The sequence below is a fragment of the Mirounga leonina genome, unplaced genomic scaffold (genome assembly GCF_011800145.1).
Source record: "Mirounga leonina isolate KUSES-001 unplaced genomic scaffold, KU_Mleo_1.0 Mir_180, whole genome shotgun sequence".
NCBI lineage: Eukaryota > Metazoa > Chordata > Mammalia > Carnivora > Phocidae > Mirounga > Mirounga leonina.
The window spans coordinates 25,762,655-25,833,692 of NW_023270469.1; the positions used below are offsets into that span (position 1 = coordinate 25,762,655).

General features: G+C 45.3%; 2 protein-coding genes across 3 annotated transcripts in view; both read left to right on the plus strand.

Annotated features, from left to right (window-relative positions):
* Positions 1-29,825: 29,825 nt before the first annotated feature.
* On the plus strand, positions 29,826-55,325 carry GOT2 (glutamic-oxaloacetic transaminase 2). Its single transcript, XM_035025065.1, has 10 exons — positions 29,826-30,034; positions 41,122-41,278; positions 42,933-43,061; positions 45,562-45,621; positions 46,147-46,308; positions 46,543-46,647; positions 48,031-48,181; positions 48,865-49,030; positions 53,376-53,526; positions 54,086-55,325. Exons 1-10 carry the CDS (start codon positions 29,946-29,948, stop codon positions 54,206-54,208), a joined length of 1,293 nt encoding a protein of 430 aa, XP_034880956.1. The 5' UTR covers positions 29,826-29,945; the 3' UTR covers positions 54,209-55,325.
* Positions 55,326-59,070: 3,745 nt separating this feature from the next.
* SLC38A7 (solute carrier family 38 member 7) overlaps positions 59,071-71,038 on the plus strand; it is a 12,625-nt gene continuing 657 nt past the window's right edge. The window contains exons 1-12 of one of the 2 annotated variants that reach the window (XM_035025068.1): positions 59,071-59,315; positions 59,904-60,034; positions 61,136-61,558; positions 62,438-62,636; positions 62,875-63,019; positions 64,006-64,104; positions 64,737-64,794; positions 65,018-65,132; positions 66,707-66,854; positions 67,258-67,457; positions 68,252-68,306; positions 69,872-71,038. The exon at positions 69,872-71,038 is cut by the window's right edge and continues 657 nt beyond it. In XM_035025068.1, coding sequence (XP_034880959.1) covers positions 61,289-61,558; positions 62,438-62,636; positions 62,875-63,019; positions 64,006-64,104; positions 64,737-64,794; positions 65,018-65,132; positions 66,707-66,854; positions 67,258-67,457; positions 68,252-68,306; positions 69,872-69,974 — 1,392 coding nt within the window. In that variant the 5' untranslated portion in view covers positions 59,071-59,315; positions 59,904-60,034; positions 61,136-61,288 and the 3' untranslated portion in view covers positions 69,975-71,038. The other variant, XM_035025067.1, reaches the window with a different exon arrangement.

Consider the following 71,038-nt stretch of genomic DNA (forward strand, 5'->3'; position numbering starts at 1 on the left):
ACATCCATTTCTGATTAAAAAAAAAAAAACCCTCTAGCAAACAAGGAATACAAAATAATTTCTACAACCTGAAAAAAGCCACTCACAAAAAAACCCACACTTAACATCATCCTTAACAGTGAAAGACTTGGGGCACCTGGGTGGCTCAGTCAGTTAAGCATCTCCCTTAGGCTCAGGTCATGATCCCAGGGTCCTGGGATTGAGCCCTGCATCGGGCTTCCTCCTCGGCAAGAAGCCTGCTTCTCCCTCTGCCCCTCCCCCTGCTTGTGTTCCCTCTCTCACTGTCTCTCTCAGTCAAAAAATAAATAAAATCTTAAAAAAAAAAAAAGAGGGGCGCCTTGGTGGCTTAGTCGGTCAAGCGTCCGCCTTCGGCTCAGGTCATGATCCCAGAGTCCTGGGATCAAGCCCCACATCGGGCTCCCTGCTCTCTCTGCTCGGCGGGAAGCCTGTTTCTCCCTCTGCCTCTTCCCTCTGCTCATTCTCTCTCTCTCTCTCATATAAATAAATAAAATCTTTTTTAAAAAATGGAACTAAATTTAAACAAAAAGTGAAAGACTTGAATGTTTCCCCCAAGGATCAAAGAATGTCCATTCTTATCATTTCTATTCAACATTGTACTGGAAGTTCTAGACAGTGCAATCAAGGAAGAAAAAGAAATAAAGTTTCCAGACTGCAGAGGAAGAAGAAAATGGTCCTTGTGCACAGATGACATAATTACCTATGTGAAAAAACAGATAAAATCAACTGAAAAACTACTAGAATAGGTAGTTTAACAAGTTTGTAGGATGCAAAATCAATATACAAAAATCAGTTATGTTTCTATATACTAGCAACCATTGAAATTGAAATTTTTTTAAATTTTATTTTTTGTGTTATGTTAGTCACCATACATTGCATCATTAGTTTTTGATGAAAATTGAAATTTTTAAAATACAACTTAAAACAGCAGTTAAAAATATTGAATATTTAAGGATAAACCAGAAAAAGATGGTAAAGATCCCTACTCAGAAAATAATGAAATACTGCTGAGATAAATTAAAGGAGAATTAAATAACTAGAGAGCTATACCTTGATCATTGGTTAGAAAACTCAAGGTTGTTGAGTTGTAAATTCTCTCCCAAGCTCATTTATGTATTCAAAGCAATCTCATTCAAAATCCTGGCATGTTTTTTCCTAGAAATTGATAAGGTGATTCTAGAAAATTCATATAGAAATGTAAAGAACCAGAGGAGCTTGGGTGGCTCAGTTGGTTAAGCGGCTGCCTTTGGCTTAGGTCATGATCCCAGGGTCCTGGGATGAGCCCTGCATCAAGCTCCCTGCAGGGAGCCTACTTCGGCCCCTCCCCCCTGCCCATGCTCCCTCTCCCTCTCTCTCTGTCTTAAATAAATAAAATATTAAAAAAAAAAAAAAAAAGAAATGTAAATAATCTAGAATAACCAAAATAACTTTAAAATATAAGAATAAAGAATAAAGTTGGAGGACTAGTCTACCTGATTTTAAGAATTTTTTTAAAACTAGAGCAATCAAAACAGCATGGCATTGCCTTAAGATACACAAATACAATAGAGTCCAGGGAGGGGAAAATTATGTATATAGGAGGAGCTGACATTTCATTTTTTTTAAGATTTTATTTATTTTTTGACAGAGAGAGACACAGCAAGAGAGGAAACACAAGCAGGGGCAGTGGGAGAGGGAGAAGCAGGCTTCCCGCGGAGCAGGGAGCCTGATGTGGGGCTCGATCCCAGGACCCTGGGATCATGACCTGAGCCAAAGGCAGACGCTTAACAACTGAGCCACCAAGGCGCTCCGAGAGCTGACATTTTACAAAGGCACAGAGACAATGTAATAACCTTATCAACAAATAATACTATAACACTGGGTATCTATATGCAAAAAAAAAAGGAAAGAAAAGAAAAATAACTTGGATCCATACCACATACTATATACAAAAATTAACTCAGAATAGATGATAAATCTAAACATAATACCTAAAACTAGAAACTTTTCAGAAGAAAACATAAAATCTTTGTGACCATGGGTTAGGCAAAGATTATTTTTAATATTTTTTAAGTAATCTCTACACCCAACGTGGGGCTCAAACTCATGACCCCAAGATCAAGAGTCATATGCTCTACCAACTGAGCCAGCCAGGCAACTCCACATGTACACATCTTATATAGTAAATATACAGAGCGTTATGTATATATATATACATATAAATGCATATACATACACATGTACACATCATGTATATAGTAATGTAACCATGTGAGTGACATTCTACAACCTTTAGGCAAAGATTTTTTAGATATGCCCCTAAAAACACAATCCATTAAAATAACAATAAAATAACTTCATCAAAGTTTAAACCTTCTACTCCAAAAGACTGGTAAGAGAATAAAAAGAAGCCAAAAAGGGAGAGATATTTTTGCAAAGTATATCACTGATAAAAGATTACACCTAGAATATATTTTTAAGACTTGTGAAACTCAACAATAAAACAATTCAGTTTTTTAATTAGACAAATAACTTTTATTTCTGATATAAAAAATAAAATAAAATAAAAAGTCTCTTTAAAAGTGAAAAAAAGCTAAAACACAAAAAGAATTTGAAAATAACTAGCTACTTGGGGCACCTGGGTGGCTCAGTTGGTTAAGCAACTGCCTTCGGCTCAGATCATGATCCCGGAGTCCCAGGATCGAGTCCCGCATCAGGCTTCCTGCTCGGCAGAGAGTCTGCTTCTCCCTCTGACGCTCCCCCCTCTCATGTGCTTTCTCTCTCTCTCTCTCTCAAATAAATAAATAAAATCTTTAAAAATAATAATAAAAAAATAATAACTAGCTACAATAATTGTTAACAGATACACAATATATAAAATATGTAAATTGTAAGATCAGTAACAAAATGTGGGAGTAGGAGAGGTTAAAGTATAGTTTTGGTTAATTTGATATCAACTTAAAGTAGACTGTTATAAGGGTGACTAGCTGGCTCAGTCAGTAGAGCATGCAACTCTTAACCTCAGGATTGTTAAATTCAAGTCCCATACTGCGTGTAGAGATTACTTAAAAATAAAATCCTTAGGGGCACCTGGGTGGCTCAGTCTGTTAAGCATCCAACTCTTGATCTCAGGGTCATGAGTTCAAGCCCTGCATTGGGTGCCACACTGGGTGTGAAGCCTACTTTTAAAAAATAATTAATTAATTAATTAATTAATTAAAATAAAATATCTTCTCAATTTAAAAAACATTTTAATAAATAAAAATAAAATAGACTGCTATATATGTAAGATATTTTACATATCTTATATCTGGGTCATGGTAATCACAAATTTTAAAAACCTGTAATATATACACAAAAGATAAAAAAGAAGGAATCAAAATATATGACTACAAAAAATCATCTAATCACACCCCTGCCTTCACCCTGTCTGTGTCTGGGGAGAAAAAATGAAATCACAAAGTTAAAAAGAAACAAAGGTACTATAAAACAGTCAGAAAACAATTAACAACATGGCAATAGTAAGTCCTTACCTATCAATAATTACTTTAAATGTAAATGGTTTGAATTCTCCAATCAAAAGACACCGAGTGGCTGAATTGATAAAAAAAAATAATAAATTAAAAAAATAAGATCCCACAAAATGCTACCTATAAGAGACTTACTTTAGTTTTAAGGACACACATGGGCTGAAAGTAAAGGGATGGGGAAAGATGCAAATGTTAACCAAAAACAGCAGAGATGGCTATACTTATATCAGACGAAAAAGACTTGAGGTTAAAAACTGTCACAAGAGACAAAGGTCACCATATAATGATAAAGAGCTCAACTCATCAAGAGGATATAACAATTTTAAATACATATGCACCCAACATTAAGGCACCTAAATATATAAAGCAAATATTAACAGACATGAAAGGATAAGTAGACAATAATACAATAATAGTAGGGAACATCAGTATCCCACTTTCAACAATGGATACATCATCCAGACAGAAAAGCAGTAAGGAAACAGCAAACTAAAACAACACTAGAGATAAAATGGACCTGGCGTGGGGAGGGGGAAAAAAAGTATAAAATGGACCTAACATATACAGAACTTTCCATCCAACAGCAACAAAATATATACACATTCTTTTCAAGTATACATGGAACATTCTCTGGTATAGATCATACATTAGGTCACAAACAAGTCTTAACACATTTAAGAAGATTGAAATCATATCAGGTATCTTTTCTGAACACAATGGTATGAAACTAGAAAGCAGTAACAGAAGGAAAAGTGGAAAATTCACAAATATGTGGAAATTAACACACTCCTGAACAACCAATAGGTCAAAGAAGAAATCAAAAGGGAAATCAAAAAAAATCTTGAAACAAATAAAAATGGAAACACAACATACCAAAACTTATGAGATGGAGCAAAGCAGCTCTAAGAAGGAAATTTATAACAATAAATGCTTACATTAATTTTAAAAAAAATGAAAGATTTCAAATAAACAACCTAACCTTACACCTCAAGGAACTATAAAAAGAACTGGGGCACCTGGGTGGCTCAGTCGGTTAAGTGGCTGACTTCGGCTCAGGTCATGATTCCAGGGGTCCTGGGATTGAACCCCGCATCGGGCTCCCTGCTTGGCAGAGAGCCTGCTTCTCCCTCTCCCTCTACCTGCTGCTCCCCCTACTTGTGCTCGCTCTCTATCAGATAAATAAAATCTTAAAAAAAAAAAAAAAAAACTAAACCTGAAGTTAGGAGAAAAGGAAATAATAGAGATCAGAGCAGAAATAAATGAAATAGAGACTAGAAAAATAATAGAAAAGATTAATGAAACTAAGATCTGGTTTTTTGAAAAGAAACAAAACTGAGAAACCATTAGCTAGACAGAAAAAAGAAAAAGAAGACTCAAATAATTAAAATTATAAATGAAAGAGGAGACATTATAACTAATATTACAGAAATGCAAAAAGTCAGAAGAGACTGTTATGAACACGTATACACCAACAAATTGGACAACCTAGAAGAAATTAAATTCCTAGGAGCATACAACCTACCAAGACTGAATTATGAAGAAATAGGAAATCTGAATGCACTGATAACATATGAGATTGAATCAGTAATCAAAAAATCTCTCAACAGGGGCGCCTGGGTGGCTCAGTCGTTAAGCATCTGCCTTCGGCTCAGGTCATGATCCCAGGGTCCTGGGATCGAGCCCCACATCGGGCTCCCTGCTCAGTGGGGAGTCTGCTTCTCCCTCTCCCTCTGCCTCTGCTTGTGTTCCCTCTCTTGCTGTGTCTCTCTCTGTCAAATAAATAAATACAATCTGTAAAAAAAAAAAAAAAAAAAAAAATCTCTCAACAAAGAAAAGCCCAAGACCTGATGGCTTCACTAGTAAATTCTACCAAACATTTAAAGAAGAATTAATGCCAAGTCTTCTCAAACTCTTCCAAAAAATTGAGGAGGAAACCCTTTCAAACTCATATTACAAGGTCTACACTAGCCTGTTACCAAAACTAGACAAGGATACTACAAGAAAGGAAAATTACAGGTCAATATCTCTAATGAACATAGATACAGTAATCCTCAATAGCACCTTAAAAGGATCATACACCACGACCAAATGGGATTTATCCCTGGATAGAAGGATGGTTCAATATATGCAAATAAGGAAGGATGATACACCACATTAACATAATGAAGGATAAAAATTATGATCATCTCAATAGATACAGAAAAAACATGAGACAAAATTCAACATACATTCATGATAAAAACTCAACAAAGTCAGTACAAAGGGAATATACCTCAATATAATAAAGGCCATGTATGACAAGTCCACAGCTAACAACACACTTAATAGTGAAAAGATTAGTTTTTCCTCTATGATCAGGAACAAGACAAAGATGCCCACTCCCATCACTTGTATTCAAAATAGTACTGGAAAAAAAAATAGTACTAGATGTCCCAGCCAGAACAACTGGGCAAGAAAAAATAAATAAATACATAAATAAGGGTGCCTGGGTGGCTCAGTTGGTTGAGCGACTGCCTTCGGCTCAGGTCATGATCCTGGAGTCCCGGGATCAAGTCCCGCATCGGGCTCCCTGCTCGGCGGGGAGCCTGCTTCTCCCTCTGACCCTCCCCCCTCTCATGTGCTCTCTCATTCTCTCTCTCTCAAATAAATAAATAAAATCTTTAAAAAAAAAAAAAAGAAAGAAAGAAAATCATAAGGAAGAGAAAATACATTTATGTATTTATTAAAGAAACCCACATAATAAACAAATGGACCCACATAGTTGAAGCCTACATTGTTCAAGGGTCAGCTGTATAGGAAACCCTAAGGACTGCGTGCACACACACATACACACACCTATTAGAACTAATAAACAAGGGGCGCCTGGGTGGCTCAGTCGTTAAGCGCCTGCCTTCGGCTCAGGTCATGATTCCAGGGTCTGGGATCGAGCCCGGCATCGGGCTCCCTGCTCTGCGGGAAGCCTGCTTCTCCCTCTCCCACTCCCCCTGCTTGTGTTCCCTCTCTAGCTGTCTCTCTCTCTGTCAAATAAATAAAATCTTTAAAAAAAAAAAAAAAAAGAACTAATAAACAAATCCAGTAAAGTTGCAGAATACAAAATCATATTCAAAAATCACTGCATTTCTATCCAGTGGTTTAAAACCACATTTGGGTTGTCAGCAAAAAAAAGGAAGAGGGAGCAAATGAAGCCTTGGTAAAATATGATGGAGAAGATTCAATTCTCTACAATTCCCAGAAGACCTAGAAGGGGGAGGGGAATTCTAAACTTGTCTTTAAAGCTCCTGTATCATGCCCAGCATTTCTAAAATAACTGAACTTCTTCCTAGGGGACTGAGGGGTGATTCCAGTAGGCAGGTGGGAACTGAACACCACAGGTAAATAAGCCTTGTCACTTTACAGTCTTTCTGGAAGGCAGATGGAGAGAGGGTAGGTTTTGAGAATTTCCACAGGCTCTCTGTGCAGGTAGCGAAGGCAAAAAGATCCCAGTATCCTCAATTCCAGGGTTCTCTAGTTCCCAGTCTCTCGTAAACCCAAAAGGAACCAAATCATGTGCCTGAACCATCTAATTGTGACAGAACCCAACTGCCCTCCCCACTAGACACACACACACACACACACACACACACACACCCTATCTTCCAGTGCTCACCAGCTTTTCTGACCCATCAGCTACCCTGCTCCGGAAAAGTAGTAATGGTTATTTTGAAATTGTGATCAGAAGTTAAGGTAGACATACATTGAGGCCACAAAGATTTACCAGTGAAACATGACAGAACAATATTTTGAGATATTTTCTCTCTATGGTACGCTTTCCTGATCTCACTTCCTAGGACACAAGCAAGTAGTTGGTCATATCACCATTGCCTCAGGAGAAAAACAACCCAAAGCAGAAATCAGAAAGATAATGCAAATCCTCTTGATATATTTTTTTAAGATTTTATTTATTTATTTGACAGAGAGAGAGAGAGACAGTGAGAGAGGGAACACAAGCAGGGGGAGTGGGAGAGGGAGAAGCAGGCTTCCCACCGAGCAGGGAGCAGGCTCATGACCTGAGCCAAAGGCAGACGCTTAACGACTAAGCCACCCAGGCGGCCCCCTCTTGATATTTTTATCTAAATTTTAAGCCACAGGAAGAAGAGGAATCAAAAGTATGAGCGCATTAGGAATATGTGATGGGTAATTTTATGTGTTGATTTAACTGGACTCAGGGATGGCAAGAGAGCAGGTAAAACATTTCTGGGTGTGTCTGTGAGGGTTCTGGGAGGAGACTGGCATTTGAATTGGTAGACTGAGAAAAGGAGATCATAATCCCCAATGTGGGTGGGCATCATGCAATCCACTGAGGTCCTGAATAGAATTAAAAGGGGAAGGAAGGGCAAATCTGCTTTTTGCTTAAACTGAAACATTCATTTTCTCCTGCCCTCAGACACTGGCAATCCTGGTTCTTGGGCCTCCAGTCTTAGATCAGGATTTACACAATCAGCTCCCCTTGTTCACACACTAGCTCCCCTCGGACTAGGACTGGGACTTACACCATTGGCTCCCTTGGTCTTCAGGACTTTGGGCTTGAACTGGAACTACATCACCTGCTTTCCTGGGCCTCCAGCTTGCAGACATCAGATTATGGGACTTTTCAGCCTCCATAATAGTGTGAGCCAATCCCTCATAATAAATATCTATAGGTAGACAGACAGATCCTACAGATTCTGTTTCTCTTAAGAACCCTAATACAAGCTACTTGGTTAGAAGTAGAACAGAAGAGAAGCTTCCTCCTAGACTAGAAAAGCTTCCTCTGGGCTTTTCTGGGAGCAAAGGAAAAAGGGGAAGGAGGTAGTCTGTGAGGCTAGACTCAGAGGAGCATAAGGAGTCCAGTGTTTCAGCAGCGATGCCCTAGAGGTTCGTCCTGCGGGGAGCATTCTGACACTTCCACCACGAGATGGCAGCATCCGCCCACAGATGCTACAACCAGCCCAGACCACCTCCGCAATACTCTGGAATATGCTTACAGAACACTAGAGGGTCCTGATCCCTTGCCTCCGGCTGAAAGGTCAGGAGGCTGATTCAGAAAACATCTCCTGAGAGGGGGCAGTCCTCTCCACAGGTGCACACTGACCCCTGCACTCCTGCACTGTTACCAACATACAAGTGTTGCTATTTTAAACACACACCCACCACAAAAAATGTCCAAGCTGAGAAAAGACCTTTTATTACCACCAAATCTCAAGGTGCAGAGGGAGCTTGCATCTGTTCCTTACTTCCTATTTTAGATATAGAAGTCACTGGAGAGGGACACCTGGGGGGCTCAGTCGGTTAAGTGTCTGCCTTCGGCTCAGGTCATCATCCCGGGTCCTGGGATTGAGTCCCGCATCGGGCTCCCACATCTGCCTCTCTGATAGGTAGGTAGGTAGGTAGGTAGGTAGGTAGGTAGATAGATAGATAGATAGATAGGTAGATAGATAGATAGATAGATAGATAGATAGATAGATAGATAGATAGGTAGGTAGATAGATGATAGATAGATAGATAGATAGATAGATAGAATAAGTAAATCTTTACAAAAATATTTTTTTAAAAAAAGAAAGTTTATGGGGCTCCTGACTGGCTCAGTTGGTAGAGCATGTGACTCTTGATCTCAGGGTTGTGAGTTCAAGCCCCACACCAGGCATAAAGCTCTGTTTTAAAAAATTAAAGAAAAAAGTTTACATGGTGATGAGGCATTGCATGTGCTATTGTGATTACAGAAAACTGCATTTTATGCAATACCTGTGAGAATTCACGCTGACTGGAATTCCACATTCCTTTCCATTTAACTATGGCTTGTCTTTGCTAAGAAAATGTCTAATTAGGATTTGGCAAAATTCTTTGTTTAATTTGACTGGATCTTATTTGTAAAAGGGAAAAAAGTTGCAAGTGACACTAAATTCTTTTCAGAAAACTGGATATTTTTGTTTTCCCCCCTCCTCTACTGTATGAAAAGCTGTGACAGTAGAAAGAATGGGGTTTGGAATCAGACAAATTTGGTTTGAATTTCTTTTCTATTACTATGTAGTGCAAGGCAATGGAGAAGTGGCTAGACTGCACTGAGGATCAGTTTCCTGAAGTAACAAAAGGGAATAAAGTTACCTCATAGTGCTTGGCATGGGGAAGTGCTCAATAAACGTGAGTGAATCGTTTGTTTGTGGGTTTCCTGCAATCCCTGGATGTGCAAAGCACAACCTCCTGGTTGACCTTGGGGGCTAATGAATCCTGACACTGAATGTTATTTAATATGCTCTATCTCCAGTGACGACTTCTTTTTTTAAAGATTTTATTTATTTATTTATTTGTCAGAGAGAGAGTGAGCGCACAAGCAGGGGGAGCAGCAGGGAGAGGGAGAAGGCTCCCACCTGAGCAAGGAGCCCGACGCAGGGCTCGATCCAAGGACCCTGGGATCATGACCTGAGCTGAAGGCAGATGCTTAACCGACTGAGCCACCCAGGTGTCCTTAAACTTTCTTAATTTATATGAAAATTGCCACACTTGCTCTAAAAAATGTTAATATATAAAATAAAATAAACTGCATTCTTAGTTTAAGTTTAGATGTTACAGAAATCTGGCCCAGAAGTCTTTTTTTATATACTACTGCTGGCCACAGGACCATGATAGTCAACAAATCAATATGGGCTTAGGTTGCATTAATAAAAGAGTAAAGTTCTAAACAACGGAAATGGTCATCATACTCTGACTTAGTCAGACCTCTCCTGATGGGGCCAAGGTCTTGCTACATTTATGACGTGTTTTGCTTAACTGAAGAATGGATATTGATGCCAAGTTCTTATTATGACATAAGATGAGTTTTATTAACCAGAGAAGAGACATCAAGAGGGCCAGAGGCTCCAGGCCAGATGCCTCCAGGATCCTCAGCCATTTCTCCTGCCAAGAGCTAAAGAAGAGATGACTTTATAAGGGGGACATAGCCCCTGTCCTCAAATATGCACAGCATTTCTTTTCTGGCTCCGGTGATCAGATGCATGCCTATGAACTGAAGGTATACAGAGTTTGTCTCATTAAAAGGAAGAGCATCGTCACACCAAGTGCTGTCCCACATATGGAATAGATGGCCTGATCAGGGCACCAGTAAATATTTGATGAATCAATGAGATCCATAAGCAGAAAATTCTTCCATATACATGATACACTATGCCAAATTCTAGGTGCACAATGGTGTTGGAGGTAGGCTCTGTCTCTGCCCTCACAGGGCCTTTGCAGTGAAAACAGAGTGGGGGAAAAAAAAGGTAAATATAACTATATTTGCATGAAATGTACTATAATAAAAACAGAGTGCAAAGGAGCCCCATCCAAGGGGCACCTGACCCTGACTCTGAGTAGTCAGAAAAGGATCCTCAGAGAATGGTGACCTAATCTGAGACCTAGTGAATGGGAGTTAACTATATAAAGAAGATGGCAGAAAGAGAGGATTTTCCACTGAGAACAATGCTCCTTCCCAAACATAGTTTTCTATGACCTCTTTCTCATATGTGACCTTTATAAACACCAAGAAAAATTGCCTGTTGTTATCAGTTACCTACTGCTGTGTAACAAGCCACTCTAATATTTTGTGACTTAAAATCACAATCATTTATATGGTCGTGACTCTGCATCTTGGCTGGGCTCACCCATGTGGCTGTCGTCACTGGGTAGCTCAACTAGAAGGCTCTGACTACCGACATCAATCAGGGCACCTAGGTTTTCCCGCACTAGCCTCCCACCCTCTGGAAGGCTAGGCAGAGCTTCTGTACACATGGGTGCCCAGGCTGCATTCCAAGAGGGCAAAGGAGGAAAGAAACTCTTCTTTTCCATGGGAGGAGTTGCAGAACACTGTGGCTCTGTGTTTCAATCTGCCACAAGTATGCTGAGAAAACACAAAGTGGAAGAAATAAGGGAAGACTCCAGAGAAGAGCCAGAGCTTGAGCTCATTCTAAAGATGAGGAAGAGTTTGCTGAGGAAAGCAGGCATGCACAGCCTTATGGTGGCATAGAGGTGTTAGGGAGCACAAGTGACCTGCGTGGGGAAAGACATGGCAGGAAAATAACTGTCCCCACATGCATTCGGCTGCTTAGGACATGACTGGTTATCTACTGACTGTACCCAATCAAGGACAAAATCATGAAGGCCTCCGTGACAGATGTAGCAGTTCGCCAAGAGAACATTTTTGATCAGGGGAATCAGGCAAAGACACTTTTCTTTCTGTATCTGAAATACCATTTCACAGACGCTGCATAAAATAACATCCAAACTATTCATTCCTGTGGATCTGGTCAAGACTCTAATTACCCGTACTTTCTGTGCCCCTCACGTGATCTGTGTGAACTCTGAGTCCTTGTTTTGAGCACATCAATTCACTCAGGTTAGAGAAGAGAGAGTATCTTCAGCAAGTACCATGACCCCATCTGACATGATAACGGACACTGAAGCCAGAGGACCAGTATGAAAGCAGATATGAAGGGAAATGACTAACATCTAAGCCAACACATGGGATCTCCCTCGAGTTGGATTTATTCAGTACTTTTCTTCTATTTGTCCTCAATCTGTTGGAAGAAGACATTTTACTATTAACAGACTAGAGAGAGAAAGAACTGAGATAGCAATCCTAGAACAAATCAACTTTGGCAAAGCCAGGATAGAGGTGGCTGAGATTGCCCAGGGTCACGTGAACCAAATGATTTAAGCCACTAAGAACAGACAGTAAACATTTCCGCACATTTATGGTTGCTCTGTGAGCAGGAACTAATGTGACTCACAATGAAAATGTAGTCACCAAGACCACATATTATTATTGTATGATTCTATTTATACGGAAGGCCCAGAATAGGTAAATCTATAGAGACAGAAAGTAGACTAAAGGATGCTTAGTCAGGGTGGGGGAGGGAAGAAATGGAGGGAAGCTGCTACAGGATACAAAATTTCATTGAGGGGTGATGAAAATGTTCAAAAATTGATTGTGGGGTACCTGGGTGGCTCAGTCGTTAAGCGTCTGTCTTCGGCTTGGGTCGTGATCCCAGGGTCCTGGGTTTGAGCCCCATGTCGGACTTCCTGCTCAGCGGGAGGCCTGCTTCTCCCTCTCCCACTCCCCCTGCTTGTGTTCCCTCTCTCGCTGTGTCTCTCTCTGTCAAATAAATAAATAAAATATTTTTTAAAAATTGATTGTAATGATGGTTATACAACTCTGTGAATATATTAAAAACCACTGAATTGTACATTTTGTGTTTTTTTAAGTTTTGTTTTTTTTTTTTTTTTGTAATCTCTACACCCAATGTAGGGCTCAAACTGCTGACGCCAAAATCAAGAGTCATGCACTCTTCCAACTGAGCCAGCCAGGCACCCTGACTGTACACTAAAAGGGTGAATTATATATTATGTGAAGATACTTCAATAATGCTATTCAAAAAATTAAAGTCAAAACTCTCTTTTCATGCAAATCCTGTCATTTGGAGGCTGTGAACCATCCTCTGATCTAAACTTTGTGCTCAGAAAGTCTTTTCAAAATCAAGAGGAGACATATTCTCAAGGCAAAAACAAGTGTAATAAATATCTTTTGCTTCCTAATTGTGCCGTTTGTTTAACTCAAAGGAAGCATCTACAGAAATGCAGGCCAAGAATCCAGTAACTTGTGATAACGCTCAGCTGGAATTTACATTATCCAATTAACCTCAATGCTGGCAAAAACTATCCCTTTGTTTTGTTTCGTGGGGAGAAGTGGAGTCTCTCAGAGGTGGGGAAAATAAAGACCTGTTGATTCGATGCGTTTTGTATTAGATTAGCAAGACTGTGAAGACATGTCCTTGGGTCTCAGGTTGACTACGTTTTGCCAAGATACGAAGGAATCCCACAAGGACACATAGGCCTGGGGCTATTTATGCTGGAATCATCACTAAGTCATCCTTCTAACAAAAGCAAATTACCTCCTATGTTGTACAAGGCCCTAAAGAAATTAGACAAGTTAGGGGGTGCCTGGGTGGCTCAGTGGGTTAAACACCCAGTTCTTGATCTCAGCTCAGGTCTTTGATCATAGGGTCATGAGTTCAAACCCCACATTGGGCTCCATGCTGGGCATGGAGCCTACTTTAAAAAAAGAAAGAAAGAAAGAAATTAGACAAGTGAATCTAAGGGCCAGCCAATACTGAAGTCAAAAAGTCAGCAAGATGGCACCTCCCAGGGAAGACTTGTCTTGGACGACTTGCTCAAAAATGAGCATAGGCAATCATGATGACACACAACGTTTTTGAGGGCTTTCATATACTACAGTCTCACGTGATACTCCTCTTAGTCACGGTTAGGAAACAGTTTTGTTTTTTTTTTATTAAAGATTTTATTTATTTGGGGCGCCTGGGTGGCTCAGTTGGTTAAGCGACTGCCTTCGGCTCAGGTCATGATCCTGGAGTCCCGGGATCGAGTCCCGCATCGGGCTCCCTGCTCGGCAGGAAGCCTGCTTCTCCCTCTCCCACTCCCCCTGCTTGTGTTCCCTCTCTCGCTGTGTCTTTCTCTGTCAAATAAATAAATAAAATCTTTAAAAAAAAAAAAAAGATTTTATTTATTTATTTGAGAGAAAGAGAATGAAAGACAGCATGAGAGGGGGGAGGGTCAGAGGGAGAAGCAGACTCCCTGCCGAGCAGGGAGCCCGATGCGGGACTCGATCCCGGGACTCCAGGATCGTGACCTGAGCCCAAGGCAGTCGCTTAATCAGCTGAGCCACCCAGGCGCCCAGGAAACAGTTTTAATTACATTTATTTGCACATGAGGAGACGGAGTTTCAGAAACAACAGGATCATACAGCAGACAGGGATTAGCTTTTGCAGACATGGAGCTCTTAGTTCAAATGCCATTAATACAACTTATTAGCCTTCTGATTTATTGCAAGTTTTGAAACTTTCCTGAGTTTCAGTCTCCTCAACTACTAGCGATAATGATAACACATCTCTCATAGGCTTGTGTGAAATAGAGGAGAATTTATTCACACACACGTGCACATGCACATGTATGCAGGAGCGTGGACACACACACACACACAATGAGAGGCGCTTCAACAGAGTTTAGCAATTGGTTACTAAACTGTGGCCTCTGGAGTCAAGACTACTTCAGTTAAAATTGCAGGCCTGCCATGTGCCAAAGCTCACAAATTTAAGAAGTATGGCTTATCATACCACATTTCCTTACCTACAAAATGGAGACAATAGTAGTAGCTGCTCATAGGTTTGTTGTGAAATTTAAAGATGATAAAGGCATATAAAGTTCATAATAAATAGTCAATAAATTATGGAGATAAAAAGGATAGTGATAATAAAGGCAATGATTGTCTTAATTCTCAAACAATTGGTTCAGGGTCACATAACAGGTAAGGTAAAAGCAGGTTCCAATTCTAGGTCTTCTAACCTGAAATACTGATGTCTTTCCATTATTAGACAAGATTGCAAGGTCAAGAGCAAGGATATGAAATATTTTCAGATTCCAAGAAGGCTTTGGTGGCCGAAAATACTTCAACAACATTCAGGAAACAATAGATAACTTAAAAAAAGAGAGAGAGAGAGAAGGGAACACTTCTTAACTCATTGAATGAGACCCATATTGTTGCCCTGATTCCAAAACTAGATAAAGACATGACGAAAAAAAGAAAACTAAAGATCAATCTCTTTTAGGAATATAGATGTAAAAATCCTCAACTAAATACTAGCAAAGTGAACCCAACAGCACATAAAAATAATTATACACTATGACCAAATGAGATTTATCCCAGGAATATAAGATCGTTCAAAATACAAAAACCAATCAATATAATATACCATAGCCACAGAATAAAAACAAAACTACATAACCATCTTAAGAGATTCAGAAAAGGGCGCCTGGGTGGCTCAGTTGGTTAGGCGACTGCCTTTGGCTCAGGTCATGATCCTGGAGTCCTGGGATTGAGTCCCACATCGGGCTCCCAGCTCAGCAGGGAGCCTGCTTCTCCCTCTGACCCTCCTCCCTCTCAAGCTCTCTCTCTATCATTCTCTCTCTCTCAATAAATAAATAAAAATCCTTTAAAAAAAAAAAGAGAGATTCAGAAAAAACATTTGACAAAATCCAACACCGTTTCATGATAAAAAAAAAAAAAAACTCAACAAACCAGGAAGAGAAGGAAACTTCCTCGACCTCATTAATAGCATATTTGAAAAATCTACTTAATGGTGAAAGACTGAAAACTTTCCCCCCAAGATCAAGAACAAGAATGTCCACTCTTGCCCCTTCTATTCAACATTGTACAAAATAGTACCAGAGCAATTAAGCAAGGAAAAGAAATAAAGACATCCAGATCAGAAAGACATGATAGGATCTTATACTTAAAAAACACCAAAGAATCCACTAAAACACTATAAGGGCTAATAAGCAAATTTAGCAGGTTGCAGGATACAAGATCAATATAAAAAAGTAGCTGTATTTCTATACGCTAGCAATGAACAACCTAAAGATGAAATTAAGAGAATAACTTCACCTATAATAGACCAAAAAGAATAAAATACTTAGGAACAAATCTAATCAAATAAAAGCAAGGCTTGTACACTGAAAACTACAAAACATTGTTGAAATTAAAGAATATCTAATAAATGGGAAGAAATCCCATCTTTGTGGATCAGAAAACTTAATATTGTTCAGATGGCAATCCTCTCCAACCTGATTTAACAGAACAGGTTCAATGCAATCCCTACCAAAATCTCAGCTGGCTTCTTTGCATCAATTAATAAGCTGGTCCTAAAATTCATAAGGAAATTCAAGGAACCTAAAATATCCAAAACATCATGAAAAGGAACGTTTGGAGGACTCACACTGCTTATTTTCAAAGCTTACTACAAAGCCACAGAAATAAAGACTGTGTGGTACTGGCATAAAAACAGACATAGATCAAAGGAAGAGCATTAAGAGCCCTGAGATAAGTCCATAAATCTATGAACAACTGTTTTCCCACAACCATGCCAAGACCACTTAATGGGGAAAGAATAGTCTTTTCAACAAATAATGCTGGGACATCTGGAGAGTCATATACAAAGGAATGCATTTGGACCTCTACTACACACCATACACAAAAATTAACTCAAAATGGATCAAAGGTAGGGCACCTGGGTGGCTCAGTCGGCAAAGCGTCAGACTCTTTTTTTTTTTTTAAAGATTTTTTATTTTTATTTATTTGAGAGAGAGAGAGAGAAACAGCATGAGAGGGGATAGGGTCAGAGGGAGAAGCAGGCTCCCCGCTGAGCCGGGAGCCCGATGTGGGACTCGATCCCGGGACTCCAGGATCATGACCTGAGCTGAAGGCAGTCGCCTAACCAACTGAGCCACCCAGGCGCCCAAAGCGTCAGACTCTTAATTTTGGCTCAGGTCATGATCTCAGAGTCGTGGGATTGAGCCCCAAGTCGGGCTCTGTGTTCAGTGTGGAGTCTGCTTGTCTCTCTCCCTCTGCTCCTCCCCCTCCTCTCTCTCCCTCTCAAATAAATAAAATTAAATCTTTTTTTAAAAAAATGGCGCACCTGGGGGGCTCAGTGAGTTAAGCATCTGACTTCGGCTCAGGTCATAATCTCAGGGTTCGAGGACTGAGCCCCACATCAGGCTCCAAGTTCAGCGGGGTGTCTGCTTCTCTCCCTATCCTTCTGCATCTCCCCCAGCTTGTGCTCTCTTTGTCTCTCTCTCAAATATAAAATCTTTTCTTAAAAAAAATGGATCAAAGGCCTAAATGATAAAACTCTTAAAATAAAACAGGGATAAATCTCTGTGACCCTGGATTATAAAATGGTTTCTTAAATACAGCACCCAAAGTACAAGAAACAAAAGAAAAAATAGATAAATTGGACTTCATCAAAATTTAAAACTCCTGCGCTTCAAAGGACACCATCAAGATAGAGTAAAGATGACCCACAGAATATCTGCAAGTCATATATCTGATAAGGTCAAGTATCCACAGCGTATAAAGGATTCTTTTTTTTTTAAGATTTTATTTATTCATTTGAGAGAGAGAAAGAACACACGAGCAGGGGGGACAGGCAGAGGGAGAAGCAGATTCTCTGCTGAGCAGGGAGCCAGACATGGGGCTCGATCCCAGGACCTGGTGATCATGACCTCAGCCAAAGGCAAACGCTTAACAGACTGAGCCATTCAGTTGCCCCATGGATTCTTATACCTTAACAATAAAAAGAGAAATAATCAACTTTTTAAGTGGGTAAAAGATACTTCCAAAGAAGATACGCAAATGACCAATAAACACACGAAAAGATACTCAGTATCATTATTCAGGAAATGCACAGCTAAACCACGATAAGACACGTCTTTACACCCACGAAGATGGCCATAATTTTCTGAAAAAAGAAGAAGTGGTGAGGATGTGGAAAAATTCAAACCTTCATACATTGCTGGTGGGAATATAAAATGGCGGTGCCACTGGGGGACACAGTCTGGCAGTTCCTCAAAAAGTTAAACACAGGGTAACCATATGGCCCAGCAATTCCACTCCTGGGTGTACCTCCAGGAGAAATGAGACATGATCATACAAAAACTTGCACATGAATATTCATAATAGCCAAAGAGTGGAAACAACCCAACGTCCATCAACTGATAGATGGATAAACAAAATGTGGTATACATAATGGAATATTTGGCCCCAAAAAGAAATGAGGTGCAGATGTATGCAGCACCATGAACGAACTTCGGAAACATTAGTGAGAGAAGCCAGACACACAAGACATGCATTGTATGAGGGGATGGGGGAAGGGAATGGAGATGACTGCTGATGGTTGGGGGTTTCTATCTGGGGTGATGAAAATGTTCTGGAATTAGATGGTGGTGACAGTCATATAATCTTGTGAATATGCTGAAAACAACTGAATTGTACACTTTCAAATGGCTCATTTATGGTATGTGAATGGCATGTGAATTATATCTCAATTTTAAAAAGAGAGACAATGGGGGCGCCTGGGTGGCTCAGTTGGTTAAGCGACTGCCTTCGGCTCAGGTCATGATCCTGGAGTCCCGGGATCGAGTCCCGCATCGGGCTCCCTGCTCGGCAGGGAGTCTGCTTCTCCCTCTGACCCTCCTCCCTCTCATGCTCTCTCTATCTCATTCTCTCTCTCAAATAAATAAATAAAATCTTTAAAAAAAATAAAAAATAAATAAAAAATAAATAAAAAGAGAGACAATGGAAGCTAACATTAAGGCCAGCATGGGAGGCCTTCCTCATGGCTAGCATGAGAACTCTGAGGCTTTAACCATGTTTCCAGGGAAGCTATATTGCAAAGCCAGTGTGGTCTGTTTTGTGCAAAATAGTTGTGCACTCATACACCTTTACTCCTCCCTTGACCCCTAGCATTAGGTGGTCATTCACATCTCTAGTAGAGAGTGCTTTGCCTAGGTCATTCACTCATTAATTTATTTTCCCAGTACTTTCACTTGTACAAAGTTAAACAGTTTATATGTTAAGCTTCAATGTCCATAACATTGTTGGGAGACAAGTCTCCCTGGAATTCTCACTTTCTGCACAGCCTGGGCCTTTTGAGCCAAAGATATGTTTGAATAGCAAACAGCCTTAGAAGCTAGAGATAAGTTCCCTCCTGAGAGATTTGGATATTACCTCCCCAGAGATGTCCCAGAGTAGTAAAGATAAGCCTTCTCTCTCCCTGGGAGATTCACTTACATTCCAGGGTAATGAGTAATCTCTCTCTCCAGAGGGGAAGATGGACAGGTCATCAGTTTCCTAATTTTAGGGTTCTTCTTCTGTGAGGCACCCCACTCCATGTGCAGGTTACACCCAGCTCTCATCACATTTCCCTGAGGAACTTGGAACATGAGGAAGTGTTGCCCTGGATCCTGGTTTTTCTGTGAGTAATAAATCTGTGTCGCTGACCCAGGGGTCTCTCGTTTTCTGTCAGTATGTATGTAAAATTGTGCCAGTCTGGAGAGCCTGGGTGGCTCAGTCATTAAGTGTCTGCCTTCGGCTCAGGTCATGATTCCAGGGTCCTGGGATCGAGCTCCGCATTAGGCTCCCTGCTCGGCGGGAAGCCTGCTTCTCCCTCTCCCACTCCTTGTGTTCCTGCTCTCGCTATCTCTCTCTCTGTCAAATAAATAAATAAAATCTTTTTTAAAAAAAATTGTGCCAGGCCAGTTTGTAAGCTTGTAAGTAAGGTAAAATCTCAGACTTACACAATTTCTAACTCAGTGCTTTATAAAACGGGGAATTTATTCATAATAGCCAAAGCGTGGAAACAACCCAACGTCCATCAACTGATAGATGGATAAACAAAATGTGGTATACATAATGGAATATTATTTGGCCCCAATGCTTATCCCTTAAGGGTTTGAATCAAACCATGGGAATAATGCACTTAGCTTATTATTTGTCAGTCACTGTGCCTTATTTTATTTATTAATTACTAAAAACACAAAGGGGCACAGCAGACAACAAGAAAGGGATTTGGTTCTTGGATTTCTGTCTGAAAACATGAGTTTGAGCTCTGGTTCCACCACTAACCAGATTTGTGACGAAGGACAGGTCATCTCTCTCTCTCTCTCAGACCTTTGTGTTCTCATCTGCAAAAGTAGAATACTGGAAAAGGTTAACATTTAAAAGATGCTTTCCTAGAAGCATTAAACTCATGAGATTATTCTAGGTGGGGAAAGGGTTCTGTGGATACAGACATTGTCTGGGAGACTTTGCATCTGATAAGTCTCCCCTAAAAATCTCTAAGGCGGGGCACCTGGGTGGCTCAGTTGGTTAGGCGACTGCCTTCGGCTCAGGTCATGATCCTGGAGTCCCGGGATCGAGTCCCGCATCGGGCTCCCTGCTCGGCAGGGAGTCTGCTTCTCCCTCTGACCCTTCCCCCTCTCATGTACTCTCTCTCTCTCTCTCTCTCTCTCATTCTCACTCTCTCAAATAAATAAATAAATAAATCTTTAAAAAAAAAATCTATAAGGCATAGAGTAAAAAGTCAGAGAGACCTGAAGAAAAGAAACCTGTTGGATTTGAAGTAAGCCAAAGTTTCCAAAATGTCATTTAAGCACAGACCCTTTCTTCCTCATGATAGCGAACTATCAGCCCATGGACTGTACTGTAGAAAATGCTGGACCAGGTGATCTAAGAGTCTTTCAAAGGTCAACAACCTTTTTTCCTCTCTATCATCATTTACCCTTACGTTTCTTTCTGTAGTTTCAAGCTCAGGTGTGGGAGGCAATGATCTTGTGGACCAGAAATCACACAGCACAGGCAACTAACAGGTCCATATTGACAAAGAACCACCCAAGTCAAACACACACCCATCAGCAAGCACACAAAAGAAGACAGTCATATTGAAAATTTATTTTTTTTAAGATTTATTTATTTAGGGGCGCCTGGGTGGCTCAGTCGTTAAGCGTCTGCCTTCGGCTCAGGTCATGATCCCAGGGTCCTGGGATCGAGCCCCGCATCAGGCTCCCTGCTCCCCAGGAAGCCTGCTTCTCCCTCTCCCACTCCCCCTGCTTGTGTTCCCTCTCTCGCTGTGTCTCTCTCTGTCAAATAAATACATAAAATCTAAAAAAAAAAAAAAAAAAAAGATTTATTTATTTAGTGGAGACTCCCTGCTGAGCTGGGAGCCCGGCTGAAGGCAGATGCCCAACCATCTGAGCCACCCAAGTGCCCCCATATTAGAAGTTTATAAATAAACTGTCCAACATTCTTACTGCCACCAAACACCCTTTGGTTTTCCACCATTCTTGGGAATGCCATTTCTTTAGTAATCAGATTGGGGGTGGGGGGTGGGGGGACATGTAATCATGAAGCTTTGTCCTGCCTTCTAAACAGCGATATCCAATAAGAATAATGGTCTGGAATCTGGAAGCTTTGGATTCTAATTCTGCCTACACCATGAACTCACTCCTGATTTGAAGCAAGTCATCCTCCTTATCAAATCATGCATTTTTTTCCATCTTGGAAGTGAGGGAGTTGAGCTAGGGGGTCTCTGTGTTCTCATGCAGTTTGAGATTACTGCTTTGTTCTGAAGAAATGGCATTTCTTCTTTTTAAGATTTTATTTATTTATTTGTCAGAGAGAGAGCACAAGTAGGCAGAGCGGCAGGCAGAGGGCGAAGGAGAGAAGCAGACTCCCCACGGAGCAGAGAGCCTGACGCCGAGGCTCAATTCCAGGACACTGGGATCATGACCTGAGCCAAAGGCAGACGCTCAACCGTCTGAACCACCCAGGCACCCCAAAATGGCATTTCTTTTGATCCAGCAGTTCCACGGTCAGTGCAGCCTTCTGCAGCAGCCTTCTGGTCCTGTGCGTATGCATTAGCCTCGTAGCTTCCAACGTGCAAAGCTGGAAATGTGGAACAGCTCAAGCCCATCTGGGCCTTTTCAAAAAGGCTGCATCATACCTCCCGTGGTCAGTGCCCACACTGACGTCACTCTTACTCGTTGGGAAATGCTCTCTCCAGTTTGGGGGACAGCCTGTGTCTACTAAATCAATGGCCTGGATTGCTGTGATCCTGACATTTTCCTTTTTTTAATAACTTTTTAAATGACAAAAACACTCATTTAAGTTGTGTGAAGGAGTTGACTTCAACCTCCAAAAGCAGTGAGAGCTACACCTGGGCCTCGAAGGGGGAGGCCAGACACATGGCTTAGATTAAGGCAAAAGAACAGTTTCAAGTTTGAAGTTCAAGTTTGTTCTTTTGTGTGTGTGTGGCTCTGTCAGGGCCTTAGCATGATTAAAGCACAGCTTACTTGGGGGAACTAAATGATATGAATGTATACATTGGCTTCTACTTCTCTGAACTGTGCTGAGGAGCTCAAATGCGCTTAATCACTGAGCACGGGGAATCTCTCCCCGGGGCAGCTTCCAGACTTGGCTTTGAGGTCACGGACTGCACCCTCTCCCTGCCCTCCCTACTGTCAGCTGAGTGAGGCCTGGGGCTTGTCTGAATCCCCTAAGTCACCTTGTCAGGGCCACGACACTTGCAGAGAGAGGAACAAGGAAGACCTGGTTGGTTCTGACATCACTGATCTGTGACCTTGAGCCAGCCATGTGACCTCTCTGAGCCTCACACACTCTCTTTCCCTATAAAACGGGGCTGATAATCCTGCCAAGAAAACCTCATCAGACTGCTGGTGGGACATCTCTTGCCCCTCTCCAGCTCATGTGATATCTGGGAGCATCTTGACTTTGTCCATCTACCTCGTCCCTGGTATCTTCCAGACTTGACAAGTGCTGTGCCATCATCCATGCAATGCCCTTCCTTTTTTTTTTTCCCCCCTTAATAAACTTTCACTCATTCTTCTAGAATCAGGGCAAGTGTTTCCTCCTCCAAGTGATTTTTCTTGACATCCCAGGCTGATTGTCTCTGTTCTGCATTCCTCTGGCAGGAGTAGGACCTGTGTTTACATTTGCTACTGCACTTAGAGAACTCGAGATCAGTTTCCACCTTTAAGATGCTCACAGACAGATGCAACATGTTCTTTTATAATTGGCCTTTTTTTTGCAATGTCCCCTCGGGTGGCTAATACAGGTCTAGGCACGTAATGGGGCCACCAAGAGAGTACAAGGACCCAAGGGGTGTGGGGGCAGCATTGGCATTGTCCAAGACATGGGAGGCCAGCCCCCTGCCTCTCTTCACGGTCGGCAGATCCCGCAAGGCCTCTCAAGGGTGATATGGAAGCGATTGGGCTCTATCTCGAGGAGCCTCTGAAGAGTTTTAAGCCAATTGAGAGATGGGATTGGCCATATGTTTTAGAAGGATCCCACTGGCTACTATATGGAGAATGTATAGAAGGAGCAAGACTAGAGTCAAACAGTCCAGTGAGTGGCTGTTGGTGTGACTCAGCACAGGGCTGATGGTGCTGGTGGTCATGTGGACGGCAAGGGACAGTTGGCTTCCATTTCCTGTAATAATGAGAAAGCTGGGGCTGAAACCAGCTCTGCCCCTCCTCACCTATGGACTTCAGAGAGTGCCAACTTCATAGCCTCATTGTGAAGAATATGTGAGGGAATAAATGTTTTAGTAGTGGTGGTCTGCCAGGCATGTTCTGGAGGTCAACATGTTCTGGAGGTCAACTGGGGAATATGGGAGGTGAGGGAGAGCCGGATCAAGGATGACTCTTGGATTTCTGGCTTAAGGAAATCGGTAGATAAGTCAGAAATGACTCAACTATGAGCATGTCAGGTCTTGGGATAGGTAGGAGCAGGACATACTTGGGATCTGTGGGTGGATGTGTTTAGGCCCTCAGATCTCAGCCCTGGCTCTGATCCCTGGTCCTCACTCCCATGGGTAGGGCAGACTGGATGCAGCACAGGCAGCCAGGAGGGGTGGAACTGACTGGAAAGAACAATAGGTCAATTAACTGAAAGGCTAGGCCCTATCGAGAGGTGCTCTGGATGGCCCCGAGTAAGTCACTTAGCCGTCACGCGTGTGAATGGGGGGGGGACATCTGTGTCCCAGCCTGGTTTCCCAGACACTGAAAGCTGGAAAGGACAGATGATGACATTGAAATATCTCTTCGGGGAGCCTGGGTGGCTCAGTCATTGAGTGTCTGCCTTCGGCTCAGGTCATGATCCCAGAGTCCTGGGATCGAGCCCCACATCGGGCTCCCTGCTCAGCGGGAAGCCTGCTCCTCCCTCTCCCACTCGCCCTGCTTGTGTTCCCTCTTTCGCTGTCTCTCTCTCTGTCAAATAAATAAATAAAATCTTTAAAAAAAAAAAAAGAAAGAAATATCTCTTCATTCGAGGTCCCACTCATGTGCTATCTCTTCCACGTCACCTCTCCTGGTTCCCCAGCCAGCAGCAACCACTCTCAACTCTGGACTCCTAAAACCTGCACCTGCTGAGTACTTACAAGGCCCCTGCCCACACAGGTGCTCCTTGCCCCGTGAGCTGTTCTGCGCCCCCTCGCTGCAAGCGGCCAGTACCAGCCCGGGCTAAGTCCAGAACCCCGCAGCTCCTGCTGTCATGATCCTAGCCAACAGGGGAGCTAGATGGTTCTCCTTCGAGTGAAAAGTCCAAGTGTGAAGCAGAACCGAGAAAAATCAAGGCATTCCCGCACAATAGGGCTGTACAACAGGGGAGCCACAGGTGGACGCCATTAATAAAGTATTTTTAAATCATTTATTAAAATCCTTAGAGTTATCAGGTGGAGAAGGGTGGATGTACTTTTCCAGAGTAATTTCAGATACGCAGAAAAGTGTCTGCAGCCACGCTGTGAGCCAGTGGGAGAGATTTCCAGAGGGTCCACGTGTCAGAGACCAGGATACTCTGGGGGGGCTCCGGAGATGGTCTCCCACCCCGAGGAGGGCCCCAGTCACCAGAAACTACCCACTCTTGCCTCCTGCTAGGAGGAGGCTGACGGTGGCAGGGCGCTGCCCTCCCCTAGACATCCCCCAGCCGTTCTTCTGAGGCTTTGCATTTCTCCTGGGGCAGGCTGGGCAGAGAGGGCAAGGGTCGGGAGGATACAAAAGACTCTGGGCAGTCCAAAGAAAGGGCTACCTCTTCAGATGAGAGTGGCCCTCTCGACCAGCACTATCCCTTCTCCACCCAAGGCCGCCGAGGCAGCCCAGCACCCCCTACCCTGGCTAAGCTGGCCTCCTCTGTCCTCCTCAGGGACAGGGGGCCACAGAGCTTCTTGCCTGATGGGTTCGAAAGCTGGCACACAACCAGTCCCCACCACTGCCACATACCGAATACCCGCATGCAAACGGGCACACACAGACACCCTCGGAGACACACACCACTCACTTCCACATATGCACACAAATGCCAAACACAGGGTCACACTCAAACACAATCACCCCAAGTGCACATGCATGCCCTCCATAAACACCAAAGACAGACATGTGTATCTACAGCTACACACACACACACACACACACACACACACACACACAGGCACTTCGAATATTCTCTCCTTAGAGGTTCTATATACAGTTATGTACCAGATGCTGTGAGGTGCTACTCAGGTCCCCTGGCCCCTCTTTCCACTGTAGCATTCATTTGCCCAGGCAAGGTCACTCAGCGGGATGGGGTGAGAGGGAGTCTGGGAGGGGGAGTCGATGCAGAGGTATAAAAGCCCGGCCCGGGCGCCTGGGTGGCTCAGTTGGTTAAGCGACTGCCTTCGGCTCAGGTCATGATCCTGGAGTCCCGGGATCGAGTCCCGCATCGGGCTCCCTGCTCGGCAGGTAGCCTGCTTCTGCCTCTGACCCTCCCCCCTCTCATGTGCTCTCTCTCTGTCATTCTCTCTGTCTCAAATTTAAAAAAAAAAAAAAAAATCTTAAAAAAAAAAAAAAAAGCCAGGCCCCATTGCCCCAGTTCAGGACAACTCTTTGGGGCCATTACAGTCTCAGATCCTTGTTACTGCTGTTGGCACAGCTTCTCCTTCTACCCAATCCTGCCTCCTTCAACCACCCAGGTGTTGATCATCAGAGGGCTCCCCAAAAGAGCCATGAGTCTTTGCAGAACTCTCCCTTTCTTTCGGGGTCTTCCGTCCTCTAGACTGGGGGAGACCAACTCTTTTCTGCCTGCAGCCTGACGGCTGACCCACGGCATCTATCCTCTAGCTTGGATTCCTGGGCAGGTGACCAGAGGGCTGACTCAGGGCTGGGAACAGATTGAGGATCCTCCCAAATATCTGTAACTGGTGCTGAAATTGGTAAAAGGAATCTACCCTTCATCCGTGCTTTTAATTCTAGTCTTAATCCCCAGCTGGCTATGTGACCTGAAGCAATTCGTCCCTCTCTGGCCTCAGATTTTCCATGTATGTAGTGGGAAGCCTGGAGATGGGGACACAGCTTCCTGGGACACCTATAAAGGGCTGGCAAGGTATGGTTTAGATCTGTGCTACTCAAAATGTGGTCCACTGGCCAGCAGCATTGGCTTCACCTAGGAGCTTTTTAGAAGAGCAGAACTGCAGGCCCCTCCCACGACCTGCTGAATCAGAATCTGCATTTTAACAAGACCCCTGGGTGGTGCTGATGGACACTACAGTGTGAGAAGCACTGTCCTAAATGAGCTCTGAAAACCTTTTCGGTTTCTAGAGTTCTAGAAGTTATGACTTTAACAGGATTGGAGTAGAGAACGTGAGGCTTTGGATTGAGAGGAGTTATTAATTTGCCAGTGAAGCTTTTTCTTTGTCAATCCCTGTTGACACGAGATAGCTCCCTGCTAGAACTGAGTCCTCCCCCCTGGGCCCTCCTTGGGCTCCCTCTCCTCCATCTGATCTTTACCATGTTCTGTCTCCTCCTCTTAGTGCCTTTCAAAAATAGCTAGTGTGGGGCGCCTGGGTGGCTCAGTCAGTTAAGCTCTGCCTTTGGCTCAGGTCATGATCTCAGGGTCCTGGGATCAAGCCCCACATGGGGTTCCCTGCTCAGTGGGGAGCCTTGCTTCTCCTTCTCCCTTTCCCCTTTCCCCCTGCTCATGCTCCTGCACTCCCTCTTGCTCTCTCTCAAATAAATAAATAAAATCTTTTAAAAATTAAAAAATTAAATATCTAGATAGAGTGAACCCTCTGCACTGTTATCTTTTATTTTTGCCCCTTCCTTGAGACTCCTGCCTGGACTGGAGACATGTCGCTAAGGTTGTTGCTACCACCTCAGAATACTGGGCGATGGCCACACCCAGGGAGCTCCAAGTCACAAGCCGGAAGGACCTGGGTCCTTGAGGACTTTGTGGGCAGAAATGCCGCGCCAGCCCTGGACTACTTATCTCTGGATTTTTATGTCAGAGAAGTAAACTTTATCTCCTTCAAGCCAATTATTTGGGGTCTCTATTACTTGTAGACAACCCCAATTTTAACTGATATATTGGCAATTATTTTGAACCCCTTTTCCACCTCTTCCTGCATCTACTCACCAAACCCTTTTTATCTACCTCATCGATAGATCCCAGATCTGTAACCTTTTTTCCGGAATTGCTATTTCCACCTGAACTCAGGCAATCAGAATTTCTTGCCTGGATTACTGCATCAGCCTTCTCTCTACTTCATAAGAGTGTCCCTCCCCATCTATCTTTCCTACCAGTAACTCAAATTAGCTGTCGTATGAGAAAGTTCAATATATATATTACAGAAACCACTATAACAAATAAACACACCCAAAATGATGACTGTTAATATTATCTGTAATTTTTTATGAAGCAAATATGACAAAGTTGTGCCATCCCCTCCACAAGGGCAAACACCCTATTATCCCCTCCTGATCCTGTATTTTTTTCAAACTTATACGTACTTTAACGAATGAATATATGAAATGATTTTGCATATGTTAAATCTGACGTAAAGGGTTCTGCAGCTTACTTTTTTAATGTTTTTGAGGTTTATCTATGTTGATGCCTATAAACTGAGCTCATTCAGGGGCTCCTGGGTCTTTCAGTTACTGGATATAAAAGTAAACTAGTGGGACGCCTGGGTCGCTCAGTTGGTTAAGCGTCTGCCTTTGGCTCAGGTCATGATCGCAGGGTCCTGGGATCTAGCCCCGCATCGGGCTCCCTGCTCAGCAGGGAGCCTGTTTCTCCCTCTCCCTCTGCTCCTCCCCCTGCTTGTACTCTCTCTCTCTGTCAAATAAATAAATAAAATCTTTTTTAAAAATTGAGCTCATTCACATTAGTAGTTCTATAGCGCTCCATTATGTGACTATAACAGCACATCTGTTTAACTGTTGATGAGCCACTCGGTTGTTTCCTGTGTTTTTCTTTTGTAAACAATGCTTCACTAACATCCTATACATGTGTGAGGTCTCCAAGATCTATACTTCGAAGTATAATTGCTGGGTCTTAAAGATAGTAATTGTTATGGGTTGAAATGCATCCCCCCAAAGTATAGGTTTAAGTTCCAACCCCAGGTACCTGTGAATGTGACTAATTTGCAAGATGCCAGCAACCTTGGTTACTGGCAACTTAAGATGAAACCATTAAGGTGGGCCCTGATCCAATATGAGTCATGTCCTACAAGAAAAGAAGAGACCCAGCCATACACACAGGGAAGAAAATACCATGTGAAGACAGAGGCAGATGGGTGCCTGGGTGGCTCAGTTGGTTAAGCAACTGCCTTCGGCTCAGGTCATGATCCTGGAGTCCCGGGATCGAATCCCACGTCGGGCTCCCTGCTCAGCAGGGAGTCTGCCTCTCTCTCTGACCCTCCCCCCTCTCATGCTCTCTCTCTCATTCTCTCTCTCAAATAAATAAATAAAATCTTTAAAAAAAAAAAAAAGACAGAGGCAGAGATTGAATGACGTATCTACAAGCCAAGGAACTGCTTGCTGGCAAGGATTGCTGGCAACTGTCAGAAGCTGGAAGAGAGGCAGGGAACAGATTCCCGTCCCAGAGACTCCAGAAGGAATGAACCCTACTGACACCTCAATTTTGGGCTTCTAGCCTCCAGAACTGTAGAAGAATACGTTCCTGTTGTTTTAAATCACCCAGTTTGTGGTACTTTGTTAGAGCAGCTAATCTAGTGGAGGAATCCAAAGTGGTGGAATCCAAAGTTGTGGCCTGGGGGAGCACAGGTTGAGTTCAGGGAGAGAGCAAGTGAGTCTGAGTCTGAGACAGTTCGCTGGGGCTAGACTGGGAAGGGCCTAGAATACGACCTGGGATAGGTGTTTGGATTTATTCATTCAGGCAGTGAGATACCACAGGAAATAAATTAAGTCGGCAAGGGACACAGCTCTACCTGGGATTTTTAGAAGTGTCAGAGAAACAGCCGATCTTTAGAGCGGACTTGTTTGCATCGTTCTTCAACTTCTGATATCTCAAATTCACTCACTTTTTCCTTTAAAAGTGATTAATCCCTTCCACACACAACTGCAAGTATTTGACAAACTCGAGTTTGTCATTAGTAACCACGGGTTATCTTGCGCTACTGAACCAGGCTGTTTTTAGACATAATCGGCTAATCTCACCTAATCCTCACAAATACCCCCACGAGACCCGCCCGTTATCCTCTACAAACAGGGATTAAAGAAACTCAGGAGGAAGGCGAGGTGATTTGCCCTTAGGGAAGACTGAGGACCGGCAACCCTGGTTACTGGCCGTAAGGCCGGAGGCAAAGTACTTAGCCTACACCAGCCTACATTTTCCCAGCTTTCAAACTGGCACGATAGCAGCTCTACCGTCCGGTCCGTCGTGATTAAACGAAAGCTTTTCCGGCGCCGCGAGCCGCGAAACACCGCGCGGTCAGCGTTCTCAGGAACCACGTGGTCCCGGGGACGCCAAGTCGGCGGCGAGCCCACACACACCGCTCGGCGCAGGAGGCCTCGCCAGGGTGCGCTGTGACGACCCTCGGGCCGGCGGGCGGCCGCTCTAGCCGCCGCCGGGGAAGTCGCTGTCCTTACCTTCAGCCGGAGCCCGCGCCTCCGTGTCGACGGCCGCTGGCCCTGCGCTCCGTCCTGCTGCGACCCACTGCCTTCTTGCCGCCCACCATGGCCCTGCTGCACTCCGGCCGCGTCCTGTCCGGGGTCGCCGCCGCTTTCCAGCCGGGCCTCGCTGCTGCGGCTTCTGCCAGAGCCAGGTAAGCAGGGGAGACCGAGGCGGAACTGGGGACAACAGGCCTGCCCAGCCGGGCTGCGGACGCCCCAGGACGTCTCCCCGCCGCCCCCAAGCGCAAGCGCGAGCACCACGCACACACTTTCTCTGACACCCCCTCGGCTTCCCTGGGGGCTGATAACTGAGCGTCGGCGCCTCAAAGTGACCGTCGGGGTCCTACATCCCTCCCCTCCCTTGCCCCCAGGACCGTAGGAGAGCGCGCCAACGCGTTCCCCCGGGGTTAGGAAGTGTGGCCCTCTACGGCACCCGGACTCCCATTCAGGGGTGGGGGGGTCACGAGACGCGGATTCGGCGCCGTGGGGGTGGGGGTGGGGTGGCGAGGGGAGAACACACGGGGCCGCGGTGCCGACCGGCCTGGGGCCGATTGGCCGCGCAGCCGAAACTGCCTCGCGCCGATTGGCCGCGCAGCCGAAACTGCCTCGCGCCGATTGGCTGCGGCGCGGAGGGGCGCGGGTGCCCTTGATGGGTTACCCTGGGGCGTGGCGGGGCTCACCTGTCCTGGCCTCTCTCGGCCCTGAGCAAGGTTGGCGAGGCCGCGGCGTGCTGCCGGTCGTGGGGGTGGGGATAGGAAGTACACGGCGGGAAGGCTCCTGGGGGGCTCTGGCTTTCAGACCCACCTTTCGCTTCTGCATCCCCTGACCTTGGTGGGTGGCATCCTCCCTCCCTTCCCCCCCCACCCCGTCCGTGTTACCGCCTGAGTCGCCGGTGACCCCTGGGCCGCGTGGCCTTTGCATAGAGAAGGGTCAAGGTGTAGTTTACCTCCTTTTTGTTTGTAGGGAAGTCGCCGTTCTTCCTCTCCCCCTCGCTCTGCACTCGCTTAGTAAATAGTTTGTCACCTCAGTTTCTGAGAGTCAGGTGCTAGACCAGATGCTGAGTCTGAGGAAGAGACAGGTGTCACTCAAAAAACTGACAAATATGGGGCGCCTGGGTGGCTCCGTCGTTAAGCGTCTGCCTTCGGCTCAGGTCATGATCCCGGAGTCCTGGGATCGAGCCCCGCATCGGGCTCCCTGCTCCAAGGGAAGCCTGCTTCTCCCTCTCCCACTCCCCCCGCTTGTGTTCCCTCTCTCACTGTCTCTCTCTCTCTCTCTGTCAAATAAAATCTTTTTTAAAAAATGACAAATATGTAATTTCACACCGTGTGCTGAGTGTTGCAGTAAAAAAGTACCGAGTTTAAAACGAATTAGTAATTCCTGAGGACCTGAGCCAGACGATTAATTCACTCAAGAAGGCGATTTGGGACTGTATCCTTAAGTACCACCTAATGAGGAACCTAGCGTCCAACCCACCTCCAGCCAGGTATTGACTAAAGCAGCAAAGCCTTGGCCTGTTAGGCGTGCCTCGATCGTTTGCATGTCGTCTTCAAAGCCCGCAGGACAGTTTGTCCTTTACGCAGCCTCACACTGTTGGCAGCACAGTTTTGCTTGGGCTTTCACACTTTCTCTCTCCCTGATTTAGCTCCTCCTTGGCCCCCTGTCAAGGTGTGCTCTTTAAGCCAGCCTATCTAGTGGAGCAGAATTAGAGAGGGGTTATCATTTACGCAGCACTTTTGGAGAAGAGAAAGCGGTGTCTAAAATTATGGGCAAGAGAAAGTCTTTCAACATTGTAGTGGTCTTACAGGAATTATTGTTTTATAGATTTGGCTGGGTAGCCTAAAGCTTTACTAAGTGCTTGGTGAAAATCCCTATGGGTGTGACCTTTTAGTCATTGAGTTTGAGTGGCTGACTCATTTTTCTTTTCTGTCTTTTCACAATGAGAATGTAAGTTCCATGAGAGCAGAATCCTTACCGACTTTGTTCATTGATGTGAAGTTAAAATATTTGAGCATCTGCAGCTGAAAAGGTGTTCAGGTTTAAACAATGATGTATGATTGAGTGATAGAGCCAGATGCGGTATCTAGCCTGGGCTGGTATCTGTTCAGGTAACAAGGAAGTGAGAACCTTCACTGCTGCCACTGTAGAAGTGATCTTTAACAAAATCCAAAGGGAAAACGTTTAAAATAAACTCAACTAATTGAAGTTTCTTTTTTTTTTTTAAACAGCTCATTTTAATACAATTCAACCTTGGCAGTCAGTATTCTGAAGAACTGAGGATTTATCCTATGAAATACTTAATTGGTGTTGGGTCATTTAAAGGGAACTCTAAGTTCAAATGTTTCGTTTAGCTGCATTTTTTAAACAGAAAGCACTCAACATTTAACCTTGTCTTGTTGACTGTGCTGTGAAAACAGTGACATGAAATCAAGCTTAGTCCCAGGTCAATGAAGAAAGGAAAATATGCTAATGTATTTTGATTTACAATGATCTGTTCTTAATTATCCTGATTATTTCATTTTTAGTGAAATAACTGAAGGAGAACATGATACCCTTTAGTAGTCAGCATGCACTCGCTCTCTCTCAAATAAATAAAAATGTTAAAAAGGGGGGATACTCCTGGGTGCCTTGGTTGAGCGTTTTACTCTTGTTTTCAAGTCAGGTCATGATCTCAGGGTCATGGGATTGAACCCCGAGTCGGGCTCTGCGCTCAGTGGAGGGTCTGCTTAAAGATTCTCTCCCTCTGCCCCTCCACTCGCACACACGTGCTCTCTTCTCTCTCTCAAATAAATAAGTAAAAATCCTAAAAAAAAAAAAAGGCAGTGTGCAATAGTGGCATAATAACCAGTATTAGAAGATCACAATTGTAGTACCATCTTTGCCATTTTTAGTTCTGTGATCATGAGCAAATTAACTTCTCTTCTTATTTTAAAATAAGAATGTGAGGGAGGGGCGCCTGGGTGGCTCAGTCAGTTAAGCGTCTGCTTTCAGCTCAGGTCAGGATTCCAGGGTCCTGGGATCGAGCCCTGCATCGGGCTTCCCGCTCGGCAGGATGCCTGCTTCTTCCTCTCCCACTCCCCCTGCTTGTGTTCCCTCTCTCGCTGTCTCTCTCTCTGTGAAATAAATAAATAAAATCTTAAAAAAAAAAAAAGGAATGTGAGGGAAAGCATGTTTTTAAACTACAAAGCACCAGAGAGATTCCCAGAAAAATTGCAAGGCATTTGAATTAGAAATGCTTATCTGGATAGTTTGTACCTAACATCTTTTGGTTTGCTAGTCAACATTGCGCAATGGCTGAGGCTTTGCACTTATGTCCAAAGTACATTGGTAGGAATCGGTTTGGAGGCCACAGGTTATCAGCATCAGTTTTGTCCCTAGAGCACTCTTGTTTTCATCTATTACTAAAACATCATGGTTCTTATATTGTGGGCATAAAGTCTTTACCCTTTTAAGGAATGGAGTGATGAAGGGCACAAAGGTTCTGAACATGATTACTAATGTAGAACTAATTGAACTGAGTATCCCTGCTCCTATATTTAGATTAAGATTCAATATTATGAAATTGCTTTTAGAATTCTTAAAATATACCACTCTTGATCAGATCTCTGCCAAAAGACTCAAGGCCATGGTTTCTGAGAAAATCTCTGTGCTCAATAAACTTTTGAAAGAACTCGATGAATAAGTGTTTTTCACACCGTTTAATAAGAATGGTGCCTTCTGGGGCGCCTGGGTGGCTCAGTTGGTTAAGCGACTGCCTTCGGCTCAGGTCATGATCCTGGAGTCCCTGGATCGAGTCCTGCATCGGGCTCCCTGCTCGGCAGGGAGTCTGCTTCTCCCTCTGACCCTCCCCCCTCTCATGTGTGCTAATTCTCTCTCTCTCAAATAAATAAATAAAATCTTTAAAAAAAAAAAAAAGAATGGTGCCTTCTGTCCTGTGGCTTGGGGCCACAGTCCTGTCGTTGTTGATTAAAGGCCTTAGAGACAGAGATATCTTTTTTAAAATGAAAATTGCTTACTGGAAGTTTTCTATAATATGTCATTGACATTCTAAGTATTCCTTTCACTCATCAGTTAATGACAGTGATGTACAGAGGCAGGTGGCTACATGTCTTCAGGGCCTGAATTGTGGGTAGGAAGTAAAGGAAGCTTTCTTCAGGCCCAGGTCAGAAGTTGCTTCAAGGTATCTGTTTCATACTGTTGCTTAGACACTGGAACAACTAAGCAGCCTACATCAATGAAAAAAAGGGGGGAATTTGAGTCCTGGCAATAGAACTAGTGAGGGGAAAGGATGGTAATACTGTCTCCCAAAGCTGTAGAAAAAGTAGAAATAATTGAAAAGCAAGAAAGACCTGTATTTGGTCGTAAAGTTATGACCATATGCTTCTTGAATTATCTACATACTTGCTTCACCAGTAGTTACAAATGAAAGCATAGAAGTAATAATTTAGTAGCAATGATACCAGCTAACAGCAAGCACTCACTCTGTTCCAGGCTCAGAGTTTTATATTTAATAACTCCTTTCATCCTTCTAACAACCCTGTACAATCGGGACTGTTATGCTCTCATTTTACAATAAGGAAAGTTGAGATTTAGAACTTAATTGGCTTGCCTGTGCTCACCCAAGCTGGTAGGCAGCTGAGCTGTTATTTGAATCCATGCAGTTTGCCCAGTACTGACATTATCTAAGGCAAGCGAATAAAAGCCTAGGAAATCCAAAAATGGAATAATCTACCCTTCAATAACAGAATTAACTGTATGTAACAATTATAGCTACTAATACTAAGGCAGTTTTCAACGTGTCAGAAGAGCATGAATTTAACTCTGTAATGCTGTGCTGAGCCATCCAGTGTGCCTCATGGAGGAGTGAGGTGTACAAGTGCTGACTGGCCACTGACGAGTTCAACAAGAGAACCATTTTCGAGAAGGAAATTCTCACTGAGCTTGTCAGCATGGTGAGCACAGAGAACTCTCACTGTGCTGTGCTAAAACGTTCAATTGGTTGAGATTGGATAAATGATTACTAAGAGAACCTGAGCTAGTTCCCTGGGTAATTTGGAACCTTGCTTCCCTAGCTTCCACCTGTCACTGCAACACCACCACTCCCCAAGCTCTTTTTCACCTTTAGCCTTTATTCTTATGCCTCTGCTGGGAATGCCTTTTTCCTCCTGTCATCCTTAGCACTCACCTCATATGTCACCTCCTCCTGGAAGCCTCCCTAATCCTATTCTTTCTCCCCCTTCCCCAGGTTATTAGGTCCTGTCATCAAGGCTCTGAAAAATATTATGTGCTCTGAGCCTGTCTTTTTCACTGTACATCATCCCCCCAGCCCAGCCTGCATTGTTTAGAACTCCCTACGGGGTCATCCCCCTGGGCTAATGTGGTAGTGAGGAGTTGTTCTACTCTTCTTTATATTCCCAGCTCTTAGCACATAGCACATTCTCAATGACTGATTTAGGAGATCATAAAGACTTTGTTTTCTGGGGCCCCTGGGTGGCTCAGATGGTTAAGCATCTGCCTTCAGCTCAGGTCATGATCCCAGGGTCCTGGGATCGAGCTCCTCGTGGGTCTCCTGCTCCGCGGGAAGCCTGCTTCTCCCTCTCCCACTCCCCCTGCTTGTGTTCCCTCTCTAGCTGTGTCTGTCAGATAAATAAAATCTTTAAAAAAGTTTTTTAATTAAATCTTTAAAAAAAGATTTTGTTTTCTATAATATAAAACTGTAAAAAGCTTTTTGCTTATTTGCCCTGCAGGAAAAGGGTAGAATAATCTTTTTCTCAGAACAGTAATTTACCATGAGGTAAAGCCTCAATTTTGATACATTAATGCATCCTGCTGCCAAGAGAGTGTTTATTGGAAACATGGATGGTGCTTGTTGGGTGCCCTCTTAGAAATCTCAAAGTAGTTTTAGGTGAAAGATCGCCTGAAAGTTTTATGTTTTCTATATTTAGGATTCAATTTGGGAAGGCTGAATCAAAAAAATTGTTAAATATTTGATCACTTGATTAAGATAAGATTGTGAGTGCCTGAGAATTAATCATTGTTTATCTATTTAATTAAAATGACAACATTAAAATTAAACATAACATGACTGTAAAGCCATTTCATATGTGAGGAACTATGTTTTGTGTTTTGTTTTTTAAGGAAAAACAAGGTTTCAGACCCTCAACAAGTTTTAAGAATAAAAAGAATATTTTAAGAATAAAAAGGGATCCAGGGTGCCTGGGTGGCTCAGTTGGTTGGGCGACTGCCTTCGGCTCAGGTCATGATCCTGGAGTCCCTGGATCGAGTCCCGCATCGGGCTCCCTGCTCGGCGGGGAGCCTGCTTCTGCCTCTGACTCTCCCCCCTCTCATGTGCTCGCTCGCTCTCATTCTCTCTGTCTCAAATAAATAAATAAAATCTTTAAAAAAAAAAAAAGAATAAAAAGGGATCCAAAGACCAAAATGGTTGAGGACCACTGCCTTAGGACAACACAACTTTTTTCCTTGAAAAACAAAAACATATACAAAGTTGCATTTCTCTGTGATAGTTGATCCTAGTATGTTCTCAACCACTCATTAATAATAACTTTTAACCAAAGTAACTTCCATTTCACAGACAAAACCGAGGGGAGGGCACTGATGTCAATCCTACATAAGCATTTTAGCAGACTAGTGGATGCACATAGTTCAGCTTCTACAGCCACACATATATCCCTTTTATACTTTATATATATATACTTTTTTTTCCCCCTTAAAATGACAACAAAGAACATGTTCACTAAAATGACCCAAAGCTCTGGACTTCTAGCTTCTAGAACTGTGAGAAAATAAATTTGTTGTTTAACCCCCCCAAAAAATTTTTTAATTAATAAAATGACCCAAAGCTATAACCTCTCTAGCACGTATAAAAATAGGAAATAAGGGCGCCTGGGTGGCTCAGATGGTTAAGCGTCTGCCTTCGGCTCAGGTCATGATCCCAGTGTCCTGGGATCGAGTCCCGCATCGGGCTCTCTGCTCCTTGGGAGCCTGCTTCTCCCTCTGCCTCTCTCTCTCTGTCTCTCATGAATAAATAAATAAAATCTTTAAAATAAAAAATAATAAATAAAAAATAGGAAATAAAAGTATATAAAAATTATGCTTAGTAATCAATGTGTCTGTATCCTGTCTTAGAAATTATCTAGGTATCCAATAATTAAGTAACCCATTAATTAACTCATATTAGTCCAAGATTTTAAGTTACTTAAAGATCTTAGAAATTATCTTCAAGTGGACATACTACAAAATAAAATTACTTTTCTCCTAACCACCCATAACTCCAGTCTAATGAGAAGAATATCAAAGTCCAATAGAGGGGGGCGCCTGGGTGGCTCAGTTGGTTAAGCGACTGCCTTCGGCTCAGGTCATGATCCTGGAATCCCGGGATCGAGTCCCGCATTGGGCTCCCTGCTCAGCAGGGGGTCTGCCTCTTCCTCTGACCCTCTTCCCTCTCGTGCTCTCTGTCTCTCATTCTCTCTCTCTCAAATAAATAAATACAATCTTTAAAAAAAAAAAGTCCAATAGAGGGGTATCTTGCAGTATGCCTGACCAGTACTCCCCAAAACTGTCAAAGTGATCAAAAACAAGGGGTATCTGAAACTGCACCACCAAGAACAGCCCAAGGAGACATGACAAGTAAACGCAATATGATATCTGGGTAGGCCTTTAGAACGGAAATAGGCATTGGGTGAAAACTAAAGAAATCTGAATAGATTGTGGATTTAATAATGTGTCAGTATTGGTTCATTAATTGTAACAAATGTACTCTACTAATATAAAATGTTAATAATAAGAGGAAACTCTTCAGGGGCAGCTGTTGGGAACTCTGTACTAGCTGCTCAATTTTCTGTAAATCTAAAACTGTTCTATGGGATGTCTGGGTGGCTCAGTCTAAGCATCTGACTTCAGCTCAGGTCATGATCCCAGGCTCTTGGGATTGAGCCTCACATCAGGCTCTCTGCTTAGCAGGGAATATGCTTCTCCCTCTCCCTCTCTCACTCGCACTGTCAAATAAATAAATAAAATATTTTTTTTAAACTAAAAAATTTAACCTACTGGGGTGCCTGGGTGGCTCAATCTAAGGTTAAGCCTCCGACTCTTGGTTTCAGCTCAGGTGTTGATCTCAGGGTGGTGAGTTAAGGCCCAGGTTGGGCTCCATGCTGAGGGTGGAGTCCAAGAATGAATGAATGACTCTAATAAAAGAGAAAAAATAGGGGCGCCTGGGTGGCTCAGTCGGTTAAGCATTTGCCTTTGGCTCAGGTCATGATCTCAGGGTCCTGAGATAAAGCCCCACGTCTGGCTCCCTGCTCAGCAGGGAGTCTGCTTCTCCCTCTGCCCCTCCCCCCACTTGTACTCGCTCGCTCGCTCTCGCTCTCTCTCTCCCCCCCCCCTCAAATAAATCTTTAAAAAAAGGGGCACCTGGGTGGCTCAGTCGGTCAAGTGTTTGCCTTCGGCTCGGGTCATGATCTCAGGGTCCTGGGATAGAGCCCCACATCGGGCTCCCTGCTCAGCAGGGAGTCTGCTTCTCTTTCTCTCCCTCTGCTCTTCTCCCCACTCATGCGCGCGCTCTCTCCCACTCTCTCCCTCTCCCTCTCTCTTTCTCTCTCAAATAAATAAATAAAATCTTAAATTCATATTTAAAAAGAAAAAATATGTAATTTTTATTTTATTTTTTTTAATTCAAGTATAATTAACATACAGTGTTATATTAGTTTCAGGTGTACAGTATAACGATTCAGCAATTCTATACGTAATTCAGTGGTCATCAAGATGGGTGTGCTCTTATTCCCCTTCACCTATTTCACTCACCTCCCCCACCCACCTACCTCCCCTCTGGAAACCACCAGTTCTTTATATTTAAGAGTCTGGTTTTTTGTCTGTCTCTTTTCTTCTTTGCTCATTTGTTCATAAATTCCACATGTGAGTGAGATTATATGGTACTTGTCTTTCTGTGACTGACTTATTACACTTAGTATTATACTCTCTGGATCCATCCATGTTGTTGCAAATGGCAAGATTTCATTCTTTTTTGTGGCTGAATACTCCATTCTACCACATCTTCTCTATCCATTCATCTATGGATGGAGACTTGGGCTGCTTCCTTCCATATCTTAGTTATTATAAATAACGCTGTAGTTCACATATGATGACATACATCTTTTCTAATTTTGTTTTATTTTGAGTAGATACCCAATAGTGGAATTGCTGGATCATATGGTGATTCTATTTTTAATCTTTTTTTAACTTTTTTCTTTTTCTTTTTTAAATAATCTCGACACCCAGTGTGGGGCTCAGACTCACGACCCTGAGATCAAGAGGTGCATGCTCCACTGACTGAGCCAGGCAGGCGCCCTCTATTTTTAATTTTTTGAGGAACCACCATACTCTTTTCTTTTTTTTTTTTTTTTAATTTTTATTTATTTATTTGACAGAGAGAGAGACAGCGAGAGAGGAAACACAAGCAGGGGGAGTGGGAGAGGGACAAGCAGGCTTCCCGCTGAGCAGGGAGCCCGATGCGGGGCTCAATCCCAGGACCCAGGGATCATGACCTGAGCCGAAGGCAGACGCTTAACGACTGAGCCACCCAGGCGCCCCTACCATACTCTTTTCCACAGTGGCTGCTACACCTTGGATTCCCACCAGCGGTGCATGAGGGTTCCTTTTTCTCCACAAGCCAATGTTTGTTTCCTGTGTCTTTGATTTTAGCCATTCTGACAAGTGTGAGGTGAAAATATGTCACAGTAATGATTAGTTGAACACAAATTTACATTTTTCATAATTTTAAACATTATATAGGAATAATGTTAGCTTATAGTATCAGTAAACCAGTATAAGTTTAGGGAAAAACAAAGCCACAGAATAAAATGTATACTTGTATCATGCTTAACATGAATAAATAAAAGACATAACTATTTTTATTAAATCAGTTCAGCTAGTCTCAAAGGTTTATATCACTGATGTGAACTTGAATTTTTTAAACATTTGAGTTAGTTTCTTTAAGAAAAAACTTTTGTGTAGCACATTTAAAGTACTAGAAATTCAGTCTTTATAACACAGTCAGACCAGAGTACCTTTGAGATTTTTTTTTTTTAAGTGGAGCCCAACACAGGGCTTGAACTCACAACCCTCAGATCAAGACCTGAGCTGAGATCAAAGTTGGGCGCTTAATGAACTGAGCTACCCAGGTGCCCCAAGATTTTTATGATCTCAATTTATCAGTACCCTATAGAGCTGGAAAACATTTCACATTCAGACACTGAGAGGTAAAACAAAAAAGCCTTTCTGAATTACTGACATATAGAGATCTTATAGCTCTTTTTTTTTTAAGATTTTATTTATTTATTTGACAGAGAGAGAGGCAGCGAGAGAGGGAACACAAGCAGGGGGAGTGGGAGAGGGCGAAGCAGGCTCCCCGCCGAGCAGGGAGCCCAATGCGGGGGCTCAATTCCAGGACCCTGGGATCATGACCTGAGCCGAAGGCAGACACTTAACTGACTGAGCCACTCAGGCACCCCTCTTATAGCTCTTTAGGTTTACAACTTCAGCCACAGGCCAAAAATAAATATAAAAACCTCACAGTTCTGATTTAAAAAAAAGAAGAGCTGCAAGATTTTTTTTTAAAGATTTTATTAAATAATCTCTGTACCTAACGTGAGGCTCGAACCCACAACCCCAAGATCATGCTCCACCAGCTGAGCCAGCCGGGCACCCCAGAACTGCAAAATTCTTGATTTAAGCTTCAAATAATCAAAGTCAAACAAACAACAAACCAAATTATGTGTCATCTCTCACCCAACAGAGAATAGATCTCTGCTACGCATTTTCAGAGATTACTGAATGGTCAGATCCTAAAACCAGATTCACAATCATTGCTGCCAATGAGGACTAGCTTACTGGCCATAGCTGAACCAGAAACCAAACCCCAAATCAATAGCGGGTAGGGACAAACCAGAGAAACAGTTTTTGCCTTGGGCTGCTTCCTGGAGACCACAGGTGTGGAAGGGAGTGCCCCGCCTCCAGCTGGCAGGGCTTCTGAAGCCAGCAGGATGAATGTGGGGGTGGTGCACAGCAAAGTAAACCCCAACACTCGAGTGATGTAATAGGGCATCTGGCTGGCCTACATTGTCTTTGGTCTTCTGCCCTCCTCTGTGAAGTGCTTTGGCAGATTTGAGATGTCTCTGGCCATGGAAATCCAGCTACTGTGACTGATTTCTTTTATTTCTCATTTCAGCTCCTGGTGGACCCATGTGGAAATGGGGCCCCCAGATCCCATCCTGGGAGTCACAGAAGCCTTTAAGAGAGACACCAACAGCAAAAAGATGAATCTGGGAGTTGGTGCCTACCGGGATGATAATGGAAAGCCTTATGTGCTCCCTAGTGTCCGGAAGGTGAGTTTGCCATCTTTCTCCTGCCTTCTTGGGATGAATAAACTGAAGAAAGCTCCTGGAGAGTGGCAGAAAAAGTGCCAGGCTGGGAGTTAGGAGACCTGGCTTCTAGTTCTGGCACCAACTGCTTGAATCACTTGTAAAAGTGACAGATTGGAACTATGTGGTCTTTTTCAAGATTGAACTTCTGTGATCATTTATAAAGCAGGCATAGTGTCATGTTTAATCCTGAAGGTGCACAAAAGGACCAAGAGTTTAAGCATTGCCTCTTGGTTATAAGAATAGCCCTTTGTGGATGAGGCTTACTGCTTTTATTTTCCATTTCTCTCATGTTGATTGCCTTAATAAGCTCTCCTAGACAGGCATGCTCTGTCCCTTCTTCATACTGAACTATAGAGTAATTCGCTTTATTTTTGTTGTATTTTTATCACTAGTCTTTCTATTGGTTATCACTATAACTTCAAATAGTTAATCCCCTTAGAACAGTTTTTTAAAAGGAAGTGTGTGTTTCCTTTCCATCTACACCTCCTCTGTTGATATATGAATGCTTCTTTGTCACTTCCAAAAGTGGGGTGGTGATGTGTCATTCCTCCATAGAGCAGAACTGGGCACAGTGAGTGCAAGTTACAAAGGAGTACTTCAGGTGAGGGTACGGCACTCCGGAATCATCTGAGCTGCACCGCCCTGCAACCAGCTGGCTCAGGCCTCAGGAGCCACTGAAGTAAGAACATGGGCTGAATGAACCCCTGAAAGAAGAAGTGGGAGTGTGGGTTAAGGGTTACCTCTAGAACTCTCTGAGTAGAAAAAAAGGGCTCGAGAAACCATTGTGATGAGAAGACCTATTGAAAACTGCTGGCTGCTGGGTCTCAGGTCATGCAGGGATTGCTTTGGTCTCAGTCAGTTTAAAGTATTCAGCAAGTATTAGTCAGCTATTTTGTAAGCTGGAATACCACCACACGCTTCTGTACCTTCCTTCTTCAGGTCTTCAGCTAGTGGTAAGAGCTGTAGCAGCTGTTCCCTGTTCAGCAGATGAAGAAACTGGGGCTCAGGAAGGTTACTAAGTTGCTCAGGGTCACACAGGTAGTAAGGGGCAATCTCACCTCTGTCTCCAAAGCACGAAGAGATGTGGCTGCTACTATTAACTCTTTGAAGTTCTTAGACTGGCATTTTACCTTGAAATACTTTTTTATGTATTCAGTTTGATTTTATCATCTTATATCTCTTTTAAGTGTTGCTCGTAAATCTTGTTCCTGTGCATTCCAAGAATGCCGTATGTTAAATATTAACCAAGAAAACATTGTATGCCCATCCATATAAAACCTAACTGTAAAAAAACAATAAAATATAATTTTAAAAATTCAAATATTTCTGTTCTACGGTATAAAATACCAACTCTTTTTTACTGTAGGTTTTTGTTTTTGTTTTTTTGGGGGGTATGTATTTTCAAGTTTTTATTTAAATTCCAGTTAACATACAGTGTCATATTAGTTTCAGGTATAGCACTTACCCTTTTTCTTGGACAGTATTTCCAAATAAAAACAAGGCTTTACTTCCTTTGTATTTAATATATAAACTGAATTTGTAAAACATTAAATACTAATCATAGTAATTCCAGGTAAGGAGAAGAAACTAGGCAGATACCTTTTCTCTTGTCTAGGCAGAGGCCCAGATTGCTGCAAAAAATTTGGACAAAGAGTACCTGCCCATCGCGGGACTTGCTGACTTTTGTAAGGCATCTGCAGAGCTAGCCCTGGGTGAGAACAACGAAGTGTTGAAAAGTAGCCGGGTAAGCAGAGCACACTCTGGCATCATACGGAGTCTGTTTTTAAATTTAACAGTTTAAACAAATTTGAAATAATTTAAATAAATAAAAAAAGATACATCACTTTGTGATGATTATTTTGAGGTGGCTGCACTATTGCTAATATCTCTTCTTTAGAAAGTAAGCTGGCACTTATTAAATAAAGGATTTCATGTAACACCCATTGTAAAAATGTAGCAGTAATCCTGAAAATGGAATAGTAATTTGACTGAAGAGTTGACACTGCTCTGTGCGCTTATGTTCATTTTATACTGAATATGCTTTAGAAATGCCAAACTAGGGGCTCCTGGGTGGCTCAGTCATTAAACGTCTGCCTTCGGCTCGGGTCATGGTCACAGGGTCCTGGGATCGAGCCCTGCGTCAGGCTCCCTGCTCAGTGGGGAGCCTGCTTCTCCCTCCCCTCTGCCTCTTCCTTCTACTCGTGCTCTCCCTCTCTCTCTCAAATGAATAAATAGATCTTTAAAAAGAAGAAGAAGAAGAAATGCCAAACTATGCCCAGTTTTAGGCCTATAATTAGCCGCTACCCTCATGTTCTCGGCTTCCAGCTTGGATGGAGGAAGCACACAGGCAGGGCTCTTAGGGCCAGGACCAGTCTGGCACTCCTCTGCTGCCCCTTCATGGCCAGTTTGGACATTAAAAGAGAGCAGACCGTGCTCCCTTTTGCTGCCTCCCTCGTCTCTCAGTTCCAGAGAGCATCGTGCAGCCACAAGGGAGAAGCACACCTGTCTCCTAGTGTCTCCTCCTTCCGTCTCCCTGGGGGCCCTCTTATTGTAGAAGAAAGATGGCACTGAACACAGACTTTGCACAAGCAGATGGCTGTGTGCACCCACAGAGTATGCACAGCCTCAGTGCTTAGAGTAGAAGAGGAGTAGCGCTGGGCAGGCAGATGCTTCCAGGCCAGTGAACAGCCCAGTGACCTGTGGCCTCGGGCACTATAGTTTACTTTCCTTTGAAACAAATGTGTTTATTAATGGATACATTCGTATGTTTAAACATCTATTTTTCTGGGTAAGTCTGGAGAAAAACATACAAAGTAGCAGAACTAAGCCAACATTTTTCCCCTTCCTCCCCCAAGACCAGAATAAATACAGTTTATTCATAAGGCTGGTCTAAGTCCACGTTAGTTCATTAACTCAAGAGAAAAGCATACAACCTCCACCACAGGGTGAGACAATAGTGATCCTAATCCATGGTTTGATTGATATCCGAACAATCAACCACTTATTAACCCCTCATGGAAGCTTCCATATTTTTCTGCAATTTTTGCTTAGCTCTATCTAGCTAAAATAACAACAGCTTGTTCATAAATTGCTGTGCCTTTGTGGATTATTAGTATTATCAGATCCACAGTTAGGTTTGTTTGGTTTTTGTTGTTTTTTTAAGTAATCTCTTCACCCAACGTGGGGCCCGAACTCACAACCCCAGGATCAAGAGCCCCATGCTCTACCGAGCCAGCCTGGTACCCCCGCAGTTAGGTTTTTATTTCTGTCACAGCAAAGTTTGCAGGGACAAACTTTGGTAAAGAGTTTGTTAGGTTCCCCCCATTTCTTCTATTGCCCTTCAGGGCAGAAAATAGGTTTATGTTTCAGAGACCTTAAATTTCTATGGTGCCTTAAAAAAAATCTGTGGTTTCTTATTCCTTAAAGTTGACTGATTTGAAGAAACAGATTTACCTCAGGCACCTTCCTATTACTCAAAAGATAATGTTTTCATGGGGCGCCTGGGTGGCTCAGTTGGTTAAGCGACTGCCTTCAGCTCAGGTCATGATCCTGGAGTCCCGGGATCGAGTCCCGCATCGGCTCCCTGCTCAGCGGGGAGTCTGCTTCTCCGAGCTCTGACCCTCCCCCCTCTCATGCTCTCTCTCTCTCTCTCATTCTCTCTCTCAAATAAATAAATAAAATCTTTAAAAAAAAAAAAGATAATGTTTTCAGACTATGGAAACTCGCAAAGTGGAACTTCTGAGCCTTTAAAATGTAGCAATCCTTATTATTCTAATAATAATAAGTTGACTTGCTTTTCAAGGAACTTTGATGTTCAGAGACTCATTCAATTTTGTATAATTCTGGAATAATATTTTAGTGTACTGACTGTTCTTAGTGTCTTTTTTTCTCTGTATAAATCAGCTCTTTCTCATGTGGGGGAAGAGGTTGTATCCTGAATGTTCCTCCTGCAATATGGTATGATACTGATAACAAGCCGTGAGGAGTTAGCTTCTCCGTCAGCAAAGGTGTGGGAAACTGAAGAGATGGCTCTTTTGAGAACTCACGAGGAGAGTCCGTCTGTCTCTTAGCAAATGGGGAAATGAAACAATAGTGCTGTTCTCTCGTTTCTGAATACCGTTTGGAAGGTTGTCTTCAGCTTCTGAAGAAGGAAGGGCTCTGCTCTGTGGGCTTGGCCTCCGTTCTGTTCATTGTGGGCCTGTAGAGAGTGTCCCACCTCACTGACCGTGCTGTCTCTCCTTCAGTATGTCACCGTGCAGACCATTTCTGGAACTGGGGCCTTGAGGATCGGAGCCAGTTTTCTGGTGAGTCTGAAAACTCCTGCAGGAAAGAGCTGTAAGACAGTCTGTTAAGTTGAGGATGGTGGCGTTTCCTATTGCATGTGTGTTTGCTGACAACTTTCCACAAAGTTGGAAGAGTTCCTGTTCTCTGATAAACGGAGTCAGGGGTAAGAAAAATGAAAATACTTAGAAGAAATTACAAGTAAGATAGAATGATAATAATAATAAATCTAATTTATTGAGCACCTGTCTGTCACTACCAGCTTTTGTTTTAACTCATTTAATTCTTTATGAAGGAGGCTCACTTACCGCCATTTTACAAAGGAAGAAAGTGAGGCCCAGACAGGCCCTTGGCTACACAGCGAATTTACTTGTCAGAGCTTAGATTCCAACTCACGCAGTCTTGCTGCTGCGTCGTTACTATCTCTCATTCATAAAGATAAGCTGAGTTTCAAAGAGGAAAATGTCTTCCTCAGTAAAATATATCAGCTCTTTTTTTTTCCCCTCTTCCTTCTTCACTTTTCCATTCCCTTTCATCCCATTTTTTAGCAAAGATTTTTTAAGTTCAGCCGAGATGTCTTTCTGCCCAAGCCGTCCTGGGGAAATCACACGCCGATCTTCAGGGATGCTGGCATGCAGCTGCATGGTTACCGATACTATGAGCCCAAGACGTGCGGCTTTGATTTCACAGGTGCTATAGAGGACATTTCGGTAAGTGTGACTTTCAGGGCAAGGGGGTGAAGGGACAGGAGGCAAACCTCCTTGTGGAGATGTGATGCCTCCCAGCTGGGTCTCAATATCTGACTTAAAATACTGGGGATGAACTAATTCCCAGATCTCAGGTTATCTTTGTTACTGATCCAAAATAGTGAGCCTGTGGCATTTCAGGTAAGTTATCGCCTTCAGAGCTGCAAAGTCACCTATCTTTTGGTTGTCTCTTTTTAGAAAATGCCACAGCAAAGCGTTCTTCTCCTGCATGCCTGTGCCCACAATCCCACAGGAGTGGACCCCCGTCCTGAGCAGTGGAAGGAAATAGCAACAGTGGTGAAGGTAAGGAGAGTGAGCTGACTGGCGACAGTTTGTGTTCAGTAACTGGCCATAGATGCTTAACTGGGCAAGGTCTTAACAATGAGAATTAATTACCCTTGAGCCCACATTGTTAAGTTGTCAGGAAAGAGCTGCTTATTTGCATAATTAGCAGTTTGGGATTGTTTTGTTTTTGTTTTTTAAGATTTTTGTTTATTTGAGGGGGGAAGCACACGCACATGCATACAAGTGAGGGCAGAGGAAGGGAGAGAATCTCAAGCAGACTGCTGAGCACAGAACCCAATACGGGGCTCAATCCCACAACCCCAAGATCACGACCAGAGCCAAAATCAAGAGTCAGTCGCTTAACTGACTGAGCCGCCCAGGCGCCCTGCCTAACTAACAGTTCTTAAGTGGTGGTACATGAGCAGCTTGAAAATAATTTCTGTTCTTCAGCCTGGATGCTGGGTGTAGGGAATTCTGAGGAACCTTGTCATTGGCTAGCCTGTACAGTGGGCATCCACTGGCCGCAGGGTGTCTCTCATTGGCACCTACATTTGCCCTGGCCAGGATTACTTGTTCGTCCTTTATACACTTTGTCATGTCTCCTGTCCTGGCCTATTTCCTTGGCATGGCCATTATCATTCACAGGGTCAGCTGTCAGAGAAGGCACTAGTCAAAATTTCAAGGGAGCAGGGGCACCTGTCTGGCTTAGTTGGTAAAGCATGTGACTCATGATCTCAGGGTTATGAGTTCAAGCCCCACGTTGGAGGTAGAGTTTACTTAAAAAAAAAAAAAAAAAAATTCCAACAGAGGAAAATACTCCTGTTGCCTTGTACCCCCATTTTCACTTCTTTTGATTTCCCTTTCTTTACATTCTATCAAACATAAGATGCAAACAGAATAAAACAGAGGGGAAAAAAGAGAGAAAGAGCATTCAGAGAGCACTTTGAAGATGAGATGGTTCTCATGAGTCCTGGGTATGAGACTGCCAGAGTTACATTAGCCCCAGAAAAGACTGATGTTGGTCCTGTATTGACTGGACCAGAGTAATTACCCAGACTCCTTTGGGCCTGAAAAGAGCTTCCTGTTTGATCAAGCAGCTTTCTGGGAAGATTGAAATTAAGAGTATCTTTTCTTCTCGAGGGACCATATCCACCAAAGTAAAAAAATATATATGATGATGTCTTAACTCAAGGAAAATTAAACCTCTCGAGGCAATCCGGGCCCCATAGACTGGAGGGTTGGAATACATGGGACGGATCAAGATCTTCAACAGTGGCAACACTGGGGGAGAAAACTGTTGACTCTATGTGAGGCAAACATCGTCCCAATAAGCACAGGCAAGCATGTGGAGCTTCTTGAGAGGGACTGCCTAAAGCTTTGCTCTTCTCTTTTCCTTCCCAGAAAAACAATCTCTTTGCATTCTTTGACATGGCCTACCAAGGCTTTGCCAGTGGTGATGGTAACAAGGATGCCTGGGCCGTACGCCACTTCATCGAACAGGGCATTAATGTTTGCCTCTGCCAATCCTATGCCAAGAACATGGGCTTATACGGTGAGCTAAAGGACCCAGTGCGTGATGTGTGTGTGCTGATAAGATTGAAGAAGTTCTGGAAGAGGATGCCACAGCGATACCAATTTGGGGGGTGGGGTGTATGCTCTGTGTGTGTGTGTGTGTGTGTGTTACCCAGAGAAGAAAGACAGGTAACATGGATTTTACTGATCTCAGTCACATCTTTCATGTCTCTGAACTCCTCCAGCAGGGAAAACTAATGACTGCTTCTGTAAATAAGAAGTGACTGCTCCACAAGCCAAGAAGATGGATATAATAAAAAAAAAAAAGACCTTTGAGTCCTCAAACTTCCTGTTATTTCTAGATTAACCATACTGGTTGTTGAAAGCTTTTAATTTGTAACAGATATTTTTGTGGCACTTTTTTTTTTTTTTAAGATTATTTATTTATTTATTTGACAGAGACAGCGAGAGAGGGAACACAAGCAGGGAAAGAGGGGGAGGGAGAAGCAGGCTTCCCGTGGAGCAGGGAGCCCGATGCGGGGCTCGATCCCAGGACCCTGGGATCATGACCTGAGCCGAAGGCAGACGCTTAACAACAGCCCCCAGGGGCCCCCTTTTGTGGCACTTCTGGTGGAAGCATAACATCTAGCAAATTGAATCATGATTTGCTTTAGCATGTTAGATTAGAAAACTGAAAGACGAGATCCATGTGTGTCTTTCCAGGTGAGCGTGTGGGAGCCTTCACTGTGGTCTGCAAAGATGCTGATGAAGCCAAAAGGGTGGAGTCACAGTTGAAGATCTTGATCCGTCCCATGTATTCCAACCCTCCAGTCAATGGTGCCCGGATTGCCACGACCATCCTGACCAGCCCTGACCTGCGAAAACAATGGTAAAAGCGCATTGTGGCTCCCCAGCCATCTGCCTTTCCCACCACCGATCTTTCCAAGCTCGTTTATAATTGGCAAGTAGTGACATACAGTATCACCCAGCTTCCATATGTGGAAGGGGAGGAGGGGAGAGAGGAATGTGCATTTTGGTAGCCCTTTCAGATACATTGGAGATAAATGTAATTCAGAAACACAGGGGTTTTTTATTCCATTATCTCCATGCTAAGTAAAACCTCCCCTCTCCTCAACTGAGGTTCAAATTGAAGTAACTTACATAGGAAAGCTTTTTTAAGAACATCATATTTTTGGTTCTTATCCCAATAATAGCTACCATTGAATCACTATTTCTGCTTATTTTTTACTTTTATTAGCCTTACCACCTGAATCTCTTGGCACCTGTGCTCTAACTTAGTGTTACTCAGTCTCTTGGACCATAGTCCACAAAGACAGGTATTTTGTATCATGACCCTGAACACACATTACCTATAAACATATATGCAACTGAAACTACTGTCAAAAACTCAATACTTAGGCTTCATGTGTTCCAATATTTTCTTTTTTTTTTTTTTTAAGATTTTATTTATTTATTTGAGAGAGAGAGAATGAGAGACAGAGAGCATGAGAGGGAGGAGGGTCAGAGGGAGAAGCAGACTCCCTGCCGAGCAGGGAGCCCGATGCAGGACTCGATCCTGGGACTCCAGGATCATGACCTGAGCCGAAGGCAGTCAGTCAACCAACTGAGCCACCCAGGCGCCCTGTTCCAATATTTTCTAAATGTCAGGTGCATCCAACTACCTTGAGTAAATGAGCTACTAACGGGTCATGCCGCACAATTTAGAAAACTTGCTCTAGATCAGAGATTGGCAGACTGTTCTATGGGTCAAGCCTAGTCTGCCCCTTATTCTTAAAAAGTTTTATTGGGACACAGCCACACCCATTTTTGATGAATTATGTTGTGGCTGCTCTTGTGCCATATGGCAGATTCTAGTAGTTGTGACAGAGAGCAAATGGCCCACAAAACCTAACACATTTGTAATTTAGCCCTTTATAAAAAGTTTGCCATGTTAACTGTACTGGAACTTTAAAAAAAGTTTTTAAATAAAAATTTGAAAATGAAAAGTTTGCCAACCCCTGCTCTATACAATTCAAAGTTAATAAAAAGCCAAGATGCCCATGAACAATGTGATTTGTCAGACAAGAGTTTGTCTTTGTAGCTGGTTAATTGAGAGGCTAGATCCCTGAGCAGCTTCTCGGGGATTGTCTGTTGTTTGTAAGGAACTTTATCTGCAGCTCCCCAACTTATCACACGACTGCTATTCTTTCTACCTTAAATTACTCCTGTGAAACATTGAAGTAAGTCTGGTTCATGGTAGTTCTTTTTAGTTAAATATATCCATGCAAGGTCTACCAAAAAACTGACTACTTTTTAATTTATAATTTTTCCCATTATAAAATTAATGTGGGGCGCCTGGGTGGCTCAGTTGGTTAAGCGACTGCCTTCGGCTCAGGTCATGATCCTGGAGTCCCGGGATCGAGTCCCGCATCAGGCTCCCTGCTCAGCGGGGAGTCTGCTTCTCCCTCTAACCCTCCCCACTCTCATGTGCTCTCTCTCATTCTCTCTCTCTCAAATAAAAATAAATAAAATCTTTAAAAAAAAAAAAACTTAAAAAAATTAATGTGTAAGTACATTTCAGAAAGTTTGGGAGAGGGGAAAAAATTAACTGTAAATCCAGTCATTATAACCCACCTTTTGTCTTTGTTCACTATTTTCCATCATGGTAACATACTATATACCTTACTCCTATATATATATGTTGTAGGTTTGGTTTTGTTTTTGTCTCTTAGCATCATACTAAGCTTTTTATTTATTTATTTATTTTACTTCCTATTTGTAAGTGGTTTTTTATATTTCCTAACGGTTATCAAGATATTCTTTTTAATGTGTGCACTTCAGTACACCTTTGAAGTCTGTCATGTACAAAGATAGCAGAGGTACTGTGCTAGATGAGTGAGGCATTTCTACCTGTGGAGAGTTTATAATCCGGTGAGAAAGGTACACGTACGGCTTTGACACAAGAGACAAAGAATAAAGGTGGACCAAAGGAAGGGCTATTGATTCTAGTGGGGAATAAAGGACGATATAATGAAGACAGCAGCCTGTGAGCTGTGCCTTGAAGAGAGAAGAATGCCTTTCCCCCAAAGAGAATGAAGAGTAAAGGAGAACCGGACAGAGCTGTGCATGAGGACAGGCACAGGAGCACGATGTGCCTTCTCTAGGACGTGCTTCGAAAGTCCCAGGTAGTTCTTGTGGCCTCGACTCTGAGTGGGAGGAGGATAGAGAAGGCAGCAAAGCTGGGAAGTTGGGAGCAGATGATGAAGCACCTTCACCAATATCATGAGAAGTCAGAACTTCATTCTATGGGCACCAAAGAGCGTGGAAGGGCTTTGCTGGAGTTGCCCTGGATCTAGCTGTGGTCATAGCCTCCATGCTTTTAGGACCCCAGCCTGAAAGTAAATGGAGCTGGACAGATGGGACCATAGGAAATTTTTTTTTTTTTAAAGACTTAATTTGGGCGCCTGGGTGGCTCAGATGGTTGAGCGTCTGCCTTCGGCTCAGGTCATGATCCCAGGGTCCTGGGATCGAGTCCCATATCGGGCTCCCTGCTCCTTGGGAGCCTGCTTCTCCCTCTGCCTCTCTCTCTCTCTCTGTCTCTCATGAATAAATAAATAAAATCTTTAAAAAAAAAAAAAAAGACTTTATTTATTTGACAGAGAGACAGCAAGAGAGGGAACACAAGCAGGGGTGTGGCAAAGGGAGAAGCAGGCTTCCCGGTGAGCAGGGAGCCCAATGCGGGGCTCAATCCCAGGACCCTGGGATCATGACCTGAGCCGAAGGCAGACACTTAACGACTGAGCCACCCAGGTGCCCTGGGACCATAGGAAATTTAAAATCAAATGTCATCCCTAGAGGGGTCAGGAGCTCTAGCTCCAGCCAGGAATCACACTGCTAGTGAAGTGTTGCCAGTTTTTTCCAGAGAGGACAAATCCATGTTTTTATGTGCAAGTGCCCAATTTTAAATGTTTACCTGAGTCAAATAAAAATAACTAAGACTAATTTTGTTTGACTTCTAATTGGCAATGTGACCCGTTGTAACTGTGTATGACATCATCATAGATGGTTTAAGAACATGAACACATTAGAACAGGGAGGTAAACTATAAATGTTTTTACAGTCGTCTAGTTGGGCAAGAATTTCCCCTAGAGCCATAGGTACAGAATGGGAAGAGGAGATTCTAAGGAAGGCAGTGATTATGTCCAGAATCGAGTGAGCCATGTGTATCAGAGGACTGCCTTCAGCCACCAGATAGAACTGACCCTCTCTTCCTGGGGCTTTCAACACAGCACTGTTCGGTTGGTTCTTACATTGTCCTGCCTTATTCCATAGTTGGTGGTTTACATGTTTGTTCCTAGTGTCAGTTGTAAGATTTAAAGGCAAGGACCATGTCTGAACTCTCCCTTCTCACCACCTAGCACATGGCTTGGTGGTGAGAAGGGAACATCATAGGTTCCCAATGCACTGTCTTAACTGCAAAAGCAGGAGTGTGTATTCCTTCCATGTTAAAAATAAGGTCATAGTTTACTATTTAAAACACAGCTTTTGGGGCGCTTAGGTGGCTCAGTCAGTTAAGTGTCTGCCTTCGGCTCAGGTCATGATGCTGGGCTCCCAGGATTGAGCCCCACTTCGGGGCTCCTTCCCCCACTCATGCTTGCTCTCTTTCCCCCTCTCTCAAATAAATAAAATATTTAAAAAATAAAACACAACTTTTGCTCCCTGCATAAAGGATGGAGAGCCTTAGCCTTCCTAGATTTGAGTCATTCATCCATCTTTTTTTTTTTTTTTTAATTCATTTATTTCAGAGAGAGAGAGCACGGGGTGGAGGTAGGGCAGAGGGAGAGGGAGAATCCCAGTGGTCTCCATGCTGAGCACAGAGCCCGACACAGGGCTCGATGCCACAACCCCAAGATCATGACCTGAGCTGAAATGAAGAATCGGATGCTTAACCAACTGAGCAACCCACGTGCCCCCTCATCTTTCTTAGTAACTCCATTACGTTAATCATTAGGTGCCTAATCAAAATAGTGTTCTGATAGAAAACAATGCTGTAAAAGAGCTTTTCACTTCTTGAACCAGCGACAGCATCTGACTTGGGCTAGGACAGAGAATTAAGGCACACTAGGGGAATACTCAAGGAAGGTAAAACTGCTGTGAGCTGCAGCTTATCTGTGGTGCTTGTCCAGAATTGAGCTGCGTCCCAGGGGCTTTTTTTATTGTTTCTTGTTTGACAGGTTGCAGGAAGTAAAAGGCATGGCCGACCGCATCATTAGCATGCGAACTCAGCTGGTCTCCAACCTCAAGAAGGAGGGCTCCTCCCACAACTGGCAGCACATCACCGACCAGATTGGCATGTTCTGTTTCACAGGACTAACACCCGAGCAGGTGAGTGGGCTCCGATTTCTCCTCAGCTGACCGACTGATCAGTCCTCGTAAACTGGAATTCCTCACAGATCCCCTACCTATTCAGATTACCCTTGAAACAGGCATTTTGGAGGCTTGTTAGGTAAAGGAAGAGGGTAGCATTCATTTTGTTCTGTTAGTAGTTGTTTCCCTGTCTGTGTCGCCATGAGGTTGCAGATCGCCGAAAAGCAGAGCGTGTTTTGGTCTTTCTCCAGACTACTGCTGCTTCTCTGAAGAGATACCAGAACAAGCAGGAGCCTGAATACTGATAGGAGCCATAGCTGAGCTGTTCCATAGCTGCATTCTGGATCTGTTTTTTCCTTCAAATGCTGGATCTAAGATTTGTTTTCACCTGTTCACACCTCAGAATTCCTCATCTGACTTCAAGATGGTTTTTTATCCTTCTCTCTATGCTAGCCCACCAAATTCTGGGAATAGGGTTTAAGCGAGAAAATAGAGTTTCTGTTATTTTCCTGTTTTACCGCCTGGGCTGGGCAAATCCCCCCGCCTAGAACACGCTCCTGTACTCTCCTCTCTGCAGGTGGAGAGGCTGACCAAGGAGTTCTCCATCTACATGACCAAGGACGGCCGCATCTCTGTGGCAGGGGTCACCTCTGGCAACGTGGGCTACCTTGCCCATGCGATTCACCAGGTCACCAAGTAATTTCCCTGGCGGGAGGAACCAGAGACAACCTTCCTGCCTATGGCCCCTGCTGTTGTGAGATTCACACGGAGAGAGAAGGAGGGTGGATGGGGGTGAGCAGGTCCTTTCTTTCAACCACAGTACACAATACTCAACCACTGAATGTGTTTCACAGAAAAGAACATGTAGTGAAATAAGGCAGAGGCATCCGTGGCAGGTGTCTGAAACTTTGTGGCTCAAAACCGAACTCCTGCTCATCCTTTAACCTCAGCTATTCCAAAAGAGTTTACATGTACAAGAAAGACATAGCCCCAAAACCATGTCGATCATGCCATTGCAATATTTCAGAAGCTTTAACTGCAGCATCTTATGGTGTTGGGGCACTTCTAGATCCAGCATGAGAACAGCACCTGCAAGAGGTGTTGTGGGAAGAGCTCATTCTAACACTGACAGGCAGCCCTGTGTTTGTCCTCCCGCGATCGAGCAAGCTTATCAACAGACCTCGTTACAGAAATCATGTTTCGTGAAAACCAGCAAATCTGCTGCCGCTACAGTGAGGAAAATAAAAAGATGCGGTTTCCTGTCTTATTTAAGGAAAAAAAAAAAAAGGTTCTTCTTTTCAATACTTTCAGGCATTTTAATGTTCCTCTCTTTTCCCTTATCATTGCTGTTCTTTTCCTTGGGCACAGAGATCTATAACTAGCCTACACTTTCATCCTGTGCTACTGCTTGATTGACCACCTGCCCCATGCTCTAGCTTTCCTTATTTAAAGAACCAAGAAGATAATTTCCTACTCCTCCCGTGCCCTCACCTTTCTCATCAGAGAATAGCAGAGAGTAGGTAACGGCACTTGAGTTCAGCATCGTCTTCAGTGATTGATTGTCTGCTGTCGGGATGTCGCCTCTGCCCGGTTGGATCCATTCATTCAGTACGGTTGTGCGGTCTCTCATCTCACACCATGAGCGCAATGCAGGGCAGAACCAGGCAAGCGGACCTCTGCACTTCGGTTTTAACCTCTGTGTGCTGCCAGCTGGGCTCAGGCTTCACCCTTTGGAAAGATAACCACCATCTGCTCCAATCATGTAGACTTCTTGGCAGCCTGGTTTCTCTGCTAAAATAAAGTTACCGTAGACCCCACCACTGTCTACTATGTTCTTCTTTAATGGGAGGAAAGGCTAGGAGTGGCCGTATGTCCCAGAAGCCTGCAGGCCTATTCAGCTGCCCGTAAGCCAGTAGGCGTGTGAGCTGTTCCGAATGTAAACAAAAGCCACATCTTCGTCTTTGTCTTGCCATTCGGCTTGTCCAGTCCAGCAGTGTTGAAAATGTGGGTATAATCCTTTGGACTCTGGCAGACAAGTGGAATACCTCGAAGGAAACTGTAGCTAGAGCAGGGATGAAGAAGCGGAGGGGCAGTGACGACTTGGTGTCTACAGGAGCCAAGTAGGTAATAGAAGCAAACAGTGAATGTAAAGTAAAAAAGGGATGTGAAGTAGATAGATCATGACTGGTGAGCAGCCTTCATCCTCAGTGTTGAGGAGTGGTAGGGAAGTGACAGCACCAAGAGAATCAAAGTTCAGGGCTGCAGGTCTTAAGTTGTGGTTTTTTTGGTTTTTAAGATTTTATTTATTTGACAGGGAGGAGTGGCAGACAGAGGGAGAAGCAGGCTTCCCACTGAGCAGGGAGCCAGATGCGGGGCTCGATCCCAGGACCCCGGGATCATGACCTGAGCTGAAGGCAGACACTTAACCAGCTGAGCCACACAGGCGCCCCAGGTCTTAAGTTTTTTAAATAAAATGGAAATCCTGGTTTTTATGGGAGGTCTGTTGATGCTTAAAAGTTGGCAACTAATTCAGTTGTTTTAAAATGATTTGCTAGCAAGATGCAAACAGTAGTTGGCCAGTGTGCAACCTTTAACACGAAGTCATGTGCTGTCAGCAGACATCTAGCAGGGGCACCTGCTTAGCATCAGTCCTCCCAAGGTTATTCTGTCCCCTTGTGCTTAGTGCTAGGAACCATTTGAGATGGGCCGGCTACTGACCAGACAGACAGTGGAACAGGACTCAGGCCCAGAGCCCATCCACAGTGTTTTGACATTTCGGGGGAAAGAAGAAAGTGACCTCTTGTTTCTCTTAGCTCCCTGAGGGACAAGGTGCACGGGGGGGGGGGGGGGGGGCATTCCTGACCCTTGGTTCTTCTGTGTTCCTGTTGCCAATGGAAATACCAAGGTGGTAAAAGGAAGTGAATGGACCAGATCACGGGGTGTCTTTGGAAATATCTTAAAAGGAAAAGCAATAAATAATATCAACTGATCCATAAAGGGACTGACTGCTAAGTCTCCTTGTCTGGAGCCAAAAGGTTGAAAGTTGGCTGCCAAGACCTCAACCAAAAAAGGAACTTAACCACCCTGCTGACTTGTTATTTTTAAACACATGTATTACCAGCACACTCTGGACCAAGTCCCATTCCTCACTGAAAACAGAGCTGGTGGGTATGAACCTGATGCTTCTCTCTACTGTTCAGACTGTTAGCTTCACCCCTTCCTAGTTTCTTAGTCAGGCTCTAAGATGTTAATGTTCTTGCCCATGATGGAGGAGGTGGTTTGCCTACTCAGAAGAGTCATGCCTTTGTTCTGTTATAATTTAAGGTATAATAGTTCCCAAATCTGAATTGATTTTTTTTTTTTAAGATCTTATTTATTTGACAGAGTGCAGAAGCAGGCAAAGCGGCAGGCAGAGGGAGAGGGAGAAGGAGACTTCCCACTGAGCAGGGAGCCTGACGTGGGACTCAATCCCAGGACCCTGGGATCATGACCCGAGCCGAAGGCAGACACTTAACCGACTCAGCCACCCAGGCATCCCTCCTTGGAAAAAAAAAAAAATTTTTTTAAAGATTTTATTCACTTATTTATTTGAGAGAGCGAGAATGAGAGAGAAGGAGAGCACACATGAGAGGGGGGAGAATCAGAGGGAGAAGCAGACTCCCTGCTGAGCAGGGAGCCCGATGTGGGACTCAGTCCCTCAATCCCGGGACTCCAGGATCATGACCCAAGCCGAAGGCAGTCGCTTAACCAACTGAGCCACCCAGGCACCTGAAAAAAAAACTTTTAAACTCTTTCCTTACTTCTAGGCTTGGGAATTTGGGGGATTTTTTTGATTTTTGTTTTTAATTTTGGGGGCTTTCAGAAATTACTAGTTTACTCTTTTTTTAAGACTTTATTTATTTATTTGTCAGAGAGAGAGCACAAGCAGGGGCAGGCAGAGTGAGAAGCAAGTTCCCCACTGAGCAGGAAGCCTGATGCCGGACTCAGATCCCAGGACCCTGAGATCATGACCTGAACCGAAGGCAGAGGCTTAACCAACTGAGAGACCCAGCCATCCCACTAGTTTACCTTATATCCAGTAACTGAAAGACCAACTTTTTCAAAACAACAATCTTATTAAAAAATGTTGAGATTAGTACTGCAAATCACATATCTGATAAGGGACTTGTATACAGAATATATAAAGAACCAGTACAAATCAGTAATACAAAGACAATCTGCTTAATAACTGGAAAAGGGGTCTGAATAGACATTTCTCCGGAAAAGACATACTAATGGCCAATAAGCACATGAAAAGTTGCTAACAGCAGGGAAATGCAAATCAAAACCACAATGAGAATCTTTTCATACCCACTAGGATGGGTATAAGGAAAAAGAGAAGATACCCAGGGTTACCAAGTATATGGAGAAATTGGGAACTTATACACTGCTCATAGGAATGTAAAATGGTGCAGCTGTTTTGGAAAGCAGTCTGGCAGTTCCTCAAAAGTTTAAACAGTTACCATTTTACTCAGCAATTCTACTCCTATGTAAATACTGAGGATAAATGAAAACATGCATCCATACAAAAACGTATGTGAGTGTTTATAGCACTGTTATTCACACTAGCCAAAAACTGGAAACAAGGGCGCCTGGGTGGCTCAGTCGTTAAGCGTCTGCCCTCGGCTCAGGTCATGATCCCAGGGTCCTGGGATCGAGTCCCACATCGGGCTCCCTGCTCTGCTGGAAGCCTGCTTCTCCCTCTCCCACTCCCCCTGCTTGTGTTCCTGATCTTGCTATGTCTCTCTCTCTCAAAAAAATAAATAAAATCTTTAAAAAAAAAAAAGACTGGAAACAACACAAATGTCCAGTCAACTGGTGAAATGAATAATCAAAATAGGGAATAGCCCAACAATGGCATATTAACCAGCAATAAATATGCTCCAACGTGGATGAACCTTGAAAACAGTAGAAGGCAAAATATATGTGATGAAAAGGTCACATATATTAATCTGTCTGAGGTGGATGTTCTTGTGACACAAGGTCACATATGATTCTATTTTTATGAAATGTCAAGAATGGGCAACTCCGTAGAAATACAGAGTAGATTAGTAGTTTGCAGGGGCTTAGAGAAAGGAGCGGAGACTGGCTACTCATGGTTACAGAGTTTTAGGAAGAGTGACAGCAGTGTTCTGAAATTAGGCAGGCTGCAAAACTCTGAATATACTAAAAACCACTATACTGGACACTTTAAAAGGGTGAATTTGGGGGCACCTGGGTGGCTGAGTCGGCTAAGCATACAACTCTTGATTTTGGCTCAGGTCATGATCTCAGGGTCTTAGGATCAAGCCCCATATGGGGCTCCCCCCACACTTCTCCCCTAGGGCTCACTCTGTCTCTCGCTCTCGCTCTCGCTCTCTCTCTCTCTGAAATAATAAATCTTTTTTTATTTTGTTAAAGATTTTATTTATTATTAGAGAACAAGTGGAAGGAGGGGCAGAGGGAGAAGGAGTCTCCTGGTAGAGCAGGGAGCCTGACGCAGGAATCGATCCCAGGACCCTGGGATCATGACCCCAGCCGAAGGCAGACGCTTAACCAACTGAGCCACCCAGGATTAAAACTTAACAGGATAAGCATGGTGAGCTGGCCCGCAGAGGGTCTCCGGTCAATGTTGCGGGGTTGAGGATTCAGGGAGCTGCTGCCCTCCAAGACCAAAGCCTGTGGAAAACTACAACTCCCAGCGCCTCCCGCGGCCCGCAGAAGTCCCGGCGGTCATGTGACCGCGGCTCACGTGTCCTTGCAGCCGGCTCGGGTGTGAAGCAGTGTAGGTAGGTGGAGGAAGGTAGAGGTTGTGCAGGGTGGAAGCTTAAGTCCCGGGGCCTTGGGGCCCCCGCTGCGGCAGAGTCCTGCCCACTCCCTGCAGGGCTCGGAAGCCCGGCGTCCTCGGTCCCCCGCCCGCCCTCAGTTGGGCCGGCTTTGCCCAGCCTAGCCCCACTGTCTCCACTTGGTGCTAGGCCCGGATCGAGTCCCGGAGCGTCTCCCTAGCTTACCTCACAGCAGCCCCTTCGCCTTGCTTCGGTCCTGGGGATCCTCCCCTCCGCTCCGGGTGCGCCCTGGCCCTCTTCCCAATGCAACCCACCCTGCGTATTTCTGGGATCCAGCCCGAGGCTGGACTGGGAACCCGCTCCGATTGGAATGTGAGGGGGCCCGCGGCAGTGGTTACAGCTCTGGCCTGAGCCTGTGGATGTCAGGCTTGTAGTTCTGATTCTGCCAACTACCTGCTGTGACATTCCCTTTACCCTTCCCTGGGCCTGTTCCCCTGATTGATCTGGTGTCAGAGCTTCTCAGTTTCCTTCACTCTGCTGACCAGCGCAGAAACAGCTCAAACTCTTCTCTCTGCTGACAGCCGATTTTAGGTGAAGTTTTGAGAAAGAAGAGATTGGGGCCAGCGAGGGAAGTGAGGAAAATCAGATCCCAGATCTTTGGGGAGAAAGAGCTGTAAGGAGCAACACACCCTCCACCTTAGACCATCAGGTGGAAATAGCAGGTAAGCTGGGAGTTGTGGAGCTGAGGACTTTTCTGGGAAGGAGAGCTGAGAACTCTTGGACCAGCGCAGGGACCTCTGTGTCTGAGATGGAAGCAGGGTGGATGAGGAGGTCTCACAGCTCTGGGAGTGCTGACTTCGCAGGGCTCTGTCTGGAGCTATGCTGGAAAGCTGGGAGCCCCAAACTCTACCTCCACTACTCACAGCTTTGATTTTTTGCTGAGTTACTGGTTGGGTAACAGGTTGCATAAGAGGAAGCCCTGTAGCATCTGACTGATCTTTCTGGACTTGGAGCCAGCAGAGAGAGATTCCCTCTGGAGCTGAGGTGTATGCTTGGTGACAGTTGTCTGAGAGCATCCAAATTCTTCCTTTAACCTCTCAGGAGTGTACGATTCCCACCTTTGTTCAGCCATCACCAGTAGGAGAAATGAGAAGCATCTGACTACCTAGGGGGTCTCATTAACCATTCTAAACCCCCCCAGTGTACTGAGGGCATCAGAGGGATGCCTCTCTGATGGGCGTGGTTAGGTCAGTCACTCGGGAGAAGAGTGAGAATTAATTAGCCTTGAATTTTGAACGGCTTTGAAAGCTACGCAGAATTTAGACTCAGCCAGAGGGAGATATGTGGGACTGTAATACATTGAAATACCCCCAGTTCTAGGTGAGGGCTGCTCTTGCAACTCTGGTGTAGAAACAGGCTGAGAAGCCAGATAGATTTAGATCCAAATCCTGTCTTGCTAATATGTGCCCCTGGGTCAGTGATATGATCTTTCTGAACCTTATGACCACTGTGGTAAGGACTGAATGAGATAAGATGTGTCCATGATACTCCTGCCCAACGTGGAGCCTCTCTGTCGTGCTGATGTGTTAGTACTCCTGTTTTATGTTTATGTCTTATTGACCCTGAGGGTCTGTAAGCCTGAAGCAAGCAGGATTCGCATCGGATGTATTTCTGTCTCTGCCACCCTGCACTGTGGCACCCATCGCCGTTTTCTGCACAGAGGCACCCCTGGGTTTGAGTCTCCGCCATCTGACCTTCAGAATGTTGTTTCAGCTTTCTGTGCCCATCCCAGGGTAACAGTAGTACCTGTCTCTCCCATCTAGGTTGAGAAGAGCTGGAGCTCACAGGCCTCCTGGGATCATAGTTCCAAACAGGCTGGCACCACCCTCCAGCTGAAGGTGTTCCCTCAGCTGCCCAGGGGATGTGATTGTGAGGCCGAATCTGCAGACCCCGCGGGAAGAGGGCTCCCCGGGGCCATGGCCGAGGTCAGCATCAACAGTGACCTCGGCGAGTGGGGCTCGAGCTCAGACTCTGGGGAGCGGGCCCGTCTGCTACAGAGTCCCTGTGTGGACACAGCCCCCAAGAGCGAAGGGGAGGCCTCTCCTGCGGGTCCGGGCAGAGGCACCACTTCCACCATTGGGGCCATCTTCATCGTCGTCAACGCCTGCCTAGGTGCAGGGCTGCTCAACTTCCCCGCAGCCTTCAGCACCGCAGGCGGGCTGGCGGCCGGCGTCACACTGCAGATGGTGAGTGTGCTGGCCGCTAGGGCAGAAATGCACTTCGGGTGCTGGGTCTGGGCTCTTCCCCCAGAAGAGAGGTTTTGCATCCGGGATAGTCAGTGCATGACACATGCGGCCACTCTCCCCACCCTCATACTTGGCAGGCATTACTAATCTATTCCAGCATTCTCTCCTCTGAGCCCAGATGAGGCTTCAGAGCGCTTCCCAGCAATCAGGGAAGTTTGGACATCGGCTGCAAAATGAATAATTGTGTAGTGTATATCTAAAAAGTGAGCCCTTTTATTTATTTATTTTTTTTTAAGATTTTATTTATTTCTTTGACAGAGAGAGACACAGCGAGAGAGGGAACACAAGCAGGGGGAGTGGGAGAGGGAGAAGCAGGCTTCCCGCAGAGCAGGGAGCCCGATGCGGGGCTCGATCCCAGGACCCTGGGATCACGACCCGAGCCGAAGGCAGACGCTTAACGACTGAGCCACCCAGGCGCCCCGGGCCTTTATCTTTTAGAACTACATGCTGAACTATTTACTGGTGACATAATTTGGTAGCCTCTATTTCCTTCCACATAATCCGGGGGGGGGGGGGGGGGAGAGTAGCAGAAACAACATGGGCCACGAATTGATTATTTTTGAAGCCGAGTGATGGGTGAATGGGGGTTCGTGATACCATCCGGTCCACTCTTGTGTATGTTTGAAATTCTCCACAAAACTTCTGTTTTGAGAGAAAACCTCAACTCGGCAGCCTCCAGCAATCTGGTAAAGTTGCCCACAAGATGAGACTCATTTACCAAACTGGCTTCGGGCATTGGCTTAGTAAATGCTGAGCAAGACCAGGCTGCCCTTTGCTGCCAGGCCTTCCCCACACCCTCTGGCTCTGTCCTGCCTGCAGGGCATGCTGGTCTTCATCATCAGCGGCCTCGTCATCCTGGCCTACTGCTCCCAGGCCAGCAACGAGAGGACCTACCAGGAGGTGGTGTGGGCCGTGTGTGGCAAGCTGACGGGAGTGCTTTGTGAGGTGACCATTGCCATCTACACCTTCGGCACTTGCATCGCCTTCCTCATCATCATCGGCGACCAACAAGACAAGAGTGAGGCTCCCCCTCCAGACATCCTTCATCCCTCCCCCTCGGCCCTGGGGATCCCCGGGGGAGGGAACAGGCACAAACACCTGCCCCGGGGCCTAGCCTGGGTCCAGCATTCTTCTGCAAATCCTCCCTCCTGGCTGCTGAGCCCATTACACTGATGGAGGCCCTGAGGCTCACCAGAGCAGGAGGGCTGCAGTCTGCAGGGGCCTGGCGTGATGTTCCCTCCTTCCTTCCTGTGCAGTTATAGCTGTGATGGCGAAGGAGCCTGAGGGGGCTGGCGGCAGCCCCTGGTACACAGACCGAAAGTTCACCATCAGCCTCACGGCCTTCCTCTTCATCCTGCCCCTTTCCATCCCCAGAGAGATCGGCTTCCAGAAATATGCCAGGTTCGGAGACCCCAGCCCAGCCCAGGCCAGACGGAAGCTCTAATCACAGGCAGCTAGAGACCCAGGCACTGCTGGAGAAGCCCTCTCCTTCTGGGGCAGCAAGAGCGGGCAAGGCAGGGTGGGCCAGGGCTTGCAAAGCTTCCAGCCTAAGGTTTCCTTTTGTGTCAGCAACAAGGAAGACAGTGGCCCTTTGCATCAGTGAGAGACTCCACTCCAAATGTCCTTGTCAAAGAAGGGATGGATGATAATCAGGAGTGTGAAGGCAGCTTCCTGGCCAGGGCTATGGTTTTCCCGGGGAGAGTGGATTTTTGATCATTTGGAATTGTCAAGCCTGGCCCTGTGTTCCCTGCAGCTTGGTATGAAGGGAGAGGACTGGCTTCCTGGCTCAGGGTCTGAAAAGCTGTGTGATTCTGAGCTGTTTCCTGCGATCCATAATTGACAGGGTCGCACTCAGCTGTCTCCAAGCTCCCCTTTCATGTTGACATCCCAGCCCTTTTCCCTCCAGTGTCTCCTAGTTCTGAAGGGCCCTGTTCGCAGCTGTCACCCAGTGGGGGCTGCACGGATGGAAGTTAACAGATGTGCTTTCAAGCCCAGACCTCTGAGCCATGGAGCTGAACCAGAGCATTTCCTAATGGTCAGAAATATCAGTCTTGCCACCTCTTGGGTTCAGCTCCCTCCAAGCTGTGACCAGTTTTTCTAAAACTTATTTCTTTTTTTTTTTTTTAAGTTTATTTCTACACCCAACATGGAGCTCAAACTCATGACCCCAGGATCAAAAGCCGTATGCTCTTCTGACTGAGCCAGCCAGGCACCCCTCTAAAACTTATTTCTTGTGCATCGTTTTAATCTTTGTTTGGAATAGTCTCCCAATTCATTCGGTAGACACTGTGGTCACGAGAGCTGAGGATGGGTACTCCCTGGGGTGGAAGTAGAGAGAGGGCAGCTGGGGCTGGGGAAGAGGAAGCTCAGTCCATTCTTTCTGGCAGCTTCTTGAGCGTCGTGGGCACCTGGTACGTCACTGCCATCATTATCATCAAATATATCTGGCCAGATAAAGAAATGACCCCAGGGGACATCCTGACCAGGTGGGTAAGAACCCCCGGGGGACGCCACCACTTGGGCCCCGGGAGGTGCTAGGTCAGACATCAAAAGGCCACACAGGTGCTCTTCTCAAGGCTCATTCACTCACCAGAACTTGACTCATCGGTCATTGTAGGAAGGAGGCAGGAATCTCTTTTTATTGGAGGGAAGAGTGAGAACCAGGGATGGGGAGACTTTGCCACCAATATCCAACAAGATGAGTCATCATGAGACGAGGCCTCTGGTTATGGAGACTACCAGGGTGGACTTCTCCATTTTTACTACTTGTGCTCATCTGTAACTTCTGTATTTTCTGTATGAGGATGAAGCTGTTTTGTCATTTAAAAAAAAAAAAAAAAGTTTCTTGTGTTTGAAAGAGAAGGAAAGGAAAGCAAAAGCCCGAGTGCAGGAGCCAGAAATTCGGGATATTGGTCCCTGGAGGGTCTTCCAGAGCCTCAGTTTACTGACCTGTGAAATGGAGAGGTGCCCTCTCCCTGTTACCAGACTTAGGGGGGTTGAATGTGTAGAATAGTGCTGGGGGAGGGTCATGGTGGGCTGAGTGAAGAGGAAGGGCATGGGAGCGGTCAGTGGCTCTGGGGGGTGCACAGGCAGCAGATCCGTGTGTGTTTGTCCACAGGCCAGCTTCCTGGGTGACCGTGTTCAATGCTATGCCCACCATCTGCTTCGGATTTCAGGTGCCGGTTGCAAGGTTCCTGTCTCGGCCTCTCAGCTTGCTCTGGAACCCACATTACAGGGAGGGCTGGAACCCACATTACAGGGAGGATGGGGACATCCTGGGAGGAAAGACAGAGTTGGGGCCCTGGGACTTGTCCTGTGGCTTTTGTCCCCAAAGTACCTCCCTCTGGAAACCGGGGAAGGGGTTACTTCCCCTCATAACTGTGACCTTCATCGTAACAGTGCCATGTGAGCAGCGTGCCCGTCTTCAACAGCATGCGGCGGCCCAAGGTGAAGACCTGGGGTGGGGTGGTGACAGCCGCCATGATCATTGCCCTCGCTGTCTACATGGGCACAGGTGAGTGCTCCCCTCTGAGGGCTGGACTTGGAGTGCTCCCAATCTCCGCCTTTGTCTCCATGTCCTCTGGCCCAGCTCTCCTGGGGATAGCCCTGCACTCCCAGCATATCAAAAACACTTCTGTAGGCATTGGCTTGAACCTGGGCTGCCTTGGGCCTCCTCCCGCCCAAATGAGAGAGATATATTCATCCATTCATTCATCAGCTCTCAGTCAGTGCCTGCTAAGTGCCAGGAACTGTTCCCAGCATGGGGGATGCTGTGGAGACTGACAGCCATGGTCCTGCTTTCGTGGAATTGACGGTCTAGGCAGAGAGAGTCTCACAGAGTAAATGAGGAATCAGTAAGGCATTCTAGACAGTGGCGAGTGCCACTGTGACAGTCAAACAGGGAAGATGTGAGTGGGACTGGGAGAGGTGGGGACAGCCAACATGGATCACAGAAAGGGGGTGGTTCACAGAAGGCTCCTCTCTCAGGGGGTGGCATCTGGGGGGGCCCCCAGTGATGAGGAGCCAGAATCTGAAGGGCTGGGAGAAGAGCATTCCAGACAGAGGCAGAAAATGCCAAGCCCCTGAGGCAGGGACAGAAAGGTCTGGAGTGGGGTGAGGTGGGGGCAGGTGGCAGGCAGTGGGGCCAGACAGGGAACGGATAGGTCCTATTGGGCCTGAGGACTTTTGGGAGCCAGAGAGGAAGCATTTCAAGCAGGGGCACGTCTTGGCAAAAAATGGCCATGGGCGCCATGCGGGGAATGGTTTGGATGACAGAGCAGGACCAGAAGACCAGGAAGTCCAGGCCCTGTGATTCCTTCCACAGGTGTTAGGGGGCCAGCACTGTTCTACCTCTGAAGACAAAGCCAGGACCAAGAGAGGCAAATAGGCAGAGTCCCTGTCCTCCTGGGGCTCGTGTTCTGGCTGGGGAGATACACAATGAACAAGTGTTTAAAAAAGAAAACACAGAGAGGGCGCCTGGGTGGCTCAGTTGGTTAAGCGACTGCCTTCGGCTCAGGTCATGATCCTGGAGTCCCAGGATCGAGTCCCGCATCGGGCTCCCTGCTCAGCAGGGAGTCTGCTTCTCCCTCTGACCCTCCTCCCTCTCATGCTCTCTGTCTCTCATTCTCTCTTTCTCAAATAAATAAAAAAAATCTTTAAAAAAAAAAAAAAAAAAAAAAAAACACAGAGAGTAGTGCTCTGAAGAATATAGAGCAAGGTGGTGTGAGTGAGCACCCAGGGCCAGGGGTTATGGTAGATGGGCAGGGTGGACGCGTTCTCTGAGGAGCGGACATCTGAGCTGCGACCTGAATGGTGAGGGGATGGGGGTATGAGGGGCTGGGCAGACAGAATGTTCATGCAGATGCCCTGACACAGGAATGTGCTGGGCGAGCTCAAGATGACAAAGGTGGCAGTGGGGATGGAATGGGAGAAGTCAGGGAGAAGGCCTCGGGTCCCAGCCCGACACCCTCTTAGCCTCCAGAGCTGCTCCACCGCCCTCCCCATCTGATGTTGCACCCAGGAGTCAACAGTCCATCCCCTTACCCTCCCAGGATCGCCCCTGCCTAGCCCTCTTGTCCCTGTCCTCAGGCATCTGTGGCTTCCTGACCTTTGGAGCTGCCGTGGACCCCGACGTGCTCCTGTCCTACCCTTCCGAGGACATGGCTGTGGCCGTTGCCCGTGCCTTCATCATCCTGAGCGTGCTCACCTCCTACCCCATCCTGCACTTCTGTGGGCGGTGAGCCCCCTCTCCATCCCATGGGGGTACTCCCTCCCCCCCAGGCTCCTCTCTTTTTGTAAGCCCTTTGAACATGGTCCTTTGACCTTCTGTGAGTCCTCTAAGAACCTGTAGTCCAGATCCTTTCCTGAACACCCAGCCTTGTAGGTACCCAAGGAGAATAATAGTATCAGTTCCCAGGGTTGCGGGGGAGAGGAATCCTGGGCCAGCCCAGGCACTAAGCGCATCGCATCCGCCATCCCAGCCAGTCCCCATGGCAACCACAAGAGGAGTCCTGCTAGGCCCATTTCACAGAACAGGGAACAGTCTCAGAGCTTAGGGCCATACCCCCAGTCTACCCGCTCAGAGGTCTGGCTCTGGGAACTGGAAGTGGGGGCCTCTGAGCCACTGTCTTCGTGGGCAGGGCGGTGGTCGAAGGCCTGTGGCTACGCTACCAGGGGATGCCGGTGGAGGAGGACGTGGGGCGGGAGCGGAGGCGGCGCGTGCTGCAGACCCTCGTCTGGTTCCTGCTCACCCTGCTGCTGGCGCTCTTCATCCCTGACATCGGCAAGGTCATCTCGGTCATTGGAGGCCTGGCCGCCTGCTTCATCTTTGTCTTCCCAGGTGGGGACCCCCGGCACCTCCCTCCCCGCAGCACTGGCGCCCACGGCCTCTCGGCCTCGGCTCCTCCCTTGCTTTCCTGCTAGTGCTTATTAACCACCCACCTTGGGCTCTGTGCTAACCCCTGCCCCTCCTGAAAAGAAAGCACAGGTGTGTTCTCCACTTTGCTGATGAGGAGATGGGAGGAAGTTAACAGACTCAGCTACTGGGTAGCAGCTTTTCTGACCCAGATCTGTCTAGGTGCACAGCCTGCACTCTTAACCTTTCATTCACGCATCTGTTGCTGCCTGCCGATGAGGGGTCAGGCTGGTTCAGGCCGTGATAGCCCAGAGGGTGATGGGGTCTGGTGGCGGCACCCCGATGCAGAGGTCGGGAGACTTCAGACACGAGTCTGCCGCCAGATCCCTGGGAAATGGTCGCATGTGCCCAGCCACGAGTTCCACCTGTACCCAGCTTATTCCTCCCCGGGAGACCAGCTGGCAAGTCCTTGCCACGGTGCTTGGAGCAGTGGCGGCCACACCTGCTCAGAAGGACACTGGGAAGGGCCCCAGGTGTTGTGAGCGCTGCCGCTGAATCACCTTCCGCTGCCGCCCGTGAGCTCTGAGGCCTGCGTGCGGCCCACGGGGTGCCTGTCAGGTGCTGGCCTCCAGCTGTGTGCGGGGTGGGGGCAGGGTATTATCTGGAAGAGCACACGCAGGCCTTTCTCCACTCACTGCCATGGCCTCTTGGTAAAGGGGGAGGATGGGCCCGAGGGAAGGAGCCCACCCGAGCTCTGGGGGCCTCCTCTTCTCTTCCAGGGCTGTGCCTCATTCAAGCCAAACTCTCTGAGATGGAAGAAGTCAAGCCGGCCAGGTAAAGCAGGGCACCCTGTGGTCCTGTCAGGGAAGTGCTGGATGAGGGATGGTCTGGCAGGGGCACGGGGGGCCGAAAACAGGTAGGGATCAAGAGACTTCTGTACTTGAAAAACGTAAGAGTTTTCTAAATCCCTTTTTAATCCATGCTGGTTGTACCAGTTCCAATGCTACTGAAGGACTTCGGAGAAGAATGTGGAAGTCCCTCTTGCCCCTACAGCCCACTCCCCACCAATCCCTCGTCCTGAGAGAGCTCTCTGTGCATGAAGCATGCATGTGTATGCACAAGCACATGAGGCTCTGTGTCTAGTTTGGGTTTTCCAAAAATGGCTTCATGCTAGGCTTTTCTACTGCTTGCTTTCTTTCACTTAACCATTTGTCTTGGAGATCACGCTCTGTCAGCACAAGAAGATCCGTCCACTTTTCTTTTCTGAGGGCTGCAGAGTGTTCTGTTTTATGAATGCATGAATACTCTTATACACAGACACCTTGGCATACCTATTTTGAGGATCTTGGCAGGATCAATTCTTAGAAGGAAATTGCTGGATCGTGGGACATGCTCATTTTACTTTTGCACATGGGCTCCAATGTCCCTCTAGAAAGGCGGTACCAGTCAGAGTCCTAGCAGCAGAGAGGGAGAGTGCTCTCTTTTGCACAGCCCTGCCGGTATTGTATGGAAAAGCCTTTTAAGTTTTTGTTAGTCTGATAGATGAAAAACACAACATTGGTTTAATATCCACATTTCTTCGAATAGTACAGAGGTTGAAAACAGGTTGCAAGCTCTTTAAAAAAAATTATTGTGCAAGAAATATTCATTATAGAAAACTTTTTTTTTTGTAAGATTTTATTTATTAGAGACACAGCAAGAAAGGGAACACAGGCAGGGGGAGTGGGAGAGGGAGAAGCAGGCTTCCCACCGAGCAGAGAGCCCGATGCGGGGCTCGATCCCAGGACCCTGAGATCATGACCTGAGCCGAAGGCAGACACTTAATGGACTGAGCCACCCAGGCACCCCTCATTATAGAAAACTTTAAAAATACAAGTCTAAGGAAGAAAATTAAAATCACCCTTAATCTCAATATCCTGCTATATTCTTATAATGCCCTGTTGCTATCTTTGATACATGGATTTGCAGATGTCTGCTTTTTTTGTAAATGGAGTGGATCACACTCCATGTGAACTGCTTTTTCCTGAACATATTTCCATCAGGACACATGCGCTCTAATCCTGGTTCTGCCCTTGGCTTGCTGTGAGTAGTTAGTGAATCCCATTAGGCCTTGGTCTCCTGACCAAGTTTAGGGATCTAGACTGGTCCCACATACCTTTGTATGAAAAGTCATTTAGAAGTAGGAAGTGTTCTACCCACGGGAGAAGTGGTATAAGTAATTACAATAATTAAGCTTTGGGCCATGCTTAACTGATATATATATACATATATATATACTTATATAGATATACACATTTATATATATATATACTGTATATATATATATATATATAAAAATAAAAGTCTGCAAAGTCAAGCGTGGGTTGACTTACTAGGCCCCTCTCTCCTCTACCCTACAGCTGGTGGGCGCTGGTCAGTTATGGTGTCCTCTTGGTCACCCTGGGAGCCTTCATCTTTGGCCAGACCACAGCCAACGCCATCTTTGTGGATCTCTTGGCATAACCACTGCCTCACAGGCAACACATGGCTTTTGCCACTGGACCCAGGAACCCATCTCCTTGAGCTGTGGGGCCACCCTGAGTCCAACATCATTCGTCTTTCCTGCTGGGATGACATCTGGACATCCTTTTCCAGGGACAGTTCTGGAGTGAAAGCAGGCCTCACACCTCTGGACAGCTCAAACCCGGCAGTGCGAGGATTGGGGGAGGAGGCCTCGTGTCACAGAAGAACCTTCCCTGTCCTCCAACTCTCAAGTTCTCCATGCCTGAAAAACATGGGGAAAGAGGGTCAGAACATCTCCGAAAAAAAGAACCCAGCCTGACTTTGCTTTGGAGAAAGAGTGTGGGCAAAGGGCCACCACCATCCTTCACAGAGCAGCCTGTCCTGAGCAGGGGCTGCGCTCATTACCCCGGCACTCAGGGCCTGCTCCAGTTTGTCAGCCGCTTGGCCCACAGTGGCTTCTCTGGTATCTGGCAACTTCCAAAGGGAGCACAGAGGTAAATCGAGTCAGGCCCTGTCCACTCCATCCTGGGGCCTCTTTCCCCAAACCTGAGGGTCCAGGCCTCCCTGTCTTCCCCCATCCCCAGACATCATCAAGTCTAATGTTTACAAACGGTGCCAGCCCGGCTCTGAACCCGAGGCCGGGGGCCGTGCCGCACCATCACGGTGCTGTGAGGACTCCTCAGTCAGCTTTTCCCTAGGCAGGACGGCTGCTTCTCTCTTTCTGATTCCAGGTGGACCCCTCGCTTCAGAGGCACAGGGTGGGTGATAGAGAAGACTGGGAGCCTTCCACACCCATGCGGGCTGGGCTGGTCGGGCTCAGGGTGAACCTCTCTGGTAGCTTCTCTTCTGCCTGCCCTCTAGTCACCTCTCCCCTGTCACCCTAGCAGGATAGCCCACGGAGAAGAAGAGCTGCTGAGTTGTCACTGAGCATAGTCCTGCCAGTCTGGAAGTTTGCCTTCCAGTCCAGATCTTGTCTGCTCCCTCCCCACCTCATTTCTTCAGCCCCTACCCCATTTTCCTAGCTCAGTCTCTCCGGCTCACATAAGCCTGGGGGGTAGTAGGGG

Coding starts and splice junctions, on each gene's coding strand:
- GOT2 (XM_035025065.1), top strand. CDS start 29,946: ATGGCCCTGCTGCACTCCGGCCGCGTCCTGTCCGGGGTCGCCGCCGCT. Junction 43,062..45,561: donor AAGTGTTGAAAAGTAGCCGG/GTAAGCAGAGCA, acceptor TCTCTCCTTCAG/TATGTCACCGTGCAGACCAT. Junction 46,648..48,030: donor AAATAGCAACAGTGGTGAAG/GTAAGGAGAGTG, acceptor TTTCCTTCCCAG/AAAAACAATCTCTTTGCATT.